Here is a 59,481-nt window from a genome sequence, read left to right on the forward strand (position 1 = left end):
ACAAACGAATTGCATGTTAGATATACGTTTTCGCTTGAACATCACAAGGAAAATATGCATTAGGAAAACCTAACCTTCAAAGTATGGATGTGGAAATTCATAAGTAATTGATAGAATTGTATAGGATTGTGACGGTGACAGCTAAACCCTAGTCTTTCCCGAAATTGATTTTAATTAAAAAACGTTTTTCTGTTTGCTGCCTTTATTTTCTAACTTCTAGGTTTCTTTAATTGTTAATTCAATATTTTCAAACTCAAAAATTTCAAATCTTTGATAAAAATATGTTTTAATAGTTAATGAAGAGTTGATTTAATTATGAATTATTCAAACAATCTTTGGGGACAACAACCTTGCTTGAGCAATTATACTACAATTACCTTGTATTCTTGCAAGTATTTTCAGTGATTTTAACCCTATTTGCGCAGGTACAAAAAATCCTATCAACTCCTGAAAAGCATGAGAAAATTGCCGCAATCAGAATTTCAAATGAAAGATCTTGGGAAACTAGATATTGTCTCGGCATTAGTACATTAGTTGAACTACACCCAGAAGGTGTTGCATCATTTTAACGAGTATAAAGCGAAGCCTTCAAGTACTCTTATGGCCATTCAATCGCTTGATGCTAAACGAGATCCCTTATGTCATAAGGAGGATGAGGAAGATATTTTGGAACCTGAAGTTCCATATCTAAGTGGAATTGGCACTTTATTGTACTTAGCTCAGTGCATTAAACTCAACATCTATTTCGCTGTCAATCTTTTGGCAAGATACAACAATGCGCCCAAACACATACACTGAATATGTGTTAAAGACATCTTCCGCTACCTCAAAGGTGCACTAATTTAGGTTTGTTCTATCCTTACGAATCTTCAAGAGGTGACGTGTAACGTCCCGTATTTTAAGTTGTATTTGTGGATATTATTATTATTATTTCTAATTAGAATGAACCAAAGATAAGCTTTTACATAACTGTTCACATGTTAAACCTAATAGTGAGAGGTGTCATTACTATTTTTTGGATGTGGCATAATTTGGAGCAATTGGCAAATAAGGTTGGCAGTTGTCAAACCCATGGCATGGAGGTATAAAGATTAGCAGGAGGTGGCATATTGATTACATGCAAATTTTGTAGATAATAAAGCTCCACCATTTTTCCCATTTTATTTCCGTAGGATAAGAATGTTACTTTCATCATCATTCTGATTTTATGACCATGTGTCTTGACCTAGTTTTTACACTTGATAGCCACTTGTTCATCTCACCTTTGCCCATTTCTTACAGTCATCTTGGAATCCACTTGTCCACCTAGCATGCGTTAGTGTAATTTTATCCATGCATAATATCTCACATTAGCCGCCAAGCCAACCAATTGGAGGTCATAGTTGACCGTTTCCTACTAGTATAAATAGGAGCTTTGCTCCATTGTTTTTGGAGCATAAAAAGAAGGCAGCATGCAGAGCATGCATGTTACACGAAGAGAGAGAGAGCTAGGGTTTGTTGCAGGGAGATTGTTAATGAGTTGTCTTGCCAAGATTCGAGTTATCAAGGTAAGTGTGTCACATCCCGACCCGGGGCGGATCACTTCCCAGGCCCGCTCCACCACCGTAACACGATATTGTCCGTTTTGGGCTTACCATTCCTTCACGGTTTTGTTTTTGAGAACTCACGAGCAACTTCCCAGTGGGTCACCCATCATGGGAGTGCTCTAGCCCCCTTCTCGCTTAACTTCGGAGTTCCTACGGAACCCGAAGCTAGTGAGCTCCCAAAAGGCCTCATGCTTGGTAGGAATAGGAATATACATATAAGGATCACACCCCTGGGCGATGTGGGATGTCACAATCCACCCCCTTTAGGGGCCCGACGTCCTCGTCGGCACACCACGGCCAGGGTTAGGCTCTGATACCAAATTGTCACATCCCGGCCCGGGGCGGAACCACTTCCCGGGCCTGCTCCACCACCGTAGCACGATATTATCCGCTTTGGGCTTACCATTCCCTCACGGTTTTGTTTTTGGGAACTCACACAAGAACTTCCCGATGGGTCACCCATCCTGGGAATGCTCTAGCCCCCTTCTCGCTTAACTTCGGAGTTCCTACGGAACCCAAAGCCAGTGAGCTCCCAAAAGGCCTCGTGCTAGGTAAGGATGAGAATATACATATAAAGATCACACCCCTGGGCGATGTGGGATGTCACAGAGTGGTTTATGTAACGTGTTTCCAAATATTCTTATTTTCTAATAAACAAAAACCATGAGTTATCGTGGGATTTATCTATTTTCAAATATCTCTCTATTTCAAGTCAAACATGTTGGATTTGTTGAAATATTTATAGAGTTATTATATATAGTGATGTGTGGATTATTTGGAATTGTTCATGGAGCATGAGAACTTTGGGGTTGCATTAATCCGAGGGATAAATGTAAACTGCACACGAAGATATTAGGGTAGATGGCCATTAGGGTTCACGTGGTGAGTTACAATTTATGAAGGATATAATGGACACATGAATGGACGATGTGATATGAAATTATGTCTCTAAAGCTTTGATATTATTATCCTATTTTATAGTGTGATTAAAATGGTAAGCTTGATTGGCATATTACTTATTGTACTCCCTGAGTGACGGTGGTTGTTGCTCACCCTCACCTATTATTTTACAAATGAATTATTTGGCAAGATGTGTTATTTGGCAAGACGGGTGTTAGAAGAGTTGAGTTTAGTTTTCGTTTTTTTCGTTTTTATTTTTACATTTATTCGCGCACTAAGCGCGGGGTTTTTTTTTTTCCGCCGACCTCAAGTTCTGGGTGTGACATGCCGCACCTTCCTAGGTTCTTGAGTCGATTCCTTCCTTGTTGGTAATGCTAACGTCGGGTACTTATTCGGTCCGTACAAGGCGCGCTCTCAAACGGGTTATGTATTTACCATTAGAGGCACCGCAATATCCTGGAGGTCAACCAAGCAGACCTTATTTGCCACTGCTTCGAACCATGCTAAGATTATCGCCTACATGAAGCTACTTGAGAATGCTTTTGCCTGAGAGCAGTCGTGGACCATATTAGAAGCACATGCAGACTTTCTTTCATCGTTGACATCCCTACAATGATCTTTGAAGATAATGCAGCATGTATCGAGAATAGGCATTTAATGCTAACTTTCCCTTCCCAGTTTATGTAGAAGTTCAACGCGCGAAATCCATGAGGCGCGCTACCAAAAGTACCGTATGTGAAAAGCTGACCTGGGAAAGCTGCGCCTTGGGAAGAAGAAACACTGCAGGTTTTAGAGTCTAGCCTTCTTACACCAAAATAGGTGGTAATAGGAGAACTAGGGAGAAAAAGGAGGGAGAAACAAGCCCTAACCAGAGATTCCTTGGGAAGGAATAATTCAACTACAAATATAGATTGAGAACCTTAAAAAGGGGATCGCCCAATCTTCCGGCATAACACAGAGAGCCAAAGAAACCCAAAGACATTACTCTGCAACCTTAGTATTTTCCATAACCTCCATCTGAGTATTCTAGTCATTGTAAGCCTTGATGCCACCCTAGGAAACCCAGATTACCCAACAAAAAACACCATATAATCACCCAATCTCTCTTTCATGAAAAAACAAATGAATTTCTAGCTTTAACGCCACGCTTCTTTTGATCAAGTCATTATTTTTCCAATTATACTATCTTTGAGTCATTGATCCAATCTACATCATATGACATTCATGCCCAATCTTTGGTTTTTTAAATCTTAGTGTTTTCTATGTTGCCAAATAACTATGCCCCGTAATTGGAAAATATATATGCCTCGTAATTGGAAAATTTTCAAGGAGAATTTTCAAGGAGAATTGATGAAAAGAGTAATTTGAGTGTAGAAAGAAGTTACATAAGTTCAAATATAACTTTTCTTTAGGATTTGTATGCGCATACAAATTATAATAGGATTGTAGTGGACGGTGTAAGTTATGCCATGTGTCAAAAGACAAGGATGATAAAGCGTTCATGAATCTCCCGATTCATTAAAAAAGGCAGAAACAAAAAGGAGCCGAGAGAGTAAACACAACAGGAGGGTTGTTCTTCGCGAGGCTCTGTCCTCTGTGGTGACTCTGCAACCCAGACTCATTCCGACGCTAGGTGAATTTTTTTTCCAGAATTTCCGAAATTTAACTCTCTTTTGGCGACCGATATATCGGCGACAGAGCCTGAAGAAATAGTCACCCTTTTTTCCAATGCCAACGGCTCAAAATTCCGATATATCGCCGAACGTGCCGGTTTCTACAAGATGGCTTGTAATTCAAGAAGCGAAATTGCAACTGTGGCTGGCGGGTCCTCTGATTGCAGTGAGCTTGTTGCAGTACAGTTTACAGGTCACAGCAGTCATGTTTGTCGGCCATCTCGGAGAGTTGGAACTTTCTAGTGCTTCCATGGCCTCTTCCTTTGCCAATGTCACTGGATTCAGCGTCTTGGTAAGTGACTTTCTCTTCAACATTTTGTTCAAATTTTCTTTTAATTGTTCCAGTTTGGGGCGGTGTTTAAACTTTTCTCCATTTGTCACGGTGGTTTGGGACAAACGCCAATGTGACGTTCCCGTTTCATGAAAGTCCTCGTGTTGGTTACGACGGATAATAAAAAGGTATTGTATTGTCCAAGTCTAGTTTGATCTAATTGTTATTGCATCGGACTGTTAGTGTATTCGACTCTCATTAGAATAAAAACATGAATACGATTTAATTCTTTAAGGCTCGTTTAGAAATGTTACTTAGGAAACGGATGCTTTTGCAGTAAGCATTTTATTAGAGGCCCGTAAAAAATTATCAAACATGTCTCACAGTTGGGAATGGGAAGTGCATTGGAAACACTATGTGGGCAAGCCTACGGAGCCAAACAGTACCGCATGCTTGGAGTCCACATGCAAAAAGCAATGCTAATATTATTAGCAGTAAGCATTCCCTTATCGCTAGTCTGGTTCTACACAAGCAACATTCTCATGGCTCTTCACCAAGACCACGAGATATCTGCCGCGGCAGGAACCTTCAACCGCTGGATGATTCCGAGCCTGTTCGCCTTCAGCCTCCTCCAATGCCTCAACAGATTTTTACAGACGCAAAACAATGTGTTTCCAATGATGATCACCTCTGGAGTCACAGCTTTGCTCCACGTTGGGGTTTGTTGGGGACTTATTTTTAAATCTGGACTGCGAAACAAGGGTGCCGCGTTGGCAATTAGCATTTCGCATTGGCTTAACGTGGTGTTAGTGGCAAGTTATGTGCTGTTCTCGCCCACCTGCAGGAAAACTTGGACTGGATTTTCGAAACAGGCATTGCATGACATTTTCAGCTTTGTCAAACTTGCCATTTCTTCGGCTGTAATGCTATGGTAGGTTTCATTTTCTGCTTAATCGATAGTACAAAATATCAAAATTGTCATGCGTACCAGAAATGTTGGATCCTTTTTTTTTTCTATCTGAATCACTGACTACATACACGCTTTCGAATTGCAGCCTCGAATATTGGTGCTTTGAAATGGTTGTTCTCTTATCCGGTCTTCTCCCGAACCCAAAACTAGAAACATCCGTGTTATCAATAAGGTACAGAAAGTAGAAAACTATAGAGAACTATTATTCGTTCACTCGTAAGTAAATTTGAATAGTTTCTGATTTTGTTGTTGTCTTTGCAGCCTTAACACATGTTGGATGGTTTATACGATATCAGTTGGCCTTGGCAGCGCTATAAGGTCGGTGATTCATGTGATTTCTAACGGCATATCAACATTCAATCTTGTACTTGTATTTATCTTCTAATCTGAGAAATTGAGAATAATATTTTCCTGTTATCGTAACAGCACAAGAGTGTCAAATGAATTGGGTGCTGGACGACCGCAAGGCGCAAAATTAGCTCTACGAGTCATGACTGTGATGGCTTTATTAGAGGGTGCTGCAATCGCAATAGCAACGGTTTTTATACGCCATGTTTGGGGAAAGCTCTACAGCAATGAGCATCAAGTGATCAAATATGTTGCTAAAATGATGCTACTGCTTGCAGTTTCCGACTTCTTGGATGGATTCCAATGTGTGCTTTCAGGTTCTAGCAATTACTGAATCCAATGGCTTCATGAAGTTTGAAACTTGACATATTCTACGTGCTTTATTTCTTTTCAAAATTCTGATTTCGCAGCTAAAAAGAATTAATAATTGGGTATGCAGGGGCTGCCAGAGGCTGTGGATGGCAGAATCTTTGTGTAGCCATAAATCTTATTGCTTATTATGCTGTGGGAATTCCTACTGCTGTGGTTTTCGCCTTCGTCCTCCATATTGGAGGAATGGTGAGTCTCTCTCTCTCTCTCTCTCTCTATGTATGTGTGTGTGTGTGTGTGTGTGTGTGTGTATCAGCCATTGAAGTTTAAATTTGTGTGTATAGGGACTTTGGATGGGAGTCATTTGTGGACTTGTTGTTCAACTAACAGCACTTGTGGTGGTAAATTTACGCACTGATTGGAATAAAGAGGTAAGTTCAGGACATGTCCTTCGTTTCACCTTGCTAATAGCATTTTGTCCATGTTTAATACAGTTCCTCATTTCAGGCAACGAAGGCTGCCAATCGTGTTCAGAATACCACCTCAGTCATCGACAGTACGACCTACGTAATTTGATGCGGCAGATCGAAGCTATCTTTTCTTCTGTTTTCGATAGAAATTTATTGTCATGAAATAACAACAATTCGGAAGCCAATTGGAAAAGAAAGAACTTCATTTGGGGACTTGCAGTGACGCTTAGGAAAGTTCAGTAACAAACCAAGCTCCAAACAAGTTGTTCCCATTTCCTAGGAGTCCTCGACTTCAAATAATTGCATTGCATTCTATTTTCCTATTTAACATCGAAAGAACACAATACAGAATCTGATTTACGAAATTCTTGTTGTCATGTGATGATATTGGCAAATATGCACTATTAGCAGCAGACTCCAATTAAACTAGCATGAGAAATACTTAGGAGATTCTCTTTGTCACGTTCCGATCCCGAGATATGTCCCGAATCAACACGTGACGTTATCAAGTATCCGTATGTCTAACATACCCTGCCTTTGGGATATGACAAAGTACAACTCGAGCATCGATTCACATAGTAATTTTTCGTGTACTTTATGGCTGCATATATCCTCCTCATAAGACTGCCTACGTACCCTAAACAAGGATCAAGTCATTCGTAGTTCGTCGTTTCACTACACTCGAACATTCATCACATAAATTGCTATGTCTCAACAATATACCACAATGCATATCATGCAATTTTCAAAGAACAAACGACGAAGCACAATCATATTCTCTAGTCATATTGGTTAACAAGTCTAATCATAATGCCAACAATCACAACCAATGTCGTTCCATAACCACATCATCAATGACACATACAATACACCGAAATGCAAGGTTAGAGCAACATAGTTTGGCCAAAGCCTACATCTCTGAAAAATAGGATTTCGGACCACTCAACGAAATCCAACAACATCAAGTTCCGGACCACTCAACGGAATCCAAACCAGGATACGATTCCGGACCACTCAACAAAATCGCGGAGTAGAAGGGATTCCGAACCTTTCAATGGAATCCGAGTGGATAAGATTCCAGATCACCCAACGGAATTGCGGAATACAATGCATATCTAACAACTGAATGAAATCCAAGCTAGATACAATTCTGGACCACTCAACTAAATCACGGATCACAAGGGATTCCGGACCTCTCAACGGAATCCATACGGAGCAGGGAACCAGACCACTCAACGGAACCCCAGCGTATACTCAGTTCCGGATCACTCAATGGAACCAAGTGGAAGGCCAAGGAATATAGCAACGCTCGAAGAACAAGATATGAAACAAGTACTCAAAATACAAAAACTCAAAGAAACAAGAAATGGAACAAAGCACAAGGTACACAATTAAAACAGCTCAACGAAACAAGAAATGAAATAAGATACAATATGTGAAACAAGTCTCGAAGCAAGAAACCCCATGACAATGGGTTCATGGTCCACTACTAGCCCTTACATTTCATCACATAAGGCCAAATATACAAATCAAACCATATTTCCAATATGCACGTCAAATCACATTTCATCACCTCATGCCAATCATACAATCAAAGCACAATTCAAATATACACATCACATCACTTCTTGTAAATGTTTTCAATCCACAATCAAATCACCATTCACATATGTAAATCAGTAACAATAAAATAAAATAACAATTCAATATAAATCATCTATATTATAGTCACTTGTACGTAAATCAAGACACACGTCGTCGCAATTAGCCCACTAAGCCTCATGAAATCTCAACCCCACTCTAAGATAACTGTCACGTTAGAAGAACTCGGGCTAGTTGACTAAAAAGCCAATCGTCGATCAAGGTCGAGAGTAGGGTCCACAACCCTAGAAATCTAAAACAGAGGATCTGTCTAACAGATTTCCAATCCATAACTTCCCAAAGTCCATATTATGCTTCTAAAACAGCATACTAAAATTTCATTACGATCCAACGGTCGGACTTCTGCCAATCATGAATTCAAGTGGCAGTCGACATTTTATTTTTACGAACGTACAAATCCAATTCGGGAAGATCCGTAAGTTGGATTCTCAATCCGCCATTTCCTAATATAATCAAATATTATGTTCTATAACGCATTAAAGTTTAGTGATGATCCAACGGTCGAATCGTCGAGTCATATATAATCAAGTGACGTATTGTAATGGAAATAGGTTCAAACAATCAAATTTCATCAAGCGGGTATCAAATCCAAAATCAGGGCATCCAATTTAACTTATAAAGGCATTGTCGGCCCACTGGCCACGCGCCGTCGCAGGTGGCGGTCGGCCGCCCCGACTTGCCGGAAAATTCAACTAATTCCAAAAATTACCAAAATTCATAGAATTGTAGATCTCAAAGAGTAGAGAAAGTTTTATACATGTGGCCAAGTCCAATTTGGCCAGGAAAAGCTCTAATTTCCCTCGAACCCACCGGAAACCCTAGAAATGGGTGGCTTCGATCCGTCACCTCTGGTGCTCCGCCGCCCCTACAGTTGTTTGGGCCAGGAGCGTCTAATGGTGGTGGTAATTGGAGGAAAGCGCTTCACATTTGGCGGATCTCTGCATGGTTCCTCACGGCACCCACGGTGTAAACCCTCGTGAAATCATAATCAATTTTCGTCGATTTTAGCTAGAATTGGATGTTGTGATGTGGTGATGAAGTTTGGTGGTGATGAGAGGTTGAAGAAAGCTGGAAAATTGGACAGAATAGAGGTCGGAATAGTCACGGAAGGTGGGTCGGGTCACGGGTACATGGGTCACAGAAGGGGGAAATCCCGCTGGGTGTTTCTCACCCAACTCTCTCCTTCCCTTGGTTCACATCCTCCCCTTCCTTTTTCTGATTGGCCGCACCCCACCCTCATTTCTCTTCTTTTCTTTCAATCCCAGCCATCCATCCCTTTCCTTTCTCCATCATAGCCATCCACGTGGCCTTTCAGATTTTGTGGAGCATTCCATTTTTATGTCAAATGACCATTTCGCCCATAACTTTGCTCATTCATAACTTATTCGTTATAACTCCGTTTCATGAATGGTTTGAGCCCACACATTCGTGAGATCGACCTCTAATTAAAAATATAAATTGTGGCCTTGAAAGGTCTATGGATTTTAGATAATTAATTTTCAAACTTCAAACTTTGTAACTAGTTTATTAAAATCTAAATTCAAATAAATTAATATAAATTTTCGAAAAATAATATAAAATCTCAATAATATATGTACGTAGATTATAACAGTGAAATCTAGGAACAGGATTTCACACTCTTAGCTAAAAGTGGGACTCTCTACAACTTTATATCTTTGACACAATTTTTTTATAACATTAGTAAAAAAATTAACGTTAAACTACGAAGTACTAGAAAGTTTCACTTTTGAGAGCCCAGAGCATTTCTCAACCAGCATTACTTTATATATCAATGATGGCCCCATTATTGGTGTGCCAAAGTCCTAATCATACAACCTTAAACCTTCGGCTGAATCAAAAGGCTATTAAAAATCAATAAAGGAAACAGCTCAATGCCCAAGCTCCTGGACGTTAACAGTCCCAGTCAAACAAAAAGAAAAAGAAGAAAAAGACGTTGACTATCAATTTATTTTTGGCTGCCGTGTCGCTTGTCATATACGTAGTGGAAGTTGGAACTCAGTCGTTCATTCCCATTACGTCTTTGACTTCATTAGAGTTTAATAGCGCGTTTACATACTCGTAATGGAACTCGAAATACGAAATTGAATTTCGATTACGGAATATTTCAATGTTTACTAAATTTAGAGGAATTGAGTCTCACAAATTTTGGAATTCAATTCCTCCTTTTGGAGGAATTGGACTTCTGAGATCTATAAGGTATTTCAATTCCGCTTGCAGTAGGGAATCCGGAATACAAATTTTGTACCACTTATATCCTCACTTTATTTTTAAAATTCCAGCACTACCCTTTGCATTAACACAGAAGATCCACCCGCCACTGTCTAACGCTAATGTCCAGGGCCACTCCCTCCCCCAACACTGCAACCACCCATGCCCAGCGACGCAATCCAAACCCACTACTCCCACTTTCCGTCATATCTCTATGTTTCCTCAAGAAAATTTTGAAATCAAAATGCACTTGGTTAGAGAGAGAGAGAGAGAGAGAGAGAGAGAGAGAGAGAAAAGAAGAAGAGAATGAGGGAACGAGGGAGTTACAGTGGAGTTTATTTGCTATCAAATGCCCAAGACTTGAAATAGATAAACTTGAAATCATAGTGGAATGGATTGAGATAGTAAGAGGTGGCGGTGAGGAGTGGGTTATTCGGGAAGAGAAAGATAAGATTGGTTTGGGGTTGAGTTATTTTTTATTTAAATAAATATATGTTCACTTTATTTTTATGAATTATTATATCAAATTTTGTTATATAGATTTTGAATAAGGATATTTTTGTAATCATATTGAATTATATTCTGATTCTAGTGAATTAGTAAACAATTAAATGGAATCAATATTTTTTTACTCCGATTCCAGAAAATTTAAGTAAACAACTTCAAAAAAATCCAATTCCAACTCCTCCTCAATTCAATTCCTCTCATTTTGATTACGGATTAGTAAATGAGCTATAAGAGTAGGGGTGGTTCGGTATGAAATCTCAAATCGAAAATGAAATCCCAAATTTCAAACTCAAAATTTCGGGACCGAAATTTAAGACCAACCTCGAACCAAAATTTCGGTATTCCCAATTTTTGGGATTCCCGAAATATTTTTAGTATTTCGGGATGGTTCAGTATTGTCAAATTTCATACAAATTGAAATACCAATCATTCATACCAAGTCAAATTAACATGCAACCAAAATAAAATAAGTTAAGTAACAAACCTAAAAGCAAAAGGATAAGTTACAAACCTGATATGTTTGGAAACTAATAATATGATTTTTGGATTTCGTGTTAAAGAGATAGGCACATTTGGTTAAGAAGCAGTAGTGCAAGGTGGGTGTGTGTGGGAGGTTCGTACCGGCAGTTGTGGCGATAAAGGGCTATGGTTACTACCTTTAGACCAAAGGGAAGAGTTAAAATTCTGGAAATCCAAAGGTTGAATGGTAGCGTTGAACAAATGGAGTACATGACTATGGTTACTAACTGTAGGCCACACCAATTATACTGCTACTAGTAGTTTGCAACAATTCAAATGTCCTCCTTTCAGTACTTGAATTCAACATTCAACTTCTGGTTCTGTCCCTGGGAACTGGATCTGCAAAGAAGGATGCGATGCTGCAAGTCGGAAATCCCAACGAATGGGGAATCTTGAATTGGTTCATGAATTCAAAAAGAAGCGGTATCCCTTTAATTGATGTTCTTACGACTCCAAATGTCAACATGGTTGAAGTATACCTGCCTACTTTCTTCAATGTCTCCCGCTCTGATGGCAATTATCTCCGGATCCAGGTTTATTTTTCGATTGATTAACCATGTCCATGTATGCTTTACTTCAATGTCGTCTCCGGATGCAGGCACACACCTTACTTGCTGGTTATCCGTGCTGCAGGAGGATGGCTTGAAACCTGATGAAATTGATACGACTAATTCAAGTCCAGAAAATCTCAAAAAACTTGTGAAGGCTGGGACTAACCTCCTTGAAAAAACTGTCAGTGCAATGAACCTCGACACTGGCTGGTATGATGAACCAACTGACATGACATGCAAATACAAAGACGCAATTGCAGAGTGAGTGAGCACAAGAATCATTATGATCCCTTCCATTTTGGTTAGCACAGTAGATCCTGCTTGGTGTTAACAAAAAATGTGGTTGATATGTCTGTTTGTTTTATAATTTGTGCATATTTGCCCAAAAACTGTCACGTGAAAAAAAGAGGCGAGCAAATACATGAAAATCGAATGTGCTGTTTTGGATAACCCTCTTAATTTGTGGTTTTATAATATAGTACTCTCTTAATTTGTGGTTTTATAATATAGTACTTGAAGATGACAGTAACGGTCATCTCTTACAAAGAAAGAGAGAAAGTTTCACCTTGGAACAAAAATTAAATTAAAATGTATACCTACTAGTAAATAAATTCAGCCATTTAAGGACTCGCTGAACAGATTTGGTGTAAGTTTCTGTTAAAAGTTTGTAATGTGTTAATTCTCGTGTACAAGGAAGTGTGTGTGTGTGTCTATATATATATATATATATATATATATATATGGAATAAAATGAGTCTGTTTCTTCTGGTTCTTGACATGCACGATTCGTGACAGACATCATTGGTGGTTCTTGATCGAGTATTGAGTCTCGTTTGCTATGAAAATGATACATACATATACATATATATATATATAATCCTTTCTGTTAATTAGATCTAGTGCTTGAATATCACAGTGCGCAACGAATAAGATTACAAAATAATAAGAATATTATTAAATAAACAAAAATGCTGAATCAATTACAAAATTCAAAAAGACTACATTGTGACTGATTTGTTTATCATACTAAACTACAACCTCTATTTATAGAGATTCAAAACGTAAGAAACCCGCTAGGCCTAAATCGTAAACTAACAAGCAAAATTCAAATATTAAAATAAACTTAAATTCTAATATTTTTTAACACCCCATCAAATTCATGGCAGTACATGACATGAGTTTAACAACCGACGATGTAGATGCAAGCTATGTTATGCTAATTGATCTGTCGTGATATAAATTGATGGAATGGAAACTTGAAAAGTTGGAACTTTGAAATTTTTTTATTTCAAATATACAACAATCTATATAATGACGGAAAAGGATCCTTGTCATATTCTTTTCCTAGGGATCCTAGAGATCATGTGATCATGATCGTTTATCGTACACCGTATGGTCAGAAATCATTTCAAAATTCAAATTTTAAAATTAAATATAAATAGTACCTAACGAAGACTGATCGCATGATATACAATGAACAATCATGGGATCCCTAGAATCATGGGGCCTAGAAAAAGGATCCGAGGAGGATCCTTTTCCCTCAAAGAATTCAATCAGAAAACCAGAACTTAAAAACCAACCAGTACTTTTTCTCCTTGCCCGTATGGGCCTAAAAAACCAGCAAATTTTTTTCTTTCATTTTTTCTCTTTTTTTTTGTCTTTTGTTTCTTCCTTCATTCCGACTTTCTTCAATTTGGGCAAAACCAATTGCAGCAAACAAAACAACTTCTGCACAGTCAAACTGCAGAAGGGGACTTCATACGGGTTGTGAGTCAAGATGCGGATCAAGCGCAGATGTAGATGAAGGTGGGGACGCGGCTGGTGGGATGGATCCACTTGCGGAAACGGTGCGGGATATGGGTCATGTGCAGGAGTACGGGGACAAGAACAAACAACGAATAATATGAACAACGAACAATTACAACTTTCACGATGAATCTAATCTGGAACAATCAAATAGCAGAAGACAGACAACAAACTGACGAGAAGAGGGCAGATTAAATCCCCAAAAGTCAAAACTACTCTGATACAAGTTAAATATCATTAAATAATAAAAATATTGTTAAATAATCAATAATGTCTAAACAGTTACAAAATTCAAAAAAACTATATTATGACTGATTTGTTTATCATACGAAACTACAAGATCTATTCATAGAGAATCAAAACCTAAAAAACCGTAACTCAGATGGATTAAACCCAAATTCCAAACTAACAAGCAAAACCTAAATATTAGAATAAACTTAAATACTAATATTTTCCAACAATAATATCAAGTAAACTCAATCAAATTCCATTGAAAAATATTAGAATAAACTTAAATACTAATACTATCCAACCATAACGTCAAGTAAATTGAATCAAATTTCCTTGAAAGATGTTAAAATAAGCTTAAATACTAATATTTTCCAACAATAACATCAAGTAAACTGAATCAAGTTCCATTGAAAATTGAAAGTGTGCAGTGAGCCAGTGTGCAGTGGGTGAAGCCCAGCAAGCAACAGGCTTGTTGGTTTGCCAAGGACTTGAGAACAAGGCCCAGCATGGCTCCAGGCCTGCTGGATTGGGTTGGGGCTGCAGGCCCGTGTGGAACCCTACCCACGTTGAAGTCTGGTTGTCTATGCATGTGCAGCAAGCCCAATGGGTTGCTGCCCGTGGTGGTTTAAACGTCAAACGACGTTGTCCCAAGGCTGCAGGCTAGCCGACGTGTCACGGGGCCAGAGGCAGCGCGGCTTGGAGCTACGGCTCGACCGTTAAAAAAAAAATCCCAATTTTAATTTTTTTTTTCAACTCTATGCATGAAAAACCCTAATTGATTCTAGTTTCTTTCAATTCTTTGACTTATAAATTCTACATATAAAAAATTGTGTAATGCACGAAACGTGTGTATGTGTGTGTGTATATATATATCAAAAGGTAAATGTAAATGTAAATGTAGGGAATTCATGAATCAGAGGGACTGTTTTTATACTTTATGGTCGTTTCAAATATCTTCCTTTATTTTAAGCGTACCTAATTGGCCAAAAACGACAAAATCCTTTGAATTTGTAGAAGATCTTTCCTGGAAAGCCGAAATTGCATATCCAATGCGTTGTAACAAATTCAACTAAGAAAAATTAAATTGAATCAATAGCATGTAGATTAATTCAATAAAATAATAAATTAATCATAAAAAGGAATGATTAAAATGTAATACTCTCCTGATTGAAGATTAAACTTTCTTTAACGCAGCGTCAAGAGCGTGATGATAACGTGATATAAGCCTATTTTAATGAACAATTATAAAAGACATAAAGGGGGTGGCCGCCGGCACAAAGACGGAGTAGAGAGAGATTTAATTGTGAGATGTGTGTTATTTCACCCCATTGTGTCTTTATTTATAGTAGTAGGAAGGTACCCCAATATAATTACAACTCTAGTAGGATAATATCTAAAGTCTAATATATGATAGAATTCCATGATGATATCCTTAAATATGTTAGGATTTATATAATCACATCCGTATATTAAATATGACTGCAACACTATAAAATTTATTTGACTTGTTTGATAAAAAAAAAAAAAATTAATAGCCAATTAGAGTATTGGTAAAAGAATTAATAATTATCAACTGAAAACGATTAAATAAGAAGTAGGGGAAACTTGATATAAGTCCAATTTTTTAAGCCAATTGTAGGAATAGTCCAGTTTATTAAAATAAGTCCAATTTGTTATATTTAATTATTTAATTATCAATAGTTATCTGTTCAATGATAAGATTTATTATAAAAATCAAATTTCTTCCCAATTATCTCTTTGCTTATTTCTTTTTATTTATCTTTTTGTTATTTCTTGTTCTTCCTTCTACTTTAAACCCCATTTATAGATTTTATTTTTAATTTTTATAATCAACCTATATCACAGGTTAATTATATTTATCTACCTATATGACAGATTCTTTTTTTATAATCAACCTGTCACAGATTAATGTGTCTTACTTGTAGGTATGTTATGTTTTTTCTACATTTTAATTAGGTTTCATATCTCACGTATAGGTATTATATACATTCATATATTTGTTACTTGAGTTAGGGTAGAATGTTTTGTAGATAAATTTATGTTAGTATATTAGTTTTTTTGTTATAAGATATTAAATATATTCTTTTGGAGTTGGAAAATGCATAATATTAGAAGATTTTAATTGATTTTTAATATTTTTAGAAAATATAAAATGAGTATAAAAGAAATAAAAACAAATAATTAGATAACTGGACTCACTCCTAAAAACACTCTACATTTTTGGACCTGGATCTAAAAGCCCCTAAGAAGTAATATAAAATTTAATGAAATCAATCACTATTTTTAGCTCATAATTATCATATTTAATATCTTTTTGAAATACAGGTCTTCACAATCTATCCACCTTAAAAGAAATTTCATTCTCGAAATTTGGAGGATCTTACTCCTTGTACAGTTAAGATACTCAAGGAATAGATATGTCAAAAACGTAAGCTCTTACTCATTGTATACTTAAAAGAAGAAAAGTTCCGAGTATGTATGTGCTCGTCCAAAAGTTCCGAGTAAGTATATCAAAGTGTAATATCTTACTCCTTAATCTCATCATTTTAACATCCTTTTGGTATCTACTTAAACACTACTGGATCGAGACTAAGATAATACCAAAGACTGCGAATTTCCATACCTAACTCTAGCGTACTTCACCTACATACCTACATAGGGCTGTTTGATCCCAAATCTTATTCATACCAAAGACTAAGATAATACCAAATATATTGATTATTATATTTCATCAAATTAATTTCGACCCTCACTGGGTATAATTGAATCCTCAAGTTGAGGAAGGGATGAGATTCCATAAAAATAACAATAAATTAAAGGTGCTTTTGTTATATTAGACTATTTGAGATTGGACTAGATTCATAGACTAAGTTGGAGTGACTTAAAATAAACTAAGTTGGACTCAGTTAGTAAAGCATTTAGTGCAGTATCGAACCAAGCTGAACTAGCTATTGTAAATTTTACATCTTTTTCAAGTTTTATGGAATTCATCTGTCGTGATATAAATCAATGGAATTGAAACTTGAAAAGTTTGAATTTTGATAAAATAAAATAAAAATAATAATAATCGTATAATCTAAAAGGTCTTAAAAATGAGGCATAAGATTCTAGGTTTTTCAATTTTTTTTAATTTCAAATATACAACAATTTATATAATGACAAAAAGTCAGGTTCATTGGAAATTTTATACTGATTTGAAAGAAATCTGATGTCACGTGCACACCCAAAAGTCCCAATCGCAATCTACAGCGAAGCTAGTCCATTTTTCTATTCAATTATTCAATTTTATTTGCTTTTCAAATTTAATCACTTTCCTCTCTCTCTCTGTTCTCCGGCCAAATCCAAAAACCCTAACGAGCTCTGATCATTCATCTGCAAGTTCGGCAGAAGCCCACTGAATTTTGTGAAGATTTTCGGGTCCATTGTTATTGTTTTGGATAAAATTTGTGATTTGCAAAGCATGAAAGAAGGGAAATCAGTAAAATTGAACGGTCAGCAGCAGCAGCCGCAGCCGCCGCAGCACCAGAACGGTCACTTGTCGCCGTTCAAATTCGCCAAGTTGTTGGATCCGGAAGCTTCCTGGGACAAGGTACTCCAACTTCCCGAGATAGTACGATATGTTTGGTTCCCGAGAAAGTATGATATGTTTGGTTGCCGAGAAAGTTTGATAGAAAACGAACTAGAAAAAGAAGTTTGAATCTTGGGTATCTATTGAAGCATTGGAATTTACAATGTGTTTCTGAAATTTTGGAATTGAAGGCCAATATTGAAACGGTCAAATTTATTGAGTGTAACGAGCTGAAAATTAATAAAATTCTGCATTGGTTAATATTTCTCATGGCTAACTTGAATGATTTACTTTGTGTGTGTGTGCGTGTGTGTGTGCAGGATCAATTGGGAGATGTCTTGCATTGGATTCGACAAGCAATTGCCCTCGCATGTGGGCTACTGTGGGGTGCAATACCATTGGTCGGAGGCATATGGTTCGTCATGTAAGTTGATGGTTGGACACCTTCTTAATTGCTTGTCATAGTTACCATTTACGCTTAATCATCCTATGTTTGTGTTGCTAATCAGTGATCAGCTCATTTAACTTGAGGATCATTAGGAACCCATCAAAGCAAATCTTGGCAAGGAATTTGCCCAAATGTAACATTGTTTGCTTAGTGTTAAGATATCTGTAGTAATGGGACTTAAAACTCGTTTGGGACTGCCCAATATTTGGATCATAAAACATATGAGTAAGTATGCTGAAACTTAGATTCTCTAGGTTGTCGGTGTTACTTTCAAGACTTCAGGAATCCTATTTAATCATAGGGGTGTAGAACTTCAGCTTCTCGTCATTGCCTAGAATCTTAATGGCCCATATGAACACTGGAGCATTATAATTTTAGAAGGTTTCTTTCCAAATCAACATATTAAATGAAGAGTTACCTTAGTGAGTTCAACTGTAAAGCTGGAGCGTTCATCGAATTGTTTCTGCAATATTGTATACCTCAACTTTAGGGGGACTTAGTGCAGACTGTTTTCTATTTACTGTACCAACTTGATAGGTTTACGCAGGCATGTAATACTATTTAGATTCACACAGACAACTTATCTCTTAGTTTCAGGCCAAGAGAGAAGAAGATATGCCTGAGTTGGATGTCCTTGCCTCCCACCTACGTGTTTGAGAAATATGATTTGATGGTTTTGAGTTTTCTCTTATTTATCATATGCTTCACCATCTTAAGATAACAATTTTCTTTTTCTCCAAACTAGTGTCATATATTTTCTTAATCTTTATGTGGTGGACTTCTTTTTTTTTCACAGTTTTTTGGTAATATCAACTGGAATTATATATGGCTACTACGCAATGGTACTAAAGGTTGACGAAGAAGACTTTGGTGGTCATGGAGCTCTCCTCCAAGAGGGGCTTTTCGCTTCCATAACTCTTTTTCTGGTATTTTTCAAACTTTTATTGCCTCTTTCACTTTGAGACTACCTTCTCAAATAAATTAAGATCAATGCGTTTCTTTTAGTCTCTTACCTTTTTCTCATTTCCGTTTCTTTCTGTTTTACAGCTTGCCTGGATTCTAGTATACAGCTTGGGACACTTCTGATTGGCTATCTATTCAATATCGCCGTCATTTCCATCCCCGGTGGTGTTCAGTTATAGGACTTTGGTTACGATGAGAAAGTTTCATTAGAAGTCATTAAGTCAGTACTGTTTGCTCGTTTCTTTATGTTAAGCAACATTATGAGTTGGTGAATCGGTGTTCCGGTCAATGTTCCTTCAAAAACGTTCACGCAATGTAGCAATGTATGGCATGCAGAACTGACAATCAAAATTGTTTTGGTAGCCTCTAATAAAATTACCTGCAATCATTGTTCTTGTAGATTTTGCTGACAATAATATGTGGTTGAGTAATTTGTAAGTGTGACACCGCACAGAGTACCGATTGCAGGCTTATATGTCGATACATTTTTCCCTATTTGAGTCCTGGGCCGTATTTCTCATCGAGTGGTTTTCTCATCGAATGACATTTCATGAAAAGCGGGAACACCTTTTGTGGTTAGTCCAAGAATTTGGATGCGAAACCTTTGGGAATCTTCATTTCAAAACAAATAAACTAAAGATATCACATTGTCAATTAAGAATTCACACCATCAATGATTTAAATCGATAGTTTGACAACGTAACATGTCTGATTGTATTCAAATTAAACATTTCCATAAAGTGAAACTGATACCGGCATATACCAAACGATCATATCAGAATGCAATACAAGAAGCTCAACTGTCCAATGACCCATGACAATAACTTGTGGGAAATACATCTCCTTGACATGGTGGGATGGGACGACTCTATTCAGGTAAATTTATTACATTATAATTTGGAAAAAAAATGAGGACTTGAAAGAATTGTCCTACCGTACATAAAGCTTCCAATACGCATTTGTACTTGGGATTTCAAAGACATTTATAGCCGTCTTTGGGGTTGGCTTCCGCCTACTCGCGAAACAAGGTAGATACGGCCATGTACCCATCTTCTACCGAGTGGTGAAATAGACTTCTGCACAAAAAAAAACCTCCAATGTGAGCAAAAAACATACTCAAAAGATTTCATTCTATAAAATGGCAACGGAACATGTATCTTTTTGAACTCCTTGTCCATTCAGTGTTCAGAGAGCCGATAAACATTTCAAAAAGATAAAAAAGAGGAAGTATTTAACAGAGCCAATGACTTGACCCGGGCAGTTTTAGCACCGTGAGAAAAGGGATAGGGGCACTTTGACAAGTGAGATAGTGAGGCCATTTGCTACAAAACCTCAAAACAACTACGGTACACGACGTGGCAAGAGCGATGCTATATATACCACATTTCTAATATATTTTACATAAGCAGGATCCACTTGTATAGGCCGGTCTCAGGTGGGTTTCACTTCCGTAAGAGATATGATTAGCAATGTGATAAGTAAATGTAGTTTAATTGATGTAATAAATTGTAAAGAATATTAAATCCGAGGATACTTTCCAGTCCTGTTTGGTTACCTTTTACAGAACCCCATTTACAGTAAAAGGTTCTTGGTGCGTATCTTTGTTAATATCCAGAATCCCTCAAATAAAATTTATGGAGTGCGAGAGAAGAAAACTAGGTTACCTCAACCTTGGTACGGAACTCTAACAAGCATTCACATACGTGACAATTTGCTCTATGCGGGGAGTTAGACTGATCGGATTTCACAAATGCAAACACCTGCAGAAAGATGCTATTCAAATCAGAAGAAGAAAATGGATGCCTCAAGGGTTATAAATTAAGAGTTGTTTGAAGTTCTCAGAATAAATCAACGGACCTCATCCCCACAATTTGGGCACGCCCCTTTTAGTGCCACCAAGTCATTTCTCCACAGGCCTTGAAGTACTTTAACTGTGAGAAAGGCAACTTTAGTATATGCTGAGATTTAACAATTATAACATCAAAAGTTATACAAATTCCTAATCAATATCCAATTTTCTCGATTTAACATAGAGTGCCCGCACAAGAATTTGACATCATAAATGCTTTAGAAATGAATGGATGCAGGTTAACTTACCAGAAGCTGATGCAATTGGGTAACCGATGACAGAACCCAGTATCATGAAGAGAATGGAATTCAGCATCGAAAGAGCAGGTGCTTGGTTTATATACGAAAATACTGGATTGAAAGCATCTTGATAAGCTAAGCCAACAGTGTAAACTACAGGCACAAGACACACTGAACTGCCAAAAGCAAGAAAGAGGATCCATATGCTCGCTAATGCAAAAACCTGTGAGAAATCTTCCTGCCCTACATCCATGTCACTCAATATTCAAGCAGAGAAAGAAAGATAGAACCCACTTTTCCATTTCACCAAATAAAATGCATCAAAGATGGTGCATTAACAACTACATTTTGGTTGACAAACTCACATTGCAATTAAATAACTGAGACGACTGTTAACCATTGATGTATTCCGCAGTGAGTCTAAAGTACATACATTAACGATGACAATCGTCCAAACAAGTGAGCTAACATAAAGTTTGCTCAGTAACACAATGATACGATTGTTAACCATTGATGTGTGCGAGTTTTGCGGTGAGTCCCATGCACATACATCAATGAAGACAATCCTCCATTCATGTATGGGGGTTCATGTACATACATCAGTGAACTAACATAAGGGTTGCTCATTAGGGAGACGATTGTAAACCATTCATGTATGAGGGTTCTGCAGTGAGTCTCATGCACATACATCAATGAAGACAATCCTCCATTCATGTATGGGGGTTCATGTACATACATCAGTGAACTAACATAAGGGTTGCTCATTAGGGAGACGATTGTAAACCATTCATGTATGAGGGTTCTGCAGTGAGTCTCAAGCACATACATTAGCGCTGACAATCATCCGAACACGTGAGTAACATATAGTTTGCTCATTAACAAAATGAATGACAAATTATCAAACCCATTTACCCCAACCCAACATCGATTCGAGCATAACCTTACTTTCATTTCCTCTTATCTTCCCATATTTTTTAGCAATATTCATGAATTAATGCAAAACTTCGAAACAACACTTCAAAAAACTCAACAAAAACCAATTACCTCAGCATCTGCATAAGTTGATTGTCTCCTAAGACTACAACGTGGGTATTTCACGACGCATTTCGATCCGTACCATCTTAGCTTCATCTGTTCTTCCAATCAGTTGCAAAATTTGTCAACAACAAAAAACAAAACTTAGAAGGAAAGAAAAAAAAAACATCGGCCTATCGAAAATCTATGAACTCATAAGTCACACATACATATATACATACCTCGACTCTATCAAACATGTCATCGACAATCAAAGGGTCGCCACTGTAATACGCATCACGTGCCTATCACGTGCACCACCAACCAATCAGATATCAAAATTTCACCCAAAAAGCAGAAATTTAAAGGTAAAAAAAAACCGAAAAGGGAAGAAGGGGATTACCTGACGGTAGAGGGCTTCAAGGGTTTCTTTGCTGGCGGTTTCGATCGGGCCGACGTAGATGCAGTAGGGGCCCTCGGAGAGATTATCGCGGGTCGTCGGGTAGTTACTGCCGGATGAGATTCGGACGGAGAACGGAGCTCCGGTGGATCTAGGGTTTCTGGCAAGTTCGGGGACTGTGGACCCCACCAGGTGTGGAGTGAAGGAGGCGCTCGTGGCCGCCATGAAATTGGAGTGTGGAAGGTGATGCTCTGAAGTACGCGGTTGAGAGAGAGAGAGAGAGTTTGGGCCACGGAAATGGTTTTGGCGGGTAAATATCTGGTTGGTTTGCTTGGCTCTGGTTCGGTGGTTTTGAGGTCCGAAAGTGGAGAGGATACTTTTCAAAGTGACGCAGTTTACACAAAGGAAAAAAAAAAAAAAATTTAAATTAAATGGAAAAAAAAAGTAATTGCGTTTGCCGGGAGTCGAACCCGGGTCTATTGCTTGGAAGGCAATTATCCTAACCGTTGGACTACAAACGCTTATCTACAAAGGGTTGCCTACTAATTCTATTTATCTAACTATTTAACTGAGTTTAAAATACATGCAAGTTAAGCACTTTTCACGTAATTATTTAATTAAGTTTAAAATACATGCCAGTTAAGCACTATGCACAAAGAGTATTTCCATGCACAACTTGAATTCCTTGCCCAATATATGATTAGTGAGAAGAAGTGTGGTTTAAGAAGCTTGACGTATAAAATGTATAGGGATTTGATGATGTGATCAAGATAAGTAAGATCACACTCGTTAATTTTGGCAAAAGGAAGATGGAGGCCTTTGCAACATAACTTCAACATGGGAGTTGTTTCACACTGAACAAGTCATTTCAAACTCCTTCTCTGTAAAAATACGAGCATTGTGAGAAGTGCATGATAACTATTTAGAAGTTCTGCTCTCAAAAATGTCTCAAAATATATAGAAGATGTATTGATCTTGTCAAATTACCAGTGATGAAAGAATTTCAAGGTTAAAGCTTAGTAATTCCGAACACCAATAAATTGTACGTGTGAGAGAAAAAGAACAAACTAGTTTACCTTTTCTTTGATTTGATTAAACTAGAGACTCTCATCTGCCTAGCTAAGGCAAGATTTAAAAATGTTGTCTCTCAAAGAAAGGATCCCACTCATGTTCCTCCACAGTCCCAAACAAATTGTACTTCCAACTCACTTTCTCTGCGTAATCGAAGCTTGTGTTCTTCCCTTCTCTCATGTCCTTCCTAATTGTTTCCACTCTCTCAAGAACCCCTTTAACCGCAATGTCGAATGCATCCTCCAGCGTCTCCAATCTGGAGCCTGGATCGGCGTATATCACTCTAGGAATCAGCTTCACAACCTCCTCTCTCATGTCGTAAACTTTCTGCCTCGGAATGTTATTGAGTATCCTCTCAATGCTCACCTTCCCTTTCTTTATGTCGAATGCTGGTATGAGGACTGAGTATTTGGTGTAGTCCTTGGGGAGATGCCATAGGTATTGAACGTACGCGGACCCTGGGTGGAAGAACACTGGAATGCAGCCTGCGAGGATTGAATCGAAGATTGATCTTCGGGTTAGAGAGTCCCCGGGAGGCTGCATGCAGAAGACGGAGCCTTGGAACATTTTCATGACAAAAACCGGCTTGTGGCACTTGTCCGGACCGGATGTGCATTCTAGGAGCTTGCATTTCCTCCTTGCTGCCTTGCATTGGTCTATGATTTCGTTGCGGATTGAGTTTTGGAGATTAGGCCTAGGGCCGCCAGCGAAGGAGAACAATATGCGCCGCTTCTGCCTCCTCATTCGGTTCTGCCATTGGAACACCTCAATGTCTTTTGAAGGGTGGAAGTATGTTGGATATGGTATGGCAAAGTCATTGCTGTTCCAAGGGCTGGATTCTATTGCCAACATTGTCATGTTTTTCGATTCGGGCAAAAGCATAAGCTTCGTTCCCCACTCTGAATCCTTGTCAGTCCATCTCCGAAAATCCCAAGTAATTCTTCCTGCCACCATAAAATGATCTCTCCCCCACATTTTCTTCCACTCTGGTTTTTCTGTCAGCCATTTCGCAATCTCAAGTGAACCAGAATCTCTCATGGAAATGCTCGATCCCCAAAGGTAGCGTGCGACGTCTAGGCCAGCGTAGTAAGGTACGAAAATGGCTGAAGCTAGGGATGAGTTTTTTGTCAAACAATTGTACTGCTTCATTCTGCTGTGAAATATGACCTCTAACAAGAACTGATTTGTAGCAAACCAACCAGTGTTTGAGTAAACTTTTTCAAAATTCGAAAGACGGGGACCAAGACCAAAGTTTGATGCGAGCTCACACATGTCAGTCCAATTGCTAAGCGAACCACATTTCTTCAAGAAGTCCTTGTTAAATTTGCTGGGGATGTCATGAACATAAATGTATTTACCTAAGCATGATTCAGAAACGGATTCCGAATCCGATTCAACCCTTTCAACCACATGTTCTTCTGGCTTAACGGCATCATCCCCTTTCTCGGATTGAGCTTTATTTTCGCTCAGATCGCGTGCTTGATCATTTCTGCCACGAGGCTCTGATTCCTTCTTAGAAAGGTGCCCAAATTTTTCAAAGCCATGTTCTGTGATTCCGAAAACATCTTTCGTTCTCAGATTAAAATCCCCACCACTTCGGTCATTGAAAACAATGTTCATATGAGCATCATCTCTAGATTTTCTGCTACTACTTTCATTGATTTCTTCGGGCAGAGAAACCGAATCAATGAGATCATCAGACTCACTAGCAACATCGACAGAAATGTTGATATTGTGATTACCTAACAATGCAATCAGGCTCTTTCCTACCATGAACTGCGAGTGGTATACACAAAGCAATAGAAACCAGATGAGGAATGAGGCACATACAAACCAGTATTGGTTGCGGCACACTGAAAATGTCACGAAAGGCCTTCCCATGTTGTCACGAAAGGCCCTCATTCGTAACCTTCTCCGATAAGCCGTCGTAATTGTCTACCTTCTGTAAATCTTGGATCAATGAGGATTAAGAAAACTCTATGGAACAGTGTGACAGGTGCAAGAAACAGAACCAACCCATGTGAGAAAAATGAGGAATATCAAAAGATTAATGGTGTTTTTGATTGAAAAAAGATGAATATTTGATGTGGAATTAGATGCATTTAGAGGCAAGAAAATGAAATGCAAGGGTTTGAAAAGGTTTGTATGTGTTTCAGCAGAAAAAGTTAATGTCCGGATTGCTTGGAAAGTGGATCGGAAGAGAGAAAGATTGAGATCTAATTGGGGACGTTGCTAAGCAATTATACATGACTCGATCACTTTCAGTAGCAATGCCTTTTCTTTTTGTCACATGCTACCACTGGCCGTTGGATCAAAACCTTGAACTCGATGGGTTTATTTCAAAAGTGATTATTAGTTTTTGCTACTAACAATTCAGAAAATGTCATTGTGTACTCTTTTAAATTAGTGCTGATAGGGGTGGGCATTGGATGGGTTTGTCGGGTTAGACTTCAACCCTAGGGGGTGGGTGTTCGGTGGGTTGGTCAGGTTAGACTTCCACCCTAGGAGGTGGGCATTGGGTGGGTTGGTCTGGTTAGACTTCAACCCCTTGACCAATCCAATACGCTTAAGTTGGTATTATTGGAACTAATTTCGACTCAACAAAATGGGCAAGCCAACCCACCCAAACTATTCTAAGGCAGGTTGGATTGGGCGAATTCCATAGGTTGGAATTATTTAGTTTCTTTCTTATTCCTAAGGTGAGTATGAATAAAAAGAGTCTAAAATACATGTCATATTAGCTTTAAATCATGTGAATTTAGTGTTATAGAATCATTACTTGTTACTTGATATTTAAATTCATTACTGAAATAAAGTAGAAACAAACAAGTGTGGTTATATGTATATGTATATATGTTTAAGAATTGTTGATATTATGGTGGGTCAGTCTCATGCGGGTTAATAATACTTCAACTCAACCTACTTGGTGAATGGGTGGTCGAATTGTGTGGTCGAAATTTTACTCAAAAATAAATATGTTAAGTTTACAACCTAGCCCAACTCAACCGAATAGCCCAACCTAACCAAATTCGGTTGAGTTGGTCGGTAAACCCACTAAAACGCCACCCTTAGATGCATACTCATATTGTGTTGAATTTGAGTGCACACTGAAAGTGTAATACATATTGTTACTACTCAATAAAAAACACATTTTCTTGAAAACCATTATATTTTAGTGAAAATCACTTCAAACTTAATATTTTAGCAAAATTACTTGGTTCAACAATATGTTTAGCGTTTAGTTAGTTCACCATTGGGCCCTTGTAGATTCATCAATATGACCAATTTTTCGAGAAAATTTAGTGTGTGCGAAATTAAAAAGCATGTGTGCTAATCATTATCACCAAATATATTATCATAAAATACACCAAACCGAATTAATTGGTCCTAGTTTTGGTTTGGTCGGTCCAAATTCAACACAACATGAACGAGTTTGAATTTATAACGGGTCACATGTAAGTTTGGTATAATTTTTTTTAATACAACAATATATTTACACTAAGAAATGGAGAAGTATAACACTAAATTATATTACTAAGTAACAAATTTAATATGATTTTAGAATACTACAGGACACTTACCCATCCATTTAGATCCAGCATTACCCTAACTTTTATGGCTCACGCCAACATTCCCCACTTGTATGAATGTTGCTAAGCAATTTTTCGACATCAAACGGAACTCCCCATAAGGTAATTTTAATGTGCCGATTTCCCCTCTTTTGCAATCAGCTTTGTTATAGCACCTGCTGCTCTAGTTAATTGTCCACCATTTCCAAGTGTGATTTCTATGTTATGTATGGCCATGCCTAAAAGCATATCAGTTGAAGTAGATTCTTATTTTTTTGATCAATGAAAACCCTTTCCAAACTGTACAAGCTTCTTTCGAAGCATACCTCTTTCTGAATGTAGATGATGATATCTATACAAATGGATCTTATATATATGTCGTATAATTCTTATATAGATATCATATAATAAAGTACCACATAAGTGGATATATAGGAATCAAAATATGTGATCGATTTCTAGGTTTCATCTGAAACCTAATTGGTTACTTCCAATTACGTAAATCAATAGTTCAAACCACACTCAAAGATATTCCCGGAGAATCTAGTTACAGGAGAACCAGGAAAGGAGAACTTTCCTCCTTTTTCTACCCCGACTCTTTAATCTTAAGAATGCTGATTTTAACTTTTAAGAATGAGTGATTGTTAGAAAATAATATCAAAATGGTTAATAACTGAATAGGTAACGCTTTTATATTTAAACTTTTACAATGACCAGCCAACATTTAATTTTATCGAAGTGGAGAACCAGAAAAGCCTAAACACATAGTACAAAACAGCAACCGAAGCACAAGAAAAATTAGTTAATCAAAGAAAATGACTGAAAAACCAACATGCATCAACATTAATCCAAACAATTAACACCACTACATATACTACAATATAAATCTAGCTACAGCATGCCGCTTAGACTACGGTCTAAGGTTCTAAAAGAATTTAGGTGTTAATTGGGCGGTAGACTGGAGCCTAGTGCATAGGCGGCTAGGCGGTTAGGCAGAACTTAGGTGGACTAGACAGATTTAAGTAAATCTATTATATTTTGTGTAAATAAGTGTCTATTTATATTTTAAATATATATAATTTCATCATAAAATACAAAATAGAATAACATATATATTATGAAGTATTGTAACATAATAAAAACATGGGGAATAAGGATACAATGTGTGTTCATTTAAGTATGCAACAAGTCTCTTACAATTTATGGAAAAAAAAAATGCAAAATGAAAGTTATCTATATTTTGTCTAAGTGAGTTGCGACCTAGGTGGGTCTGGACAGGTGCCTAGGCGGACGCCTCAGCAGGTTTATGCGTTATTTCTTAATTTTCAAATGTCTAGGCATTAATCGGGACGGTGACCAACCGCCTAACACCTAGGTGGGGCCTAGGCGGCGCTAGGCAGAGATTTTTAGAATAATGTTACAGTCTAGTGGTATTCCTCTAAAACCTATGCTGGCACTTCTGTTTTTTCTTCTTCCTTCAATTTGTTTTAACCTGCAATTCTGTGTTTTTTCTTCTTCTTTAACTTGCAGATGTTTAACCTAAGGTGGATATATGTCTTAATCTGCAGACAGAAACAAAGGATAAAATGATTTATACCAAACGGAGTCTTCAAGTCCAAGTACTTGTTTGGCAACGTGGTTTTGATTATTCCTAAACTTTCCTCGTTTGGTAGGGCAAGTAATTGCGTGTAGGGCAAATAATGGCGTGATTGGAAGGTTTTGGACATTGCTTTTACTAATGCGTTTTCTTAAAGTTTTCCATTTCCTTCTTTCTTCATAATTGTTCAATTAATCAAATTTTTGTGAAAAAAATTATGTTGCTAATGATTTAGCTCATTTGGATTTATCATGCAGTTTGTGTTCAGTCTTTTTTAGCAAACTCCTCATTCTTGTCGTTAATTGCTAGCTGTAGACATAACTGGAATCTCGTGCCTCGTGATATTCTTACATTGTTTTTTTTTTTTTGAGGCATATTCCTCTTTGTGAACCGGAAAAAAATAAATTCAATTAATCAAAATTTTGTTCAAGTAGTAGAACCACCTTAAAACCAAGAATCAATTTCTATATCCAAACACCTTTGGATAATTTTGGAATTTCCCAATCGACAAGTCATGAACTTATTACCGAATAAAAAGGTTTCTGTCATGTAATGAAATTAGTGTGTAAATTAAATAGGAGGTGAGAAGTGTCTTTAATCTTTTTGTGTCATTCTTATTTCTATTTCAAATTAACTCGTACAATTGACAAACACTAATTAGCTAATATGCAAGTCATCTTCAACAAAACCTTTTAATTTGTAAATGATTGTAAAATGAATTTTGTACTCAATACCATCAATAAATATAATGATTACAACAAAATAGACATAGAAAAAATCAATAACACACCAATACAAAACTAAAATTCTTGCTAAAAGAGACTCACGAATTCTCCTCTCTCTCTCTCTCTCTCTTTTTAATATTACAAATGACATTATTATTATGAGCTGTACTAAAAGGATGAGAGAATTTAAACCCGGAACGCATTAAGTTGAAAAAGAATGTTGTATTCACAATAACAATCTACCACTTAAAATCACGAATACTCTCTTGGCACATTATTGCTTGTGCCAAATAGGCTATTAAACAAATCTTGACAACAAATATAGAAATAGCAGAAAAAATTTACACAGGTCTTAAATAGCAAAATGGCAACAACAATTCTTGGTACCACAAGACAATCTGCATAATTGCAAAACTGGCGATGTAATTAACCAACTAATAAGAAAATCAAACAAGAACAAAAGAAGAAGGAAAGCAAAGTACAAAGACACAGATAACCAAGACTATACGTACCCAAAACAACAGTTTGTTCATAACTTGAAACCAAAGCAGATCCCACAATCACTTTCCAGAAAAATCCTAATCACAAAGCTAAAACTACTCACCATAAAGCTTTCACATTCCCCTCCAACTCAATAAACATAAATTATTTTTTAAAAGAACCCCAAAAAGTAGAAAAAAAAAGAGGCAAAATTCAAAACTCATTTCATTCAATTTTGTCCCACATTTTGATTTCGATGAGATTCGAATCAAAACCCAAATGGGATTTCTGGGTCTGAATCAAAATCCTTGATTGAAGACAATAAAACGAAAAAAGGGGAGATTTTTATGGAGAGAGGCCAATCTGCTGCGCCGAGCAGCTTAGAGATAAAGGTGGTGAGTCCACGGCGGAGCGACAACGTTGTGCACCAGGGGGGACAGCCTCCGGAGACGACGACTCCGCGGCGGTCGTTCAGTGACTACAACCCGTTGAAGAGGTGGGTGTCATGGCTGGTGCCGTCGATTGTGGTGGCCAACATTGTGGTTTTTGTGGTGACCATGTTCGTGAACGATTGCCCCAAGAACTCCGACACTTGCATTGGTCGGTTCCTTGGCCGCCTCTCTTTTCAGCCCTTCAAGGAAAACCCACTTCTTGGGCCGTCTTCAACCACGTAAAGCTTCAATCTTTTATGAGTTTCTATTTGTTTAAATTTGTTGGGGTTTGCAGTTTTGGATTGAAATTTGTGTTTTGGGATTTGTTGGGTGCTTGCATGTGGAAATTTGAAAATTTTAGTTGTGGATTTTGGGGAACTGACGCAGTGGCGGCAATCAATGTAGTTTTGGGGAACTACATGAAGCTTGATGTAATTCTGCTTTTAATCAATGTTGGACTTGGGAAAGTGAATATAGAAGCGAATCTACGATTAGTTGAGAAAAAGGAGCTTGACGGGTAATGAGGGTTTTGGGTATTTAGTGACATTCAAGCAATGCTTGATGTCTATTTGATGTCGGCATAATGCTTGAGCAAAGAAGAAGGTGCCCGAAGGGCTGCAAGTAGTGAACTACTTGGTTTGATTAGATTGCTATGTTAATCAAAATGTCCACTGTAATGTGTTACAGGATTAAAGTTTTATATCAGTGTTAGTTTCAAAATTTTCGTTCAACTTTCCTTGCTCTGTGAGGCCAATGGTAGAATGATTATGGAAAAATGAAATTGTTTTGTCTTAATATCTCTGGTAATAGCAGGTATGCATTCTTCAAGGACTTGTTTGTCATTCTATTAAGCTATTTAATGTGCTCATTTCAGTATGCATCATCCAAAGTCTATAACTGCTAAAAGTAGCACTACAAGGGCGAGGGAGCTATCATCTGTTTGGAAATACGAGCTATAGACATGCCCCATTAGGGTCAATAGGTCTCAGTTGCATATCTAACTTGTTTCTCATGTGTTTTCATCCTGAAGATTAGAAAAGATGGGTGCTCTAGACGCGCAGAAAGTGGTTCATCAACACCAGGGATGGCGGCTGATCTCTTGTATGTGGTTACATGCTGGAGTTTTCCATGTGCTTGCCAACATGCTCAGTCTTGTATTCATTGGAATTCGGCTTGAGCAAGAATTTGGATTTGGTATGCATCGGGATTTTTAGTTTCATGCATGTATATCCACATCCATGAATGTTTGTAGTAAAAGATAAAGCACATGACATAAATTGTAGAATAATATATTAGTTACCAAGAGCAAAACTTCTTTCATAATCTAGAAGTGAAACACTTACCAGGTGGCTTTAGCTACCTTGCGATTAATCTACAGAGGATTTCTATGCATTGGTTTATTGAATTGTAATCCTAGAGGATAACTTACACCAGTATGTTGCTAGGTCTGATGGAAACAAGAGGACGTTTTATTTAGTGGTGAGCAAAGAAAAGAGTTTATACACCGAAGATGGGGTTCAAACTTTAGTTTTAGACATAGTATTCCATTTTACAGAATAAAATTGCTTGAAATAGAAGCTGAGAGATTATTTCAGTTTTACATCACATCTGCGGGAGCAAGGATTGTTTTGGATATCCTGTACATGTAGATATAGCGCCTCATTTTGAAATGTTTCGAGATGCCGTCTATTTGAAAAGATTTAAAAAAAAAAAAAAATGGTTTGATGCTGATCTACATCATGAACAGTTTTGATGAACTGTTTTAACTATTTGGTTTGAAATTCTAATGTTTTTCTGATTTGTTCTTCCGCAGTTCGAATTGGTTTCCTATATCTCATGTCTGGTTTTGGTGGGAGTTTGCTTTCAGCTCTTTTTATTCAATATGGTATTTCTGTTGGTGCTTCTGGTGCACTTTTTGGTTTACTCGGAAGCATGCTTTCAGAGCTCATATCAAATTGGACAATGTATGTAAATAAGGTAAATAAAGTTTTTCTATACTCAATGATGCACCTCTTTATAGTATGTGCACGACCCCTTGATCTTACAGTTTCAGATTTCAATCCGCAGTTAGCAGCATTGCTTACTCTCCTTTTCATCATCATAATAAACTTAGCAGTGGGGATTCTACCACATGTGGACAACTTTGCTCATATTGGAGGATTTGTCTCCGGATTTCTTCTTGGATTTTTGTTTTTGATCCGCCCCCAGTTTAAATGGCTTACCCAACGGAATGCTTCCCCTGGACGTGTTACTACTCCAGTTAAATCTAAACACAAGACATATCAATATGTATTGTGGGTCCTCTCTTTGATACTATTGATTGTTGGGTAAGCTCCTCCTCAATCTCTGAAATTTAGTTGTTTGACTTCATGAACCTAATTGATTCCGTGCATGAGAATCCGGCAGCCACAGTTGACGTGTGCAATATTTTTTTTTTTTTTTAATCAAATCAGAGAACTGGATTTTGTGTAGATATGTAGATATCATGTGTCCTGTAATGTCTTCATTATTGTCATTGCGAATAGTCTCTGTATCTGCTTGTTTCTGATCATAATGGTTTGGAGAAGGCATTGTGTTATCACTATTCTGTGTAGTACTAATTGGTCACTTTTTTGATAGTGGCCTCTACTTTGTTGTTTTGCGTTGTATGTGTTGGCAGTACTTTGTTGTTTTGTTATTGGAAATAAAAGTTCATTGTCCTCGTATATGCGTAGTATCAGAATATGCAGGCATTTTCCAACAGTCGTCATGTTTTTGACAGGTATACTCTTGGCCTGGTTACTCTTTTTCGAGGGGTCAATCTAAACAATCACTGTTCCTGGTGTCATTATTTGAGCTGTGTCCCTACGTCAAAATGGAATTGCAAGTCACAAAATATCTATTGTTTGGTAACATGCTGTACTTCTTTTCTGTGTATATTAACTTCCGTCTTAATATTTGATAGATAGAAGTGCTTGCTTATTTATGCGATCATAGCTGCATTCAGTTGTTCTAGTTTGGCATGCCGTTTAATCTAATGTCTTAAAGAATCGTAATTTAAGAAATGACTCGTGAAATTTTGAGTCAGGAAATTGCTTCTTCAATGTACTTTGCTAGTACTATAAATTAGTTTTGTACTGACATATTGTTCTTTATATGCATATACGTGCCAATCTTGCAGTCGAGCCAGATAGGGAATCAGCTGAACTTAACGTGCGTAAGCAATGGCAGAAATGGAACATATTCGTTGTCGGATCCCAGCCCCTCCCGGACTCAGCAGCTATGTGCTGAGCTTTGCAGTTGACCATACATGTACAGATTTCAAAGGTGATTAGAGAGTGTTGATTGATATGCTTCATTCTTGTAGGAAGTATTCTTTCTCTTTCTTTTGTTTTTTGTTGGGTAAAATAGTCTTCTGTATTCACCAAGCAATGGTTCTTATTGTCATTATTCTTTTCATTCTTTTACTGCCTTTGTACCTCTTTTCTAGTACCCAGGACAGTTGAAACTCATACCGACAACTATGAAACTTACTCGCCATATAAAATTTACTTAAACGCACAATTTACTCACCATACCTAAGTTTTTTGAATGTGGGATGTTACGGATCCTCTCAGTTGAATCTTTGCACTCTACCTTCTTGTCTCTCTCTCTCTCTCATTCTGCAATGTTGCAAGATGATCGAACACATGTATACTTTCTAGTTCATCCTCCAGAGATGAACTTTGAAAAAAATCAACTAAATAAAAAAATCGTTTAACCATTAAATTAACATTGTTAGTATTAACTGAAAAACATAGTTCATTTATTTATTGGATAACAATTAGATGACAAAATAAGTATGAATTTCTTTGGTTTTTGGCGAAGCTGGACTTTAAAGGTTGACATAGAAATAGACACATTGGATTATTGTACAATATTAAGATAAGAAAAGGAAAGAAATTTCGATGACTGGCAACACCAGGCTTTACGGAGGTTGCGCCAATCTCCAAGTGCAAGTGCGAGTCCAATAAGGGAGGATCATTTCGAAACTTGACATTAATAATCCCCTTTAGTGTTTTGTCATATTTCTTTTTTTGTTCGTCAAGAAAGGAACGGAAAGAAATTTCGTTAAGTACATTAGCAAATTTCATATGCTACTCTGCTAAGAGCTACTGATGGGTTATTTGAGGCTAATTTGATTGGTGCTGGAGTTTTGGGGTTGTGTACAAGGGAGTTCTCGAATCTTGATGTTGATGATACAAACCAATTGCTTGCCGCCGTAAAGGTGTTTTAACTTGTTACGCCATGGAGCAGCAAAGACAAGGCTGGTCATGAGACTTTTGAGGCTCAAGAAGACTTAAAAAATACGTCCTAACTTCATATAAGAAGAATTATTTACTTTCACATATAAGATTCCGATAAAATTATGCTTTGAAATGTATTTCAAACTCAATAATTTAGATACGGAAAAACTAATTTATTTTGTATTGAGAGAAGGGAACCCAAAAACCTTGGGCTTACAAGTAGATAGATGATGAATTTTTTTTCCCTTCTGTTTAAAATTTTAAAGTGTTTTTATATAACTCGTGATGTGTTTTTTCTTATTTACTAACCTTATTAATATGATACTAAAAATAATCATATTTTCGAATCTTTAGTTGATATATATAGGCAATGAATGAGACATGCATCCATTAATTTCTTGAAGGCTAATCCATTAATTTCTTCTCATAATACACACGTGCAATTTCTATTTTTTTGCTAATATTGATTATTAGGTTCCAAGTTTGTCTCAATTTATTATTTTTTGTTAAGCTGAAAGTGTAAACATTTTGGTACTTACCAAGAAAAAAGCAATTAATTATTTGATGCCACTTACAAAACCTATTGGCATATATAGGCTTTGATTAAAAGGTTAAGTATTTACCAAAAGATTCCAGCTGCAAAATGCATGGACTATCTACAAAGTATTTGATAAATCCAAACTTTGATTCTTTCTCTTCCTCCGTTTCCTTGCACCCCAAGAAAAGAAAAGCAATTTAGTAAGCTCACATACACAGAACATATCTATTCTATCATACACATAAGTCAAACAAAAGCATCAGATCCAATAATAACACTAAACTGAAAACCCATTAACCAATTTATTTACATATTTTTGTGTAGATCACTACCTCTGTATTCTTAATTTATCAAATTGATTAAAATTACTAATTCTCTTATTTCTGACAATACCCCTCCCACTCCAGAATGATAAACAAAAAATTTCTCAATTTCTTATATCTCACAAAGAAAAGCACATGCATGTCCATTTCAGCTCTTAAAACCGAAAGAAAATATCAAGGTTTCTTAGTTTCTTACCCAAATCCACGAATTTGAACAATTTAATATCAAACCGTTCATTGTCGCTAGTTATACTAAAATATCAGGGGTTTTTGTTATTAATATCGAAAAAAACTCAATAGAGACCTCTCGAATCATTCATTGTGCATATTGATTTCATTTTAATATCGAAACCTTATAGGAATCTAATCTCATCAAAGCGTATTTCTGAAAAAATATATATTCCATAGCGACACTTAACTTCACATGATACACCAAAAAGGGTAAAAATACAGCAATGAAGCGACTTTTCATTCCCAATGGCCAATTTTATAGGATTCAAGCCATACATGGGAATAAAGAGGATTGAAGCTGTCAGGCATAAAACATGGTTACTGATTGATAGAAATGGCCAAAATATAATATAGATAAGAAGAAAGTCTACTCACTTTCTGAAAGTGACTTTCTGCGGTACTATGATGCATGGACACAGGGAAAGACCAATGTATCCCGTATCTGACACGTGGGGATACGGATACGTGGGGAGATACGTACGGATACGCGATCGATATGTATCTGAGTCAACAGATACGTTGTTGACTGATGGGATACGCGTATTTTAGTGTTGAGATACGAGTATTCTACTTTCGGATACGTTTCAAACTATAATCAGAGGATAATCACAGAAAAAAATCAAGATAATTACACTTAATCCGCACAGAATCGTGATAATTGACAGTTGATTGAGATTAGCTGAACCGAAACGATTCTGACCAAAAATCGAAACGATTTTGTGTATAAAATTGGGATCTACCTGTTTTTCCCCACTCGAACCTCAAAACCGTCATCGGCAATTGCTCCTGTCATCTCCGTTTGCAAATGCTGCATCGTATCTTATGCATCTGCTGGTGAGAGCTGGTAACTGGGTTTCGAATTCTATGTTTTCCTGAAGCTTTCTTTTTCTTTTTGTTAATAATGTTGATGCTTTTCTGCTCGGATGCCTCAAATTTACTTTTTTATTTTTTTGAAACCAAACGAAAAGCTTCTTTGCTTTTTTGTTTGTTTATTATAATAATATTATTATTAGTGGTCTAGAATAATTTAGATTATAAATGTCTAGAATAATATTATTGCTTTTCTTTTTCAATGCAGCTATTGTCGAAAGATTTTCAGAGCATCCTACTCTCGGGTCAATTTTCATTTGTTAAAAATATCTGAAAATAGGATCGTCTCTTGCAACAAGGTTAGTGATAAAGCTTTTGCAGAAATGAAAAAATTAGTTTGAGAATGAGGGATCCTTTCTTTTTATTTTTAAGTCGTTTGGATGGTTTTTTAGTTTTTCAAGTTTGAAGACTAATTTAGTTGTTTAGTGAATTATCTTTTTAAATTTTTAAAATTTATCGAAATAAATTTGAACTTGAATAATATATTTGAATGCTTATTTTATAATTTAAGAAAATTAGCCATCAGCAGCATTTCGGCCGGCCTCCTATTAATCTCAAATAAGAACAGTCCTTCATACAAATCTCGGTTAATTTGATTCTATAAAGCAAAATCCAGATAAGAGTTGCACATAAAAGCAAAAATTCATCGAATCCAAATCAGCAACGCACAAATCCAAGATCATAAAAAACTCAATTCTAAATAATATAAGAGATTTGATGGAAAAACCCCAGTTTTTTGTCCATCTTCTGGTACCTCTTGCAGTCGATCTTCAAGCCATCTCTAATGATGGTCAGAACCATCTGCAACTCTGGTTATCGCTGGAAGACTGGTCAGGATCGATCCGAGCTTTTCGAACTCTTCCTCGTCCTTCACTTCCTTGTGGTCATGAGGGTGGCGCCCTCGCCGTCGTTCACGATCATACCGGGCTTATAAAATGAGAAAATAGCAAAACAGAAAAGGATAATGGACCAAGCAAACCGGAAACTCACGGCTTGGCCCAGTTTTATTGGGCTGGTTTGGTTTCGGATTTGTTCTAATCATTAAATAAAGTTAGTAGATAAATTTTTTTATTAAAATTCAAAATTTTAAAATCTATTTTATTAATTTTCCTTTGCAAAACCGCTTTTTGGAAAGTCCAAATCCAGGCGAATTGCTTGCTGCCACTGTATAGATGCCAACAATGGCATGTATCAAGTAGCATGTGCAATTGTTGAAATTGAAGATAGAAGAACTTGGACTTGGTTTCTCGAGCTGTGAAGCACCTTATTCCAACTGCTGAACACATACATTGTGTCCGACACTTATATAACAATTTCAAGAAAGCACACGTTGGCATTGCATTGAAACAAATTCTTTGGCCAGCAGCTAGAGCAACCACCATTCCATGATTTAAACCAGTGATAACTAAGATGGAAGTTGAAGATGGATTGGCTATAAGTTGGTTTGATGACAAATCAGCATGTCGCTGAGCATATCTTATTTTAGGACATCATCTAAGCGTGATATCTTGTTGAATAATCTATGTGAGTCTTTTAATAGTGCAATATTGGGGTCAAGAGGTTGATTTAGCAAAACACACATGTACATGTAGAAGGTGGGATCTCACTGGAATTCCTTGTGCTCATGGAATTGCTGCAATCTATAGAAAGGACGACGATCCATACAAGTATGTTCATTCTTGTTACAAGAAAGCAGCATACTTGAGAGTACAGTACTTCTTATACCCATGCCATGTCTAGTCAAGAATTTTGGCCACCTACAAATCACCAGCCCGTTGCACCTCCAAAGTATCATAAGCAAGCTGGTAGGCCAAAGAAGGTCTCGCAAGAGAGCAATAAAAGAGTTGTGATGCATATAGATGCAGTTTGTAGATGCATATGCGTTACTTGAACACAACTATCCACATGAATACTCTCTAACACAAAATTTAAGGGTTTTACTAAAGAAAAGTAAAAACTTGTTAAAAGATCTTAAAATGACAAAAATAACCCTAAACACAAGCCATGTATCTGTCACATTTTTATATTTAAGTTTAAATTCTTCTCTCGTAAGTTATAGCTTATAATATTGTCTTAACAAAACTAAATATACTTATTTTTAGTGGGATATATTTTGCTTAAGTATGCATGTTTGCAAGATTAAATGAAAACCTCCAAAACGTATGGGGTTAAATTGAATTCTAACCACCACCTCCACCACCCTCATATAATTAGGGCAAAACGCGATTGATTTTAGAACTAGAATAAAGATTTTATGAAACATGTATAAATCGTTTTATTTAAAGTAATGGAAAAGATAATAACACTAGATTTAAAAATATTAATGATAGAATAAAATAAGGGAAGTGTTATTGGCACTCCAAAAATCTTATTCTACACTCTTCATAAGTGTATTTTTCTTTCCAAATATAGAAGGTTTGGAGGTGTAGAATGATATTTTTAGAATGCTAATAACAATACCCAATATAATAATAAAAAAAAAAAGAGAAAACAAAAGATGAGAGGTGGAGGAGGATCGGGAAGAAACGAAAAGAAGGGAAAGGAGTAGAAGGGGGGAAAGAAACTTCTCCTTCTTCCTCCTTCACTCACGGGATCCCTTTGAAACTATTTTCATCATAATTTCCTCATACGATAACGAAATCACATGAGGTCGGAAGCTATAGTTTCGTAGCGAGGCCGTCTTCAATGCTACCATACCCGCCCTTTGAAAACCATTGTATAAAGAAAACGAGGTCCAAACATATTGACGTGTTCCGGCGACTTTTCGCTGATTTGGGCAATCCCGCTGGAATCTGGCTCGACCCAAGTGAAAATAATGATTCTCCCCTCGTGGGGTCTCCTCTAGCGTAAGTATTTTCCCAAGGTTTTAACTTTTAGTTTTGGGGTCAATTCATGGTTTCGAATTCTAATTCGATATTTTGTATGCATATTTGAGATGATGCCTGTTGTATTGTTTAGGAGTTGAATCGGAACCGGGTAGTCATGATTGGTTGCATATATAGGGAAGAACATTGAAATCCTAACCTCAATTCTGTTCTCTTTAGAAATTTAAGGGTTGGGTTTGTGTTATAAACATTAATGTTATTCCAGATTATGCACTGAAAAGAACATTGCTGAAATGGCATTGCCAGATGCTGATGCTGAATATTTGATTGGACAATGCTATTATTAGAGTATTATATGACTCTTGTTTGGGCTGTGGATTTATTGGTGGTTCTTTATTTCATTATTTCAGCGGATGAAGAGCTTAAGACTGCTAGGAATTTACATTTTTATTTTCAGGCACTTGAATAAACAGTTTGGTTTTTCTATAATAATAGTTAAGGATCGTTGATATGGTTGGGCTAGTGTACTAGTTACGAATAATTATATGAATGTTATAGTTTAGGGATTTCTTGTTATTCTATGGCCTGAGAACTAGTTCCTTGGTTAAGATTAATGTATTATCAAACATTATACATATTCTCTAATTGAATACATTACTATGTTTATGAGTTCAAGATCAATTTATTATGGCTGGTATAGATATCAATAGTTGACAGATCCAATTTGGTGTGGTTTCTTTTCGATTAAGTATTTCGAATTTATACGTATCATGTTGTTTGCTTAAATTATACAATGGATGTCCTATTAAGTGTAAATGTCTATATGCATGTCTATATATATATATATGTCTCATATGCCTAGACAAGCTATACAAAGAAAGTATACCGTTTCTATTAGTTATTCTGATTGCATGTATGTAGTAATGACTTGCAGTGGTCATAGGAGTTTATTGAAATGGTGAACTACGAATGACTTGATCCCTTTACGGTACGTAGGCAGTCTAACGAGGAGGTTAGATGCAGCCATAAAGTATACTAAAATTACTACGCAATTCAATTCTTGATTTATGCTTTGTACATATCCCGGAGGCGGGGTATGTTAGATATACTTATACTTGGTGACGTCACGTGTTAATCCTGGACGTATGTCGGGATCGAGGTGTGACAACTCCTTTCAATCATTTTGTACCCCTGCATATTATTGTGATTCAATGAAGCTCCCCGTTAAATGAACTGCACCAAATAGGGGAGGACTTCGCCAAAAACCCCACCCACAACAAAAGTACAACTATAAGTAAAGCTTTATGAGGGGTCGCTCTAAAATTGATCTTAAAATTAACTAGTCCGTCGTTGGTTTGACAATGTTGCATTTCATATTATCTGACAATTAACATTATTTCGAATAAAACTTTTGTATAAATTATAAGTTCAAACAAAAGACACTATACAGCTTCTTGACTATTTTAGGTGTATATATACTCCATTGCTGAAAATTCTACTATGCTCATCATAATTCTTGCCAATCCACCAGGCAATTGGGTTAAATTGCCCTTGACCAAAAAAATGATGGTCCGTTGGTGCCAAATTGGGCAGGCAATTGGTGGGCTCCAAGAAGCTCGTTGAACTTCCTTTGTAGCCCGTTGGCAATAAGTAACGACGGGCCTGACGTCAAGTAACAGAAGGCTGACCTTAACCCCATGCACCAAAGTGAACCAAAATGCTCCAATTTGGGCGCCCCACAGCTGTTGGATTTGCAACAGTTTGTTGATCCGGACCATTACATTTCAAACGATAAAAGAAATTTAAAAGATGATGCTGTGCCACGTGGCATTTTGTGGCGTATTTGATATTAAAATTTTGAAAAATTCAACGGTCAGGATTAATCCCATGGTAAAAAATCCAAAAAAAATTTACAACAAAAAATATCTAAAAAACTTACAAAGTTCACACTTAAACAAAAATCTGAGCTGATATTACTAATAAATAATGACACGTGATGTGATGAAAGTGGTTGAAAATAGAAAAGTATCCTCTCCGGCTCCCTTTCACTTAATTCACCAAGTTCAAAGATCCGGGTCGTTGAAATTTGATCCAACGACTACAACCAGGATCCACTATAAAAACTATAATAGATTGGATCAAATTTCAAGGGCCGGATCCGAACTTGTGAATTTTGTGGAAGGGATCCGGAGTCCTTTCCGTTGAAAATCTCATCGCCTCTCCTTTCAGCTCTTCAAGGAAAACCCACTTCTTGGGCCGTTTTCAACCACATAAAGCTTCACTCTTTTGTTAGTTTCTATGTTTAAAATTGTTGGGGTTTGCAGTTTTGGATTGAAATTTGTGTTTTGGGATTTGTTGGGTGCTCGCATGTGGAAATTTGGAAAATTTTGGTTGTGGATTGTGGGGAACTGACGCAGTGGCGGTCCCATTTCATGTAAGTTTCTTTTGTTTGTGTGTTTTTGGTGAAATAATGACGAGGAGGGTTGGATAGTTTGACTGGTTTTGTTTTTTTTTTTTTGTGAAATTAGAATGGGATCAATCAAGGGTGAGACTTTTTAGGTAAGAGTAATTGTGAAAGTTATGTTTTTACAAATTTTTTGACAAATTTTGAGACTTGGTGGATTTGGAATTTTGGTTATATTAGATATGTGTAAAGAAAATAGTTGAACTGCATGAAGCTTGAGGGGTAATGAGGGTTTTAGGTATTTAGTGACATTCAGGCCATGCTTGATGTCTATTTGATGTCGGCGTATCAGAAATGCTTGAGCAAAGAAGAAAGGTGCTCGAAGAGGTGCAGTAGTTAACTACTTGGTTTGATTAAATTGCTATGTTAATAAAAATGTCCCCTGTAGTATGTTATAGGGTTAAAGTTTTACATTAGTGTTCTTTAGCGACTTGGTTTCAAAATTTTCGTTTTCGTTTGACTTTCCTTGGTCTGTGAGGCCAATGGTAGAATGATCATGGAAATTGTTTTGTCTTAATATCTCTGGTAAGAGGGGGTGTGCATTCTTAAAGGACTTGTTTGTCACTCTTTTAAGCTGTTTAATGTGCTCATTTCAGTATGCATCATCCAAAGTCTATAACTGCTAAAAGTAGCACTACAAGGGCGAGGGAGCTGTCATCTGTTTGGAAATAAGAGCTATAGACATGCCCCATAAGGGTCAATAGGTCTCAGTTGCATATCTAACTTGTTTCTCATGTGTTTTCATCCTGAAGGTTAGAAAAGGTGGGTTCTCTAGATGCGCAGAGAGTGGTTCATCAACACCAAGGATGGCGGCTGATCTCATGTATGTGGTTACATGCTGGAGTTTTCCATGTGCTTGCCAATATGCTGAGTCTTGTATTCATTGGAATTCGGCTTGAGCAAGAATTTGGATTTGGTATGCATCTGGATTTTTAGCTTCATGTATGTTATCATGCATGTATGGCTACATCCATAAATGTTTGTAGTAAAAGATAAAGCACACGATATAAGTTGTAGAATAATAAATTAGTTACCAAGTGCAAAACTTTTTTCATAAATCTAGAAGAGAAACACTTTCCGGATGGCTTTAGCTACCTTGCGATTAATCTACAGAGGATTTCTATGCATTTGTGTATTGAATTGTAATCCTAGTGGTCATGTAGTGCTGGTTGCATTATAACTTACACCAGTATGTTGTTTGGTTTGATGGAAACAAGAGGACATTTTATTCAGCGGTGAGCAAAGAAAAGAGTTTATACACTGAAAATGGGGTTCAAACTTTAGTTTTAGACATAGTATTCCATTTTACAGAATAAAATTGCTTGAAATAGAAGCTGAGAGATTATTTCAGTTTCCATCACATCTGTGGGAACAACAGTTGTTTTAGATATCCTGTACATGTAGACATGGCGCCTCATTTTGAAATGTTTCAAGATGCCGTCTATTTGAAAAGATTGAAAAAATAATAGTTTGATGCGGATCTACATCATGTACAGTTGTTTTGATGAACTGTTTTAACTAATTGGTTTGAAATTCTAATGTTTTTCGAATTTGTTCTTCGGCAGTTTGAATTGGTTTCCTATATCTCATGTCTGGTTTTGGTGGGAGTTTGCTTTCAGCTCTTTTTATTCAATATGGTATTTCTGTTGGTGCTGCTGGTGCACTTTTTGGTTTACTAGGAAGCATGCTTTCAGAGCTCACATCAAATTGGACAATGTATGTAAATAAGGTAAATAAAATTCTGTATACTCAATGATGCACCTCTTTATAGTATGTGCACGACCCTTTGATCTTACAGTTTCAGATTTCGATCTGCAGTTAGCAGCATTGCTTACTCTCCTTTTCATCATCATAATAACTTAGCAGTGGGAATTCTACCACATGTGGACAACTTTGCTCATATTGGAGGATTTGTCTCCGGATTTCTTCTTGGATTTTTGTTTTTGATCCACCCCCAGTTTAAATGGCTTACCCAACAGAATGCTCCCCCTGGACGTGTTACTACTCCAGTTGAATCTAAATGCAAGACGTATCAATATGTATTGTGGGTCCTCTGTTTGATACTATTGATTGTTGGGTAAGCTCCTCTTCGATGTCTGATTCAACCGTTTGACTTCATGAACCTAATCGACTCCCTGCATGAAAATCTGGTAGCCACAGTTGATGTGTGATGCTCTGAATATGCTTGTTTCTCATCAGAATGGTTTGGAGAAGGCATTGTGTATCGCTATTCTCTTTGTAATACTAATTGATCACTTTGTTGATAGCGGCTTCTACTTTGCTGTTTTGGATTGCACGTGTTGGCAATACTTTGTTGTTTTGTTATTGGAAATAAAGGTTCATTTTCCTCGTATTTGTGTAGTATCAGTATATGCAGGCATTTTCTGACAGAATTCATGTTTTTGACAGGTATACTCTTGGCTTGGTAACTCTTTTTCGAGGGGTCAATCTAAACAACCACTGTTCCTAGTGTCATTACTTGAGCTGTGTCCCTACATCAAAATGGAATTGTAAGTCACAAAATATTTATTGTCTGATAATGTGCTGTACTTTTCTGCGCATATTAACTTCCACCTTAATATTTGATTGACAGAAGTGCTTGCTTATTAATATGATCATGGTTGCATTCAGTCGTTCTAGTTTGGCATGCTGTTTAGTCTAATGCCTTAAAGAAATCTAATTTAAGAAATGACTCGCGAAATTCTGTGTCAGGAAATTGCTTTTGCAACGTATTTTGTTAGTACTATAAATTGGTTTTGTACTGACATATTGTTCTTTATATGCATATATGCACCAATCTTGCAGTCGAGCCAGATAGGGAATCAGCTAAACTTAACGTGCGTAAGCAATGGTAGAAATGGAACATATTCATTGTCGGATCCCAGCCCCTCGTGGACTCAGCAGCTATATGCTGAGCTTTGCAGTTGAGCATGCATGTCAAAATTTCAGTATGTAACTGAAAAATATAGTTCATTTATTTATTGGATAACAATTAGACGACAAAACAAGTATGAATTACTTTGGTTTTTGGCGAAGTTGGACTGTAAAGTGAGGCGTTAATAACTGGATATGTCTACAGTGGTGGAATTCTCTTGCTAGAGACTTGAGCCCCCATGAAGTTTAAAAATTAAGAAAGCTTGATCTCACTAGTAAATGATACAATTTTTAGAAAGGTTGCATCCACAACAAGCTTTCTTGCAATGGTACCTTAGGGGAACTACGAGAAAATCAGCAATCTCAGTCCAGCCCCTCAAAAAACGTAGAGACTTCAAAATTTTCATTCATAGCTAGGGTCGCCTAGCAAGGTAACTTTCATATTAAGTGACACCAGCGTGATGTTTGATGTGACCAAAATAGAGGGTTCCATGTATTTGTTTTTTCATTTTGGATGGTTGCCAAATGTTTCGAGTTAGCTTCTGGAATCAAGGTGCTTTAATGGTCTTCATCCTTGGCGTACCGAAAGTGCCAGACAATAGGTGGTTGCCAAATGTTTCCAGTTAGCTTCTGGAATCACGGTGCTTTAATGGTCTTGGTCCTTGGCGTTCACCGAAAGTGCCAAACAACAGTTCCCAGTAGTGGAAGTAAGCTGTGGTGTAAAGTTCCCAGTAGTGAAGTCGTCTAAAAAAACAAGCCAAAGTGGTTGTCATTTACTTGGACTTATTCCTACTCATATTTGAATCTTCAAGAAGCAGAAACTGTGGTGTGAGTTCCTCCTATGATCCTATCCTTCTATAAATTTCCTTATCATGTAACAATTGGAACTCACCAAATTCGCAACTCAACACCCATCTCTCTATTTCTTTCTGCTTCTCTCTCTACTTATATAGTTAACCAGATCAGGAATGGGGGTTTTGGTTGTGAAATTGATCTTAATATACTTGCTTTTCAGTGCAGTGTTCGATTGCTGTTGGAGCTCCCTGCAATCAGGACTCGGAGGGAATGCGACGGATAGGCTGGCGCTGCTTGCCATCAAAGCTCAAATAAAGCAAGATCTCCATAATTACAACGTGATGAGCTCCTGGAACGATTCCACGCACTTTTGCATGTGGCATGGTGTGACGTGCAGTCGGCGACATCGCCAAAGGGTCACTAACCTGGACCTGCAATCTCAAAATCTGGTAGGCAAACTATCCCCAAACATTGGAAATCTCAGTTTTCTAAGGGAGCTGTCGCTGCAAAACAACAGCTTCAGTCATGAAATTCCTCCACAAATTGGGAATTTGCGTAGGTTGCAGGTATTACGATTAGACGTTAACTCGTTTAGTGGCAGTATTCCACACAATATATCATATTGCTTCAACCTTATCCATGTGAATTTCTCTCTCAACAAGTTGGTGGGTAAAATTCCTTCAGAAATTGGATTGCTGTTGAAACTGCAAAAATTTTCATTACAGTTTAATAATGTAACGGGACAGGTCCCTCCTTCCTTAGGGAACCTTTCGTCTCTCCATGGATTAAGTCTTACTAGTAATAACTTGATGGGAAACATCCCTAGTTCTCTTGGCCAATTGAAAAAATTAACCTTCTTGGGATTGGGGTTAAATCAGTTGTCTGGTAGCATCCCTTCCTCCATTTATAACCTCTCTTCTCTTGTTACATTTTACATAGGAGGTAACCAAATTCAAGGGAGTATTCCATCAGATATTGGCAAAAATCTTCCTAATCTCGGAGTCTTCAACGCCCCCTCAAACCAACTTACTGGGTCCATTCCTCCCTCAATATCCAATGTCACAAGTGTGTGGAAATTTGTAGTTGGGAATAACAACCTAATCGGACAGGTGCCGAATCTCCAAAAGCTTCACAACCTCCGGCAGTTCAACATTGAATTTAATAATATTGGAAGCGGTAAAGATGATGACTTAAGTTTTCTCTCGGACTTGACCAATGCCACCCAGTTACAAACGCTGATTATTAGCAACAACAATTTTGGAGGGACATTGCCCATGTCAATATCCAATCTCTCAACCAAACTCGAACGGTTTTGGGCTCACTCTAACCAAATATATGGAAGCATCCCATGTGGGATAGGGAACCTGGTGAGCTTGGAATCGTTGGGTTTGGGGAATAATAGCTTCACAGGTAACATCCCCTCTGACATGGGTAAGCTTTCAAACCTTGGAATATTATATATTTCTAATAACAAATTATCAGGAAATATTCCGTCTTCCCTAATAAATTTAACCAAGTTATTCCATCTTGGGTTGGATATAAATCATCTTGAGGGCAGCATTCCTTCAAGCCTAGGGGAATGCCATGGGTTGCAATCGTTAAATCTTTCTTATAACCTTCTTAATGGCACAATACCCAAACAAGTTTTTAGACTCCCCTCCTTATCGATTTATTTGGACTTGTCTAATAACCTCTTCACAGGTTCCCTTCCCTCGGAGGTTGGGAATTTTTTCAGTCTAAGTGAACTGGACGTTTCTGATAACATGTTATCTGGAGAACTCCCCAGTAGCCTTGGTGGTTGTGAGAGTTTAGAAGTCCTGCATTTGCAAGGAAACTTCTTCAACGGGTCCATTCCTTTGTCTATGAGTTCAGTGAGAGGGATTCAAGATCTAGACCTTTCTCGCAATAATTTATCAGGTGAAATTCCAAAATTTTTAGAAGGCTTTAGAATCTTGAACAATCTGAACTTATCATTCAATCAATTTTGGGGAGTGGTACCAACTGGAGGTGTTTTCAAAAATGCGAGTGCTATCTCAGTTGTTGGCAACACTAATCTGTGCAGCCCTGTTGCTAATTTAAAGCTTCCCAAGTGCAAGTCTAAAGAGACCAAGAAACGAAGATTGTCTCATAGCTTGAAACAAATACTCCCTTTAGTATTTGGACTTACTCTTCTAGGAATAGCCATGGTGTTCTCCTATTTCTTTCTTTGTTTGTCGAGGAAAAAAAGGAAAGAAATTTCATTGAGCACTTTGGGGAACACTATTTTGCAAGTGTCATATGCTACTCTACTCAAAGCTACTGACGGGTTCTCAGAGGCTAATTTAATTGGTGCTGGTAGTTTTGGGTCTGTGTACAAGGGAGTTCTTGATGATGATGATAAAGCTCAACTTGTTGCCGTGAAGGTGTTTAACTTGTTACGCCTTGGAGCTTCGAGGAGTTTCATAGCCGAATGTGAAGCTTTGAGAAATATGAGGCATCGAAATCTCGTCAAGATTATAACTGTGTGTTCAAGTGTTGATTTTCATGGTAATGATTTCAAGGCTCTAGTTTATGAGTTCATGGACAACGGGAGCTTAGAGGAGTGGCTGCATCCACCTACTAGATCTGAAGAGTTAAGAGATCATGTACCCAAGAATTTAAGTCTTCTTCAGAGGCTAGAAATTGCCATTGGTGTTTCTTGTGCACTGGATTATCTTCATAATCATTGTGAAACGCCAATAGTTCATTGTGATCTCAAGCCAAGCAACGTTCTCTTGGACAACGAATTGACTGGCCATGTTTCTGACTTTGGATTAGCAAGGTTTCTCTCACAAGTAACGAGTAATGTTTCAACAATTCAAAGTCAGACAAGTTCCGTTGGAATAAGAGGAACGGTTGGTTATGCAGCTCCTGGTATGTGTGTATATATATATATATATATATATATATATGTTAGATATATACTTCATTACATTTCCTTTTTTATTTTGGAGTATTTAATTTACAAAATTCAAACTGAACTATTTATACACAAATGTGATGTTCGAATTGTAGAGTATGGCATGGGGGGTGAGGTGTCAACGAATGGTGATGTCTACAGCTTTGGCATTCTCTTGTTGGAGATGTTTACAGGGAAGAGACCCACTAACAACATGTTTGGTGATAGCTTGAACCTTCATAATTTTGTCAAGATGGCTCTCCCCGGGCGAGTTACTGAGATTGCAGACGCACCACTTCTTCAAGGAGGCACGAACGAGAATCCCAATCAATGCAGTGCGAGAATTCATAAAGTTGAGGTGTGCTTGAGTTCAATATTTAGAATCGGAATTGCTTGTTCTGCTGAATCCGCAACAGATCGACTAAAGAATATCAATGATGCTGCATCTGAACTTCATTCCATTAGGAATACTTTTCTTGGATAGAAACTCTTTTTTATGTTTGTGATAGAGAAATTTCGTGTACTGTCTGTGAAGTCTAGCTTTTATGTTACCACAATAGATGTGGAAGTTTGCAATGTAAATAATCACCAATGAGGTTCATTGTGTGAAGATTGTATTACTACTTCTTGTACTTGGTATTTTTGTGTAATATTCTCATCGATTAAAATCTAGTTCGTGCCACGAAATTGTTGAATATTCACATTGATAGATTCCAAATTTTTAAAAGATTCATAACCTCAAGACCTTCAACATTCAACAAAATCATCTTGGAAGCTGTAAAGATGGTGAGTTGAGTTTCCTATCAGACATGGCCTATGCATTTAATGGGGAGACGTCAACTTGTCTTTGGACCTAGTGCTGGGCTTCAGGCGAGTCCTCCTTTAGTTGGCATCTTTGGGCTTTCTTTACACTTGCAGCCCAATGTTCAAATATTAACCCAAACAAATGGTTCTTAGAGGAGGATGACGATCGCAAACTCTCCGTCAGCAAAGACGACCCGAGTGACGAGACCCAATCGCCTCTTTGGGTCAACTTGCTTCTGGCCTTGGCTTGCACTAGAATCTTGAAACAGGCTTTCCAAAATATGGGTTTTGGGGTCATGTCGTTTCTTGGATTTGGTCTTCTCGGGCACGAACCTGGGTAGAAAAGCTGTCACGGACTCTGAGAAGGAATCGTCGATGCTATGAATGGGGATAAGGGTTTCGGTAGATCATATGAGGTTAGATAGGGTTGACAATTAAAGGGAGAGAGCTTTTTTTTCATTAGTTTTAATCTTGTTCAGACCACAACAAAAATCCTTAATTTATTATTTAATTAATTTCTTAATTAATGTGGCAAATTTTGTGGAGCAACACTACATCGTCACTTAATTTAACTTTTGACAGAAAAATTAACAAAAATATGAAAGTAAGAGAAATATTAAAGTTAAGTACGAAAATGACACAAAATGTAAGTAAAGTGGGGATTTTGAAAAACTTAAGGATTGGGCGCATTCATATGCAATGCAATATGCAGCTAGTGGGGCTTGGATTGTATTTGCATAACCCCATGAAATCTTTTGTCTGGTCCCCTTAAAGAATGTCCTCGAATCACAGCCGCTGATCACGCCTCAACTTCATAATGACTCAAAGTAGCTCATCCATTGAGTCCAGATCTAAACAAACCCCTTTTACTTTTCTTGTGAACCTAATTAAGGATTCAAAGGTTCTATTTTCCCCAAATTGCCCTTTGGCCCGATTATCCCTACGTCTTCATTTGTGATCTCACATTACCTCACAAATGAGGTATACTTGCTTACCAGTTACCACACCAATTTTTTTTTTAACAAACAATATCATCTACGCTAAGGGGAGGAGGTAGGCTTAGCCTCACAATGGATTAGCAATAATTTGATTCAAACTTGTCTTTGGTGATAATTGAACCTCAGACATCTCAATGAAGAGAAATATCATTATATTGTAGCACTAAGTGACTCTTAAGTTTCTGTTACGTTAGATGATTCAAAGATGATAATCACCCACCATTGGGTAGCCTAGTGGCTATGGCGAACTTGTGCTTGTGTTCCCAAAGGTCGTAGGTTTGACTCCTCCTGATATGAGATCAAGTTTTTAACAAGGAGTCTGTTGCTGCCCTAGTAAACGTCAAGCAGCAGTGTTCCAAGTAGAGTCGTATACGCAAAACTTTCTCATCAAACTGGGATCTGAAAAAATAAAAAAATGACAGCTTTCAAAGAAAGAATCAAACCGTGTTTATATGAGTATTTTCTATTTGGTGGTATATTTACTTCCTTTTGTGTTTATATGAGTATTTTCTCATCAAACTGGGATCATGTGCATGGTGAGAATGTGCCAAAGCAAAATGAGTTTTAGGTGTGGAAGAAGGAAAATCGAACAACCCTAAAAAAAATTTCGAAAAAACAAAAGAGAAAATTTAAATTATAAATTAATGCTTTTTACATTCATTTTTATTTTTCCTGCACTTTTTTAATTTTTGTTTGTCAATATAGAAAGAATTGAGTGTAATACTGAACCTCCCACCAATTAGGAAATGGGAGAATAATATAGGAAGGTTCCACACTTATGTGTGCAAACCAGCTAGATTAGCGGGTGACATGCACGCGCTAAAGATTGAGAATGGGAACTGAATTGAATACTTAATTTTTAGTTCACACAGGAGGACAATTTTTCCATAGATAATGAGTTAATCAGCAAATTCCAAAATATGCCCCCTAATGACTTCTCAAATTGGATATGCACAAGGCTGATGATAGGGTTGAGTGAGATTTCTTATTGGCTGTGATGGAGAAAATGGGGTTCGATAGTAGGTGGAGAAGCTTGATCTTTGGCTGCATATCTTCGGTGAATTTTGCTATCCTCCTAAATGGACAACCCGGACCCAAATTTGCTCATTCACTTAGGCTTAGGTAGGGAGACCCTTTATCCCCTTATCTTTTCCTTTTGGTTAGTGAAGTTCTATCACTTCTTATTCAAAAGGAATGTGAGTGGAACTGGATCAAGAGAGTACAAATGAGCCCCTCGGGCCCGACTATATCCCACATACTTTTTGCAGATGATACACTTATCTTCCTAAAGGCAGATGAGGAGAATTGCCGGCACTTAATTAAGGTGATTGATGACTATTGTTTTGCTTCGGGGCAACAAGTCAATAAGTCGAAGTCAAGTGTTTTCTTCGGTGCCAATGTGCCTGAGACATTCTCTCAACAGTTGGCGGATATTCTCGGTATGGTAAGAGTTAGGGATCCGGGCTTATACTTAGGAGTACCTGCTATTTAGGGTCGATCGAAGAAATGTGGGCTTGCCTATGTTAAAGGAATGTTATTGGGAAAGCTTCAAGGTTGGAAGAAATCAACTCTCTCACAAGCGAGGCGTGAGGTCCTCATAAAGGCAGTGGTGCAAGCAATTCCCGCATACCCAATGAACCTTTTTAAGTTTCCCATGTCGCTATGCAACGAATTGGATGCCATGATTTCAAAATTCTTGTGGGGACAGAAGGATGGGGAGCACCGAATTCATTGGTATCACGAGAGAAATTGGGTCGGTCAAAGAAGGAGGGAGGCTAAGGATTGAGGATCTTTGAGATGTTCAACGATGCCCTTCTGGCAAAGCAGTGTTGGCATCTGATAATGGAGCCAAATTCCTTGTGGGCGTTGGTGCTTAAGGCCTGGTACTTTCCTAATTGCTATTTCTTCGATGCAAAGAGGGGTGGGAGAGTTACTTGGGCTTGGTGAAGCCTTCTAGTTGGAAGAGATATTCTAAGTAGGGGTGCACACTGGCAGATTATGAATGGTAATAATGTGAGGGTCTGGATTGACAGATGGCTCCCGGTTATTCCCTTGGGCAAACCTTCACCCATGGGCACGGTGCAGGTTTTAAAGAACCTAATGGTTAGCTCGTTAATTTGCCCGATGAACGGGGAATGGGATATTGATTTTTTGAAACCATTTATGGTGGAGGAGAAGTTCGATGCAATCTTGGAGACTCACATCGGAGAACCGACTTTAAGGGATAGGTTAGTGTGGCCCTTTGAAAAGAAATGGATGTTTTCGGTTAAATCCGGATATCATTGGGCTCATACATAAATCCAATCAAAAAGGAGCCTCAACCTTCACATGTCGGCTACCATTCCAGGAGCACGCTGGAAGTGTGTTTGGCAGTTGGAGGTTCCACCAAAGCTCAGCTGCTTCATGTGGAAGACCATTCATATTACGCTTGCAACAATGGCTAATTTATACCAAAGACGTTCGTCCCTATCTCCTTTCTGCCCTATCTGTGAGTCGCAGGAAGAGTCAATCGAACACCTTTTCCTTGAATGCCCGTGGGTGGAAGAGGTTTGGTTCGGGGGAAGGTTAAATTTAAGGATGAATGGGATGGAGATTTCAAGCTGGGCAAACTGGCTGCTACAAATGCATGAGTCAGCCAATGGTTCGAATGAGGTGAGGAATAATATGCTTTCATAAATTGCCTTTACATGTTGGCATATATGGAAATCAAGGTGTAATTTTCAGTTAAACCAACAACAAATATACCCAACATAGGTTATTGCTGCTATCTCTCACTCTGCTTCAACCTTCAGGGAGGCCAAATCATTTTCGCCCACTACACTTGTACCCAGTTCTTAGGAAACAAGTATTGGTGTTAGATGGTCTCCACCGAGTCCGGGATTCGTAAAGATAAATGTGGATGCTAGCTGGGTTGCAAGGGATGGGCTGGGGTTTACGGGAAAAGTGGCACGGGATGATGAGGGCAAGTTCTTGGCGGCATGCAGGTATAGCGTGAAGGCAACTAGCATTGCAATGGTGGGGGCGATGGCTGAAGGAAGATTTGTGAAAAACATGTTCATTTAAGCAACATCAATAGCATGCAATTAACAATTAAAGGCGGAATCATGCTTGTATGCACTTAAAAACAAAACATTTACCCATGAAATTCAAAGCCTAGTAGATAGGTGAACCAAGACTCAACTCAAAACAAAGTAAGTTGAGAAATCAATACCTTTGTAGATTCCTCTTTGCATAAGCAAAGGCTAATCACCCAAAGAGAGGGCCTTCATTCCTTGCATCTTAGATCCATGGATTTGGATGGATGAAAAAGTTTCTCCAAGTTCCCAAAATTGAGAACCTCTAATGATTCATCACCAAGGCATAATGAAGAAGAAATGAGTGACCTTGGAGGAGTTTGATTGCTAGATGATCCCTCCAAGGTGGCCTAAATTTTAGAGAGAAAGGAGAGCTTGTGTTCTCATCCTTTCCCCAAAAATTACCATATGTAAATTTTAGGCTATAAAGTCCTTTATATAGTCCCTTCAAATAAGTGACCTAATGGACCAAAAGCCCTATTCTTCTAACATGGCAAGCCTATAGGGTTTATTGGGCTTTCAAGCCCTTTGTTTATTCAAGTTGTCATACAACTTGAGTTAATGGGCTTGACATTCAAATCCCATTGGGCCTTACGACCCAAAACTAACCCGAGGTCTTTAACGAACTTATTCGTTTGATTAATTAACATATTAATTAATCCTAGCCTTAGATAAATAATTAAACCATTTAATTATTCTTACTCATCTCCGTTGTTTCTTCAAACTCTACCTTACTCGGTGAACGATCCATTAGGTTCCTTTTAGCGAGGCAGTGGGCGATTAAAACTCTTTCTAATCGATTGTGAATTGAAACTTACTTTCAATTCTCCCGTTAGTGATAATACACTTTTAGGGCTTCCACAAACCATGGTTGACGCCTAGCAGCATGTCATGGTTACCCAAGCTAATCAGAAGAGGTGGAGAACCTATTCAGTTTTAGGATTACAAATGTAATACGGTCTTTCTCTAATACAATACTCTTGACCACATTGTTTGGTTTGATAGTTTATTCATGTCTACTATCCAATGTGAATCTTGTGCTTATATGATTACCTTGAATGTGATTTGGAACACATTCCTAAATCTCATTCATACTTTGGCCAAAGATTCTTAATCATATCATAGAGTATTCTCCCTCAAACAGTTTGAAGGTTAGAGATCCTTTGTTGCGCATTCACTTGCCTCCATGGCTAAGTGGCTTAACCCCAACGATGCCATGGACACCCTCCTGATGGAGTGACTTTGACATAATCAAAGATTAAGGACCTAACCACAAGACAACTGTGATGCCTCAGGTCAAAAGACTAATTTGCATTATCCCAACCATGAGTTCTCATGTGACATGAATATGAGAACTCTTCGTTGATCGTGTTCAGTGAACTCATTCTCTATTGAGCACCTACGTACTTGTCTTGATGTCACACACACCAATGACTCGAGACTAGTCACTCTCCCTGAGAGAAGACATAGCACGTACTGATCTTAACGGACTGTCAATGCCCAATTGACAATCCTATGATCAGGAACGTTTAGGATGTGTCAACGAAAGAATGGTCTCATGAATCTAACTTCTTTAGATCGCATTCTTCCAATCACATATTCCTTGGACTTATCGTTTAAGTATATAACATTTATATGAGACGGCTCAAACAATAATCTTTGTCCTTTACATTTAAACTACATTAGTTTGAAATGTCCGTAAAGTATCATCATATAATTGGTTTTAGGGCACATTTCCAACAATCTCCCACTTGCACTAGAGCCAATCAGCTTGTTCATCAGTGATGATACCTCTTCTGTAATTCATTTCATAAATGGCTGAGTAGTAGGCCTAGACAATGGATATCTATATGTTATCCATAGAAGCAACCTTGAGAATAACGACGTCACCATTATACATGATTCTCAATCATGTGGTTCAGTCTCTCATTTGAGTTCGGACCTTGATGAGACCTTGATTCCGTGGCTTGAGCTATCGCCCCATTAGTGTCACACACTTTCTGGTTGGAACCGAATGGAGAGTTCATGAATGAACTTTCCCATCCAAACAACAATGTTGTAAGCTTCTATATGGCAATATATTTTGCATACATGATGGAACACATTAAAGTCATTTGCTTTTAACGTTTCCACCCAAATATCTCTTTAGTCATAATAAAGAGATATCTCATTATCACTTCATTCATAATGAAGAGATATTCTATGATGGATTAGATTCATAATCTAATACATTTACGCTTCCATTACGTTACTCTAATTCTTCCTCATTCTTGAGGAATCCATCCTTAGTATTTCTTAAATACCTAAGGATTCACTTGACAGTTGCCATGGTTCTGATCCTGGGCTTGCACTGATATCATCTTGTACCGTTCTAGGTACAACTTATATCAATGTTTTCATACAATATGAAATACATAAATCACCTTTCTGCGTATGCATAAAGGATTCTATTTACGCATTATTTCTTTGGGAGTCAAAGGGTACATTCCCTTTGAGAAGAACAACTTCCTAGTCTCACTAGAATTGTCATTCTAATTGAAGTTTATCATCATATGAGAAACTTCCTAGCATCTCATTGTCTATTTTAGGGATTGATATAATCCAATTATATCTTGAAATCTATCATTATAGATTTCCATCCCATGTATATAGACTATGTCTCCCATATACATTCTATCATTATAGAATGTTTACAGTCATAACTTTAACGATGAAGAATTCCTTTCATTTTCAAAATTAATATATATCATGTATATATATTCAAATTTAGGAATATGATCAACTCCCACTAATCTTTTGTAAACCTAGTAAACAAAAGATTCATTTACATCTTTATGAGAAATCAAACAATTGATCTTTTCTCATAAGACGCTTATAGCTCTCACTAGCTTGCTAAGATCCATGATGGATGGATCTCTACAACTAACATGTCTTAGAAGTATATATCATATATATATGGGTAATTGATAATGTCCAACGAATTAAATCTTATTTATGTTCATTCTTCTCCTAATGGAGAAATTCATTATCTTACGATGCTACTTTCCTTGATATTTTTCAAGGAAATTAATCTAAAGTGTTACTTTTTCCTTGGATCAAATCTAAGGAGGTAAATACCTTAGACGTCTTACTCATCTACTTACATTTCTTGAATTCTTTGAAACCTTTTGCAAAGTATTCGGACTTGTGTTTATTCAAAATAAACTATAGTCCAACCGAGAGTGATCTTCGGTGAATGTCATACAACATGAGTAGTATTATGTTGTGGATAAGTGCCACTAACATCTAAGTGAATTAACCTCAACAACTTTGTGATTCTTTCTTCTTTCCAAAAGAATAAAGATTCAAACATTTCGCCTCTATACAATTTTAACAAGAAGGTATTGGATCCGGATCTAACGATCCAAAGCATCCATCTATGACCAACTCGTAACTTATGTTTTAGAGGTGTCACAACTCAGTTGGGATTAGTCACTCCCTTGCAACCTTTTGGGTTTTAAGCATCATCGTATTCTAAACAGTTAAACTACCACATCATCTCTACTATAGAGACAACCAATAAAATTACAATAATCTAATTATTGATTAATAAAGAACAATGTTTTGTCAAACAAAACATTCATCCATCTCTACTATAGTGACGGATTTAAGTTCCTTAAAATTGGAATGTAAAGACAATCTTTAGTATTTTCCAATTTCTTTGGTAGTTCATATGAGGAAGTAAGTACAATCCGCTTTCGCAGAGATCTATATTCGATTCACGTTTGAATTGTGAAGTACTTTCTCTTCTCTCATTAATCTTCTACTTCTTATTAGCACACTTTTACAACAATTGTAAAACATAGTTACTAATACAGAATCATGCATTCAAGTAGAAGAACCAACTGTTATGAACTTTTCAAGAACATTTTACAACACCTTCAAAAGGTGTGTTCTTGACACTTGCAAGACATTTCTTGCAAATACCCCTTCCAATGTCCATCCTTTCATAAAGAAAGTTTGTTCCCTTGGAGTTATTTTGCCTTCTTCATTTGACTTCCCTTTTGATTACAATAGTCATGGTCCCTAAACTCCCACTATCTCTCTTGAAACTTATTTCAAATGTGTTATACACATCAAACGATTTGGAGAGCGAGCGGTTATTGTTCACTATATAGTTTACAATAAACTTAGTGAACCATTAGGATAGGGACACAAAGGTGAAGTCCTTGCCTAGTTTCCGTCTCGTTAAGTGGTTTAACACTTCAACACTCAATGATTCAAAATCATCATAAGTCCATATAAATGGACTATTTTTGTCAACCAACCGTTATGTTCTAAACATAATAACAAACTTTCAAGAGTTGTTCAAGGCAACTCTCATTTCTTCATACAACAATTTGTAAGTGAAGAATCATGGCACATAAAGTGTCCATGCCCTTGTGCTTACTTCTCAAGTTCCTTGTTCGTGTAACAAAGAGACAAGCACTAAAGTTTGTGTTGATTAAGGGTTGTTCAAAGCAACTCTTATTTCTTCATACAACAATTTGTATTTGAAGAATTATGACATTTAAAAGTGTTGTCCTTCTCATGTTAGACTTATCTAACATATTCTTCCAATGATACATTATCAATAGGAAAATTGTGAGGATGAGACTACTTAGTTACATCTACAAACCATTAAAGACAATCTATGGGATTGTAGAACTAAGTCCGGGAATTAAAGCATTCGGCTTTTCTTTGTCAAGTTTTGGATAGCGTTTGCAAATACATTGGTAAACAAATACATAACGAATATAAATTGATTGATTTTAAGCCATTTGATTCGGGTCTTTAAATCAAATAGCACCACCCACTATTTTTTGGCAAATTCCATATCCCTCATCGGAATTCGAGAGTTTTGTTGAACTCTTAGCGGGGTATGGGAGACTCACCATTACCAAGCCCACCTCAGAATTATATCATTTTGGTTAGCAAAAATAATGATGAGAGAATAACACTTTAGTCATTTACAACTCTTGTAATTACCCATCTAGTTTGGCCTCTAGAGAATGAATGCCTCAGAATTATATCATGTTGGCACCATTGCACTTAGTTAAGTTATTCCCACCATGCTTAGTTTATGTAGAGGTTCAAGCACAACCTCAGAATTATATCATGTTGGTCATACTCGTTGTCTACACTCACCTCATCATATGCGTATAGACTCCTCCTGAATGTAAGCATGCACTTTGTACTCCCCCATTATAGGGTGAAGCCGGTGTACAAGTCACAAACGATTGGAGCCTACCACGGTGGAAGGCCACGAAGAGATATTCAAAGCATCTCTCGCTTATCAACTTAATATTGATTTGGTTGAGGGTTTTTAGGTCTCATCACATATAAACATACATTTTAATCCAATTAAAACATTTTGGTCCTATTACAACTATTGGTCCATATGATTGATTTAGTAGTATATAATACTCCCACTATGCTTTTAAAACGGGTTTTAAAGCAAGACTATATGGTACTACTAACATAAGATTTGCATTCATTGATGGACTATATAGTTGCCTTAGGGCCTTAGGATGACTATGAACCTTTGATTCGATTCAACACGAGCCTAGTGTTGAATCTCGGTCTAGGGATGGTGATTGATTTTAGTTACGCGTTTAATCAATTAAGGCGTGTTGTCTTATTGGGCGTTGGACCCAACTACTCCAATTTCATGCATATCGAATAAAACAAGAAAGGAGTACTTCAAAGTAAATAAGAGCTTATGCTCTTTTACAACAATTGATCAAATCAAATTACTTTAAAGTAAAGAAGAGCTTATGCTCTTTTACAACAATTGATCATATCAAATTACAACCAAAATTTAATCTACACATTCCCATGGTTCAAACAAATTTGAAACGGCCTTTCACATAGCTCAATTATCGTAGGCTTAGGTTCATAATCACCCTTTCTTTAATTAATTAACGCTTTAACTAATTAAACTTGAATGCAACATTTTCATTTGGTTTTTGTATCCATAGAATTGATTTAAATGGAGCTAAATGAAATGAAAATCCAATTCTCATTTAAAGAGACAAAACAATTTTGTTCTCTACCTAATTTGGGCCAAAATGCTAT

The 59,481-nt window shown here is 37.2% G+C and overlaps 6 protein-coding genes, 1 long non-coding RNA gene and 1 other non-coding gene across 36 annotated transcripts; 4 read left to right on the plus strand and 4 right to left on the minus strand.

Annotated features, from left to right (window-relative positions):
* The first annotated feature begins 4,022 nt into the window (after window positions 1-4,022).
* LOC103939027 (protein DETOXIFICATION 16-like) lies at window positions 4,023-6,904 on the plus strand. 5 transcript variants are annotated; one of them, XM_048564393.1, is made up of 9 exons: window positions 4,354-4,451; window positions 4,587-4,618; window positions 4,817-5,361; window positions 5,486-5,572; window positions 5,662-5,718; window positions 5,827-6,065; window positions 6,188-6,306; window positions 6,402-6,488; window positions 6,565-6,904. In XM_048564393.1, the coding sequence occupies exons 3-9, from the start codon at window positions 4,823-4,825 to the stop codon at window positions 6,631-6,633; spliced, it is 1,197 nt and encodes a 398-aa protein (XP_048420350.1). In that variant the 5' UTR covers window positions 4,354-4,451; window positions 4,587-4,618; window positions 4,817-4,822; the 3' UTR covers window positions 6,634-6,904. The 5 variants fall into 5 exon arrangements, with proteins under 5 accessions (XP_009347356.1, XP_048420348.1, XP_048420347.1 ...); XM_009349081.3 differs by lacking the exon at window positions 4,587-4,618 and having other exon boundaries at window positions 4,023-4,451; XM_048564391.1 differs by having other exon boundaries at window positions 4,309-4,618; window positions 4,768-5,361.
* Window positions 6,905-17,276: 10,372 nt separating this feature from the next.
* Window positions 17,277-19,431, plus strand: LOC103939026 (respirasome Complex Assembly Factor 1-like). The gene is made up of 4 exons (XM_009349080.3): window positions 17,277-17,642; window positions 17,942-18,045; window positions 18,866-18,995; window positions 19,117-19,431. Exons 1-4 carry the CDS (start codon window positions 17,514-17,516, stop codon window positions 19,153-19,155), a joined length of 402 nt encoding a protein of 133 aa, XP_009347355.1. The 5' UTR covers window positions 17,277-17,513; the 3' UTR covers window positions 19,156-19,431.
* A 313-nt stretch (window positions 19,432-19,744) lies between these two features.
* LOC103939025 (PGR5-like protein 1B, chloroplastic) lies at window positions 19,745-22,908 on the minus strand. The gene is made up of 7 exons (XM_009349078.3): window positions 22,538-22,908; window positions 22,377-22,439; window positions 22,165-22,251; window positions 21,130-21,358; window positions 20,890-20,963; window positions 20,697-20,792; window positions 19,745-20,108 (listed from the first exon to the last, which is right to left on the minus strand). Exons 1-7 carry the CDS (start codon window positions 22,757-22,759, stop codon window positions 20,016-20,018), a joined length of 864 nt encoding a protein of 287 aa, XP_009347353.1. The 5' UTR covers window positions 22,760-22,908; the 3' UTR covers window positions 19,745-20,015.
* Window positions 22,909-22,983: 75 nt separating this feature from the next.
* Window positions 22,984-23,055, minus strand: TRNAG-UCC. The gene has a single exon. It is a non-coding gene; the product is annotated as a tRNA-Gly (tRNA).
* Window positions 23,056-23,503: 448 nt separating this feature from the next.
* LOC103939028 (probable xyloglucan galactosyltransferase GT11) lies at window positions 23,504-25,782 on the minus strand. Its single transcript, XM_009349082.2, has one exon. It carries the CDS (start codon window positions 25,505-25,507, stop codon window positions 23,666-23,668), a length of 1,842 nt encoding a protein of 613 aa, XP_009347357.2. The 5' UTR covers window positions 25,508-25,782; the 3' UTR covers window positions 23,504-23,665.
* Window positions 25,783-29,950: 4,168 nt separating this feature from the next.
* Window positions 29,951-33,848, plus strand: LOC103939020 (RHOMBOID-like protein 1). The gene is given in 7 exon segments (XM_018645412.2): window positions 29,951-30,282; window positions 30,285-30,646; window positions 31,438-31,601; window positions 32,221-32,384; window positions 32,475-32,734; window positions 33,169-33,295; window positions 33,568-33,848. Coding segments are annotated over 7 exon segments (1,227 nt in total). The 5' UTR covers window positions 29,951-30,255; the 3' UTR covers window positions 33,691-33,848.
* A 1,291-nt stretch (window positions 33,849-35,139) lies between these two features.
* LOC125468610 lies at window positions 35,140-36,641 on the minus strand. Its single transcript, XR_007251007.1, has 2 exons — window positions 36,505-36,641; window positions 35,140-35,380 (listed from the first exon to the last, which is right to left on the minus strand). It is a non-coding gene; the product is annotated as an uncharacterized LOC125468610 (long non-coding RNA).
* A 2,479-nt stretch (window positions 36,642-39,120) lies between these two features.
* Window positions 39,121-49,181, plus strand: LOC103939023 (probable LRR receptor-like serine/threonine-protein kinase At3g47570). 25 transcript variants are annotated; one of them, XM_048564596.1, is made up of 9 exons: window positions 39,122-39,480; window positions 40,991-41,893; window positions 41,988-42,018; window positions 42,676-42,839; window positions 43,489-44,000; window positions 44,333-44,433; window positions 44,729-44,871; window positions 45,818-48,484; window positions 48,626-49,181. In XM_048564596.1, the coding sequence occupies exons 7-9, from the start codon at window positions 44,772-44,774 to the stop codon at window positions 48,991-48,993; spliced, it is 3,135 nt and encodes a 1,044-aa protein (XP_048420553.1). In that variant the 5' UTR covers window positions 39,122-39,480; window positions 40,991-41,893; window positions 41,988-42,018; window positions 42,676-42,839; window positions 43,489-44,000; window positions 44,333-44,433; window positions 44,729-44,771; the 3' UTR covers window positions 48,994-49,181. The 25 variants fall into 25 exon arrangements, with proteins under 25 accessions (XP_048420562.1, XP_048420563.1, XP_048420571.1 ...); XM_048564605.1 differs by lacking the exon at window positions 41,988-42,018 and having other exon boundaries at window positions 39,121-39,480; window positions 42,676-42,746; XM_048564606.1 differs by lacking the exon at window positions 41,988-42,018 and having other exon boundaries at window positions 39,121-39,480; window positions 42,676-42,746; window positions 43,543-44,000.
* The last annotated feature ends 10,300 nt before the right edge of the window (window positions 49,182-59,481 follow it).

The sequence above is a fragment of a genome, unplaced genomic scaffold, assembly GCF_019419815.1.
Source record: "Pyrus x bretschneideri cultivar Hongxiangsu unplaced genomic scaffold, Pyrus_bretschneideri_v1 Contig39, whole genome shotgun sequence".
NCBI classification, from domain to species: Eukaryota; Viridiplantae; Streptophyta; class Magnoliopsida; order Rosales; family Rosaceae; genus Pyrus; species Pyrus x bretschneideri.

Coding starts and splice junctions, on each gene's coding strand:
- LOC103939026 (XM_009349080.3), top strand. CDS start 17,514: ATGAAAGAAGGGAAATCAGTAAAATTGAACGGTCAGCAGCAGCAGCCG. Junction 18,046..18,865: donor GGAGGCATATGGTTCGTCAT/GTAAGTTGATGG, acceptor TTTTTTTCACAG/TTTTTTGGTAATATCAACTG. Junction 18,996..19,116: donor CTTCCATAACTCTTTTTCTG/GTATTTTTCAAA, acceptor TCTGTTTTACAG/CTTGCCTGGATTCTAGTATA.
- LOC103939025 (XM_009349078.3), bottom strand. CDS start 22,759: ATGGCGGCCACGAGCGCCTCCTTCACTCCACACCTGGTGGGGTCCACA. Junction 22,252..22,376: donor ACATGTTTGATAGAGTCGAG/GTATGTATATAT, acceptor TTGGAAGAACAG/ATGAAGCTAAGATGGTACGG. Junction 20,793..20,889: donor GCCCAAATTGTGGGGATGAG/GTCCGTTGATTT, acceptor ATCTTTCTGCAG/GTGTTTGCATTTGTGAAATC.
- LOC103939027 (XM_009349081.3), top strand. CDS start 4,215: ATGCCAACGGCTCAAAATTCCGATATATCGCCGAACGTGCCGGTTTCT. Junction 5,573..5,661: donor ACATCCGTGTTATCAATAAG/GTACAGAAAGTA, acceptor TTGTCTTTGCAG/CCTTAACACATGTTGGATGG. Junction 6,066..6,187: donor ATTCCAATGTGTGCTTTCAG/GTTCTAGCAATT, acceptor TTGGGTATGCAG/GGGCTGCCAGAGGCTGTGGA.
- LOC103939028 (XM_009349082.2), bottom strand. CDS start 25,507: ATGAGGGCCTTTCGTGACAACATGGGAAGGCCTTTCGTGACATTTTCA.
- LOC103939023 (XM_048564605.1), top strand. CDS start 44,772: ATGGTAGAAATGGAACATATTCATTGTCGGATCCCAGCCCCTCGTGGA. Junction 44,872..45,817: donor GCATGCATGTCAAAATTTCA/GTATGTAACTGA, acceptor TTTTCAGTGCAG/TGTTCGATTGCTGTTGGAGC. Junction 48,485..48,625: donor GGTTGGTTATGCAGCTCCTG/GTATGTGTGTAT, acceptor TTCGAATTGTAG/AGTATGGCATGGGGGGTGAG.